The 72,089-nt window shown below is 34.4% G+C and overlaps 1 protein-coding gene across 1 annotated transcript; it reads right to left on the bottom strand.

Moving 5' to 3' along the window:
- Positions 1–43,037: 43,037 nt before the first annotated feature.
- On the bottom strand, positions 43,038–51,001 carry LOC149545228 (disease resistance protein ADR2-like). The gene is made up of 3 exons (XM_089793721.1): positions 50,662–51,001; positions 49,201–49,253; positions 43,038–44,207 (listed from the first exon to the last, which is right to left on the bottom strand). Exons 1-3 carry the CDS (start codon positions 50,999–51,001, stop codon positions 43,038–43,040), a joined length of 1,563 nt encoding a protein of 520 aa, XP_089649847.1.
- Between the last annotated feature and the right edge of the window lie 21,088 nt (positions 51,002–72,089).

Below are 72,089 nucleotides of genomic sequence, written 5' to 3'. Positions count from 1 at the left end.
GGCTGGTAAATAAAACTAGGACATGAACAAAAACCAGAGACCAAAGACTAGTAAATGCTACTATTGCAGCTCTTTGATCAATTTGACCACTTCTTTACCAATCTCCATAGTACCTTGAATGGAATTAGCAGCCGATCCACCAGTAGCCTCCACAACCCTCTTCCTGGAACTCTACCTCATTCTCTTACTAGGACCCTTGGTGACATAATTTCTTCATTGGTACACTTTCCTAGACTTGTAGTAGTAGCATAGATACTAGAGGTAACCTATTCCATTTTATTACCACTTTCCTTCATAAGCAGCCGAAGGTTTTGTTTGTAGTCCTTGAGTTTGTCTGGTATGTTTCCCACTTAGATTTCCATCTGAATGAGCTTAACTCAGTCCATATCCTAATTTTGCTACATATTTTCCATTTTCCTTTTGAGATTCATTAACTTTTTATACATCCATGAGTTAGCTTGCAGCATGGTATCAACTTTTAGTTTTGCAGTGTGCAAAAAGGAGAGCATAGTATCCCTATGAGGTGAGTCATTTTTATCCTTCTCCACATCTTCTCTGGAAGGAGAAACAACCTTTTCAGTTCGTTCCTCCTCCCTCATATTTATGGAGTCCTCCTTAGCCTACTCCATCTCCTTTTTATCATCCCTTACTTCTTTCGAATGGTCACTTTGGTTTCCCTCATCAGCAATACCCATCTCTGTATTCTCCTCACTATTCTCTTCCTTAGCCTCCTTCCTGCTTTTTTCCTTGCTATCTGAGTAGCCTTCCAAATTGGAACTAAAATCTCCCTCATTCATGTTTTCCTCTTCCTCCAGGTCTTTCTCCTCCTTATCTTCCACATTATGCTAAGGAGAATGTTGGGTTTCATGTTTCAGACTCCTCTTACCCTTTACTATCCCATCACCCTTACTCTTCCTAGAGTAGGTTTCAGTTGCTGAACCCTTCTTTTTATCTAATGAGGGAGAAGACACAATAGCCATATTTTTACAGTGACCCTCTATAAGAAGAATCAACCCTTCATGCATTATAGGATGCGACTCTTTTTCCTTATGTGCTTGCAAACTTTGGAGAAGAGAGAATCTCCAATAAAAAGTAATGAAGTCTTGTTAAGTGTTGATGAGATTTGTGATTTCTTGACTCATGATTTTGAAAGGTACGCTAATCTATCCAATGATGCTTGTGCTTTGCCACATTTTGCAATTTCATATAGTGAAGTCATTTCCCCTAAATTTGATGCTGAAGAGGATATAGTTTTAGAATATGCTATATCAAGTTTTGGAGGTGTATGTGATGAAAATTCATACATCAATACACATGATGACTTCTATGTTGAGAATGAAGATGTAGAGATAAGGTCTATTGCTGGTTCATTTTCTTCTTGTTTTCATGAAGCTGAGATACATTCATACTACTCATGTGATGAGGAAAGAAATAGTAATGAATTAGTTCATTCTAATGAGTTATTTAAGGAAAACATTAACACGAATCAACATATTGTGAGAAGGCAATTTCATGATGGTTCTTGTGATTTGGTATCTAATCATTTGTTGGAATGTGAAGGAAATGCAGTGTATGTTCAATCCAATTTATGGAGTACTGATATTGCAAATGAGGAGAAATCAAATTTTACATTTTCTTCATATTTGGATGCACAAGGTGAGTTACCATCTGATTCATGTAACTCGTTGAATGAAGTAGAATACCAAGCTTTTGTATTTTTGGTTGAAGGCGTCCATGAGTCAGTTAGTGATGAACAATTTTAGTCAGATATTAGTACTTATGATCATGTTGATTCATATTTTCATAGTGAGAAAGATGAAGAAATTAATGCTGATTTGTACATGAACTATGAAGATGATGATAATAGTTTTGTTTTGCCTAACGAAGTGATTGAAAGTGTTGATGCATTGGGTGAAACAGAGGTGAATGAGAATTTCAATTTACCTCAAGAAGATTTCAATGAGAATCAAGTATATGATAGAGGTAAGAAGTTTTGAAAACCTTCTAGTGGCCCGGGGCCATCATTTGTACATAGTAGGAGTAGTTTCCTTGTTTCCAATAAAGCTATTCGAGAGAAATTTTTGTGAATGGTCTGCTTCTTCTAGAGACTTGAATTCTCACCATGCTCACAAGGGACATGCATCCCCAGATAGAGCCTCTGTTGGGATTGAAAATTGCATGGTCAATTTTCAGTCACGTATTGAGAATTTTGAAGAATCAATGCCCTATGGATGTTTTTTATGCACATGTACCTGACTACCTATTTGAAGCCCGTAAGGTGTTTAATGTTTCTATTCATCATATCCACTCATTTCATGAAGTTAAATTGTTGTTCTAAGTCACTCCGTGAAGTCTTGTTTTGAGCAATTTGCAATTCTACATTTTCGCGTGTCAAATAGTGACAAGAGGCTATGTTTGCAATTGAATATCTCGCACCTAGTAATGTTTCATGACTTTCTGCTTTGGGAGTGTTTAGTGTCCATACCAAAGAGCCTATGTTTCAGATTTTGAGTTGTTTTGAGTTTTTTTGACTAGGTTTTGAATCCCTCAAAGTTGGTCAATTATTGTTGTCATGTTGATGTGAACTGTTTAGAATTTTGGGAAGCCCTATTTGACTTGTTATAATTTTGACCTAGTTGTCCAAATTACTAAATTTCCTTTTGCATTGAATTTTAGTGGTCAGAGACTTACTATGTTTCAATTTTGGGCTTATGAAGAATCCATTTGATTAGTTTTCAAATGCAATTCCAACACAACTTGTAACTTTTCACTAGTGTCAAGTAGTGCAGATTTGTCAGAACCCCTATTCGGGATGTCATAACTTGAGATCCGTGAAAGATGAAAATCAATGGATTGTACCACTACATTTTACTCTAAAACTATTTCACGTGTGCCAATTTGTAAAAAATTCTTTCTACCATTGTTTCCAGTCATCAAATTTTGAGTAGCCCACTTTGACTGCTTGCCATTTGTGTCCTGTTATTCGTCATGAGCCCAAATCCCAAATTCATACTTTCCTTGTGACAGTGAACTAGTTCCCCATTTTTTGTTTCCTCAAGTGTCAATTTGCCTAGTTTCTAAAGCCAAATCTGAACGTGATTTATTGTTTTCTTGCAAGCAGTTCTGAGAGGGCAACTTTGATAGTCAGTATCTTTTGACTAGGAATTTTTCATGAGATGAGATTTGATGGGGTAAAAGTGTGCGAAACAGAGAATTACTATGTTCGGACTCAGAGCCTAGTTAGGGTTTTTTGTCAGTTTTTAAAGCTAGTCAAAGGATCCTTTGGCATGAAGTTGATAGTCATAAAAAGAGAGTTAAAACAAATTTTAATGGATGGTTCAATGATTGAATATCGATCAAATCAATGTCAGATGACTAATGGATCAATTTGAGAGTTTAGTTGTTTGAAAACATTTTTTTTTAGCTAGACCCATTTTTGGGGTCTAACTGACTGCTTTCAGATTGACAAAATGTCTCAGGATCCTAAAATGCCTTGAGTTTTTAAAGTGATATTTTTCTATAAAGGAATCACATGGGGATCAGATGTAAAAAAGGTCATCTTTTGAGGGCAACTAAGTATATGGAATTATATCCGTGGCAAAGATCAAAGTATGTCATTGCTAAATAAGATTGGTAATTTGGTTTTGAAAAGTTTTGTGGATCCAACCATATCATTTTGCACATGACAATGATTTTATGATTGATTGGTATTATTTTTCTCAGCTAGTCAACATGAGAGAAATGCTTTGCATAATGTTACATTTTGTCTTCTTTATTTTATGAAAGAAGCCACCATTCAAATCTGCAGAACTTGTTTTTCAAGAATGGGAGGAGACCATAGCGATTTGTGATGAAAGCACAAGGGTTCATTTGGTATTTTCCATTCTTGTCATGTGGTCTATGGAATGAATGATCCTTGGGAAGAGCTAGAACAATGCTTTGCATTAGAAGAGGGAGGTCCATGCTCCAATCAAAATAGAGGACATGCTTTTAATTTTCATAGGGAACAACTGCATTGAATGAAGGAAGCCACATGGAAGATGAGAGAGTTGTTAACAAGAAAGAGGACATTGATCTTGCAAGGAAACTTGGAGCCTTGTTCCTTGAATGAAGTGTAAAGACACGTATCAATGTAGAAAATTACTTTGAGGAACTTATTTTGAAGATTTTGGAAACATCGAGCCTACATTGGAAGTAGTAGTCAGTGTGGATGCAATCATCTTTTTAAACGCCATTACAACCATTAGATCACAATCAAATATTGAAACCTATATTATGCTAGGGATGGTGTGTTGAATGTTGTTGATAAAGCGACATCAAAGGAAAAAGCAGAGAAGCTGAATGAAAAGAGCAGAGACCACATGGGCAGCAAAGTGAATACCCCATGTTAATGGTAGTAGTGGTAATGCCTAGTTCAAAAACACCCACAAATGAGACCTATCATAGACAACTACAAGATGTATATAGAAAACCTACCATCAAGAACTTCAAAGAGGTAGAGCAATACTGTGGAGGCCAAATATTGAAGTTCAAACCCCCCAAATGAGAAAATCCAGCCTGCCTTGTTCATTGGTCCCTCAAAAATGGAGTCCTAAATTGAGATGATGAATTTGTTCCAAAATCCAACAACAAATTTGAATTCTCCATTATAATCATATTTGAATATGGTAGGACCATTTAGGGTTTAAATACCTAGAACAATGTCCCCAACTAGTGAGCCCCTCTCACATCCGACCAACAACTATTCTGCTTGCTCTTCTTCTCGAAAGGAGGAGAGTGAAGAAATCTTCAACTAGCCTCTACCTCAAACTCCCAATAGGTCAAATTTGGTGGGCATTAGAAGCAACACTAAATCTAACATTATTAACCTTTGTGAGAAGATAGAAGAAGAGTTTGAAAAGAGAACTTGGGAGTTTGCAAGATTAAAAGAAAGCAACAAACACATGGGCAGGGGACGTGCCCATTCAGAAACAAACTAAAAAAAAGGACATGTTGATAGCCCAAGTAAGTATTCCATGCAAGGAGCTAGCTCACGAATTTTTGAAATGGTAGAGGAATGTATAGAAATAGAAGAAATTTGCAGTTAAAGGGAAAACCATATAAAACATTTGTCCCACATTGCCCGTATGGGGATTTTTTTGTTCTTTAAATACTATTCGACACACATTGCTTGTTTTCTTTAAGAAAACACATTTTGGAAGCTCATCCGTGTGTGTGGGACCCAGTTGGATGTGACCAAGGTGTAAATTTTGGACAAAGACACGTAGACCAAGACTATGACGTCAACATGGAAACTCGCTAAAAAACTTGAAAATCTGGCAAGGCGCTATGTTATGTTTTTTGGTAGCGACATAGCGACCTACTAGAAAACCATGGAAATTTGGCAAGAAGGTCATAGGTCTCGCCTAGATGCAGATGATGAATCAGATAATGACAAGTGGCAATCAGGCAGTGTGTGTAATAATGAGATGATGATGTGGCAATGATCAGACCTACCATAAATTGCCACATGGCACAAATTTCAAGCAAGGCTATGACATGGAAGTTTAGATCTCATGATGCATTACATGGTGACACATGGCGCATCTGATAGTTATCACCATGTCACCAAAGCAAAGATGCACACTAGTTAACATAGCGACATGGCGACCCAATATAAGATTGACATGTGGTGCTAACATGGAAATGAGCTAGTGGTGAGGTGGATGAGTTTGATGATGACATGTGGCAAAGGTTTCTAATGTGGCATGCTTCTTGAGGTGCTACCATGGTAGAGAGTGACATGTGTTGCAAGGTCACTATGTTGCTGATGACGTGGCAAAATGTTGACTCAAAGAGTGACATAGAGACCATGACGTGGTGTGATGACATGGAATGTTGATGTGGTAAAATAGAGGATGAATCAAATGATGCCACATGGCATCCAAGTGGTAGGGATGGATGACCAAGCATAGGAATGAGCCAATCAGGGCTTGACACATGGCAAACATGGTCAAACCAAGTTTGATTCAGATGAAAAGCAAACAAAAATTTCAAAAGGCAAAAAGGTTTACTATTTTATGTTTTTCCTCAAAAGTACATACAGGTAAGAGATTTTTAAATAAAATCTAATTTATCCTATAGTTCAAACTTTATAAAAGGTTAATTTTTTGCAAAGTGCTATGGAAGTCATGAACAAGAGTTGAACTTCAAAGGGGCATAACTGGGGAGTGTTTCACCGAGATGTGCACTCCAATATACCATCAGAACTGGAAAGAGATGATCTTTCCAAATATGAATTCAATTTTTGCAAAGGTGCTCACTAGTTCATGCTATAAGCATATTTATGTTTTTTGGGGCATTCTTAGCAGAACGGGCAGATTTCATCACAAAGCATCAAAATTGGCTAGGAGGCAGATATAAAAGCTCGTTGAAGCTTGATTGTGGAAAAATTGATTCTAGAAGATTATATTGCATTCTAGAGGCCATTTAACTGATTTTTCACGTTTGCCTTGATTTCAAATTGGGCATCAAAATTAGTTATGATTTTCAATCAAGTATCTCAGATATTTCTTACTTTTTGAGGCCAAAATGATGGGGATTTGATTTGCAGTTATAGAGAGAGGGTAGAGAGAGGTTTTTCAACTTCTTGGGAAAGGATTCTAAGGGGACACTTGTCATCTTCTGATCAAATTTAGGATTTTTTTCCTTCTATATAATTCTTTTTCTTTCTCTTTGTAAGGGTTGGTTCTAGTTTTTGCAGAAAACTTACACACTGCTATGATACCATTTTTTGGTTCCAATTTTGATGTATTCCCATCACTGTGACATGACAATTTCCTTTAGCAAATTTCTCTTGTATGAATAGTAGTAGTGAAGATAAAAACAGATAGTTCAGACGTATTAGGTTCTTCTATGTTTTAATTTCAGGCATATGAATGTATTATTTCAAGGAAATCAATACAAAGAACATCAAGTGTTGAGTTTCATGTTAAATCTTGTCTCCTTTCTCAGTGAGTTGTAATGTTTTATGATCTTTGAACTAAGAGCATAGGTCATAGTTGCAGTCCCTTAAGGTTGTATGTTGTTTCATTATTGCTTATAATTCAAGGAGTTATGTAAATGCTTCAAGGAAATCAACAGGGTTGCAAGTTTATTGAGGAGGATACCAAGTAAGAATGATATTTAGATTGAACACAGATATCTATTTACAAGGTGAATGGATAGATTAAACATCTAAATATATGAATAGGTATCATATATCTATATGCATGTGTTTGATTCATGGAATTGCCCAATAGATAAGGCACTAATAAGCTATAGGATCATTAGTTCTTACTACTACATATTAGGGGTTTTGTTGAATTCAACATTATTAATCAAATTTTTTTCCCCCTTTCATGTTGAAGAGCTAAAAAGTCTAACCCTCACTCAGCTTGTGAATTTCATAGAATTGCATTTAGCTATTATAGATCTATTTTATTGCATGGGTTATTAGGAGATATAAGGGTTAAATCTACTTAATAGTTTCAGGAGTATGTTTTTGCATTGGTAACATATAATTGAATCTGAGGTCCACCCGCCTAAGTTTTGCAGAGCCCGAAGTAGAAGAAGGGTCTAGCCTTATAGTTGGCTTTGTGTCTAAAATGATATGTTAAAGATGGGAGTTAGCTACCCATAGATGTGTCATATTCTCATCGGGGTAATTTGAAACTTGTAGCATTTTAAAATACCAACACCAGAAACAAAATAAACATCATCAATATATGTTTTACTATCAAGTGTTATAGATCCAAGTCCTATAATATGATAGGCTGCATTGTCTCCTACTCTAACAATTCCTCCATCATGGCTTCTAAATTTAACAAATTTGCTCATATCACTAGTCATGTGATGTGAACAACCACTATCAATGATCTAGTCTTTCTTTTCAACTTGTAAAATTAGCACACTTTCTTCCCTGATTTCTCTGTCAAGATCATCCTCTTTTATGGCCATAAATCCTAATCCATATTCACTTATGCTTTGATTAGATTCTTCTTCATTCACATATAAAAAATTTCTAGGTCTTCTAGATTTTAATCTTCCCTTAAACTTTCTTTCTCTCTTAGGACATTTAGATGCATAATGACCATATTCATTGCAAGTCCAGCATTTAAAAATATTCTTATCATCTTTTTCTCTTTCTACAAGAAGAGCCACTCCTTCTTGGATCTTTTCTTCAATGGATTTGCTGCTGCTAGCAATGTCTCCTTGTGTTTTTGTGCTTGTTGCTAAACCAAATTTGATGTTTAGGGCATTGAATATTGTGTCAACTTTTTCCAATTCTCTAGACTATTTCAAATCAAATTCTACAGCTTCCAATCTTCCAAGCAATGTCTCTTTGGTGAAATTAGTAGTGCAAGGTATCATCAGTTGAATCATTTGTGCTACTATCTTAAAGGGTGGTGTCAAACCTTTCAAGATCTTCCATATCACTTCATCATCAGACTTCTTTCCATCATGAGATATGATTCCTCCAACAATCTTAGATATTCTACCAACATCGCTTCTTATAGATTCATCTTCCATCATTCTAGCATCTTAAAATGCCCAATATAAATTTTGCAATCTAATTCTTTTTGCATGAGTATCTCCTTCATAATTGGCTTCTAAAGTTTTCCAAATTGCATGAGATGTTTTAAGTAGTATTACCCAACTGTACTCACTTTCAGGTAATGTTGACAATATTGCTTCTCTTGCCCTTATGTTGCACATTAATACTTCTCTTTGTTCTTCGAGTTGATCTTCTTCTACAATGGTTTTGAATGTGTTAGTCACAAGCAAATACCCTAGTCCCATGCATAAGAGATAAGTCTTCACTTTGTCCTTCTAGCTAACATAGTTTGTGCAATCAAATCTAGGACTTTCTTTTATGAACATATTCACCATGGGTCTCCCAAAGTTGCTAAACTTTCCTTCAAGGACATGTCGCTCTAATACCAATTGTTAGAAGTAATAGCTCACCAATATAACTGATATTTGGGGGGGGGAGGTGAATCCATTATATATTAGTCTTAAATAATTCTTATTATATAAACCAAAGTAAACAACAATCATAAAGAAATGAACATACACACATACACTAGATATGTTGACTAGGGAAACCCTTGATCAAAGGGAAAACCCCGATGGGAATGATGCCCATAGAATAATGTACTAATACGAATATTACTTGTTAGAGGATAGAACCTGTTAGGAGTATGTTATAATGCTTAGTACAAAGAGTCCTTGTTAGGAGACTTTGAATCCCTATTAGGAGATTCCAACCCTGTTAGGAGTTGTGCCAACCCTATTAGGAGTTGTAGAAGGCAGCTGAACCCACTATCCAAATAGCTTCAGGATTAGATCAATGAACCCACTATCTAATTGATCTTGATATTATTCCTTTTAGAATAATAGACGTGGAACAATCTTCTCCTCTATCTAGTAGGTTGGACCTCTTCACCTTTAGATTATTCAAATAGATCTGGAACTCATCAGTAACCCTTAAGGTCACTTACACATAGCAGATTACTCTGCTTTCCTCCTTAGCAATTTGCAAGTTTTCTTTGCTTCCCCCTTTTTATTCTCAATCCCTGTATAGAACTTGGAAAACACTTTTCCTTTATACCATACTAAATTATTAACCCTTTGAGTCGGCTCTACATACTTAACATTATTTTGAGTCTACTCCATATTTAATTAAATGAAATACACATTTAATTAATGCTGTCAGCTCTTAGTTGTTCACAAAATTTCACATGTGTGGCTTTCATACCTATGCACTTGTTGACATCATCAATTGTTAGTGTACTTCCTCCAATTAACTGCACAACTCTTCATTCCAAACAAAAAGTATTATATTGATCATACAATAGAGACTATTTCCCTAGCACTCTATTTCTTGCATTTCTCTATAAATTAATGATATCTTCTATACGATGTCAATTCAGGTTCTACACATTTGCCCATGTGTCAAATACATGCTGTAGTGCCTTTTTTTAACTGTGCATAGGTAGATATGCAATCTGGTGTCCTCAATTGACAAATCTCAGTCTACTACTCTATCAGTCTTACTATGTTGTCATCAATGACAAACATAGTCATAACACTATTTTGTGCTACTCCCCTATAGCATCAACATTCATGCTAACACTACCACCTTAGTCAAATCTCTAGCTAACCACCTAAAAAGAGCCACATGTCACCATCTGATAGGCTAGACTCACCATCTTATCACCTTTATCTTCATAGAAACAATGACTATATTATCGCTCATTGCTATACCAAAAATCTCCTTCTGTGACCTCTAATAGGCACGATCGGTTTAGGGAATAGCGATCATTTATTTACCATAAGAACAAAATAATGCTCCTTTGATCACTGAAATCCTTATCACTATTGCAATAGAAATATAGCATCTCCAAAACCCTTCATCGCCAAAACCTATAGCGATGTAATATTTCTCACTACCATTTGCTGTAACTGAATATGATTTCACCAATCTTTGATGATTAATTTCACCATAACATACAAAAAAAATCATATCTAGATTCCTTTAAAAATCACTATAGCTATAGTGACAACCTCATCAGTCATTGCCACAACCAAATCCATGACATCTCAGTTGTTAATGATCAACATTATAAGATACAACAATATGCTTTCATTTCACTGACTACTATGATCTGGTGATGAGCATCAAACTAACCATCTTGCACCTTCACTATAGTTCAAGACTTAACATTTCTTCTAGTTTCGAAACAACAATGAATCAAACAATTACTTTGTCACTTCTTTGTAACCGCTAGACATAAGGTTTGCTTTAATTGTGTGATGTGCTAAACCCTTTTGATTAACCATCACTTCACTTCACAATCTCGCAACTCAAGCTCTTAAATAATTTTTAAACCATGTGACATTGTGCTAACCCTTTAGCCTTAACATTTCTTTGTTTGTAGGCTCACAACTTAAAATCCCTTCAATGTTTTCTAACTTGCGATAGTGAGATAACCATTTAAGGTTAACTATTTCATGTCTATCACAACTTCACAACTTGAATCCTTAACTCAACACTTAACCTTGCGATAGTGCGACTGCAAGCTTTCGTTTCTTTTCCACCCTAACCCTAGGTTACATTTAACCACTTGAGATGATGTGATAATTGTAAAAGTTAACTACTACTACCTTTTCACATCCTCGCGACTTAAACTTCAAGGTTTATCCATCTGCCTGCAAAAAAGTGATGATTCAGACTTTGACTGCCACTTATGCCCTTTGTACCATCACAACTTGAAATTTCAATCTAGAATCTTGTTGCGATCATGCGATCTTTAGTTTATCACCCCTTTGCAAGCTTAACTTGAATGCTAACACTAACTTCTATAATGTCGTAATGATGGTTATCCTGACTATTTTGGTTCTTTATTGCTACTTCATAACAAAAAATTTCTAAACTGTGTTCTCTCCTATGGTGATGTGATGATAGGCTTTAGCTACTTCATAGTTTTGATTACAGGTTAACCTTAACTTTGTGATGCTATGAAGGCCTAGATTCTGACTGCAGTGGTTCTCTCTTCGCATCATCACAACTAAAGATATTTGAGCCAAGATTAAGCCATGATCATGCAACTCCATTGGATCACTCCTTCACAATCTTGACTTTGTAGTTATCATTAACATTTGTGATATCGTGATGACCCTCTAATTGATTGCTTCACACCCTTGCTGCTACTGAAATAGTTAGTGTTCAAAATGGAGTGATGTTGCGACCAAGTAAACTTTGCAACATTGCAACTTAAAATCTGTATAAAAGCACAACCTTATAATATGAAAAATAGCCAAGGAACCTAGGGATATGGAAAACTAAATGAATGACCATGGTTTTTGATGTATCCCTCTTTCACACTTGCATGCCAACTTATGAATAATTCATTAGAACATAGAACATGACTATTTTCTAGGGTTTTTCATGGGGAATAACACATTTAAAAAAAATCTTAGTCAAGACATACTCTTTTCTTGATTTTCACAAGATATTTCAAAATATTTTGCTAGGTGAAAAATTAGGCCAACACAAATATCATGAAATAATAGATTGAAAATAATTTCAATCCTTCTAGAATATCATTTTGATTTGAAATAAACATACCTAAAAAATCTTGCCCAACTTCATCTTATTCAGAAAAACTGCAAATACATACACATGAAAATTACTTTCTAAAAACTATTTCCCTCTTTTCCAAGAAGACACTCCCAAAAAATGGAACCCCCTGTCATGAAAACTTCTTCTTACAAATAACTGCAATAAGTCACATTTCAGTTTCCTCAACCAAATCTTGATATAACTTTCTAAAATTACTTTTTCCAGTCCCTTTGTGGCATCCTTTTGATTAAAAATGAAATTTGTTCTCCTGTCGATCATAACATTACCAGTGTCATTAAGTAGTTTGTACCTTTGTCTTCTTATATTTTTACCCCATTACCTTTCAAAGAAAAGTCTTATTAAGACAAATAACATCGATTCAATGTAACCAGATTGCATCCTTCATTTTGATGATCATATCACTATAATGCTTGTAGAAGAGAGGATCCAATTTGAATTTTGAACACTTCTAAACTATGCTTCAATATGTACATTGACATTTTGTCAAATGACCTACATGCAATCATAGTAAGTTTCCCTTGGATTTGTTCTAAATGATCTAGGTAATGCAGTGTAGATGAAAAATTATTGATGGCACGATGTTATTTTTCTCAACAAAACATGTAGATTCATATTTCTTAGTCGTGTATGTGTTCCCAAACAGGCTCTTGGAGACTGCATACATGGCGTCTTCTTGCATATATTCTTGGTGTTTTCAATCCTTGATTCATCCCAAGCATCCTTTTAAGTTGGCTTTAAATCTAAACCAAACTATGTTGGCATGACATTCCTCTGAATCAGGCAGGACATGCCTCGGGCTGCATGGGCATGGGTGTTTGGAGAAATTCCACAATTTGATTGAAGGCAAAGAGAAAGACAAATACACAGAAATAATACTGATTTTTTTGCCTTACTACCTTGCACAAATGCATTACATAAAACCTCTATTTATAGAGATCTAAGAATACTCTAGAATACACATAGAACATTTTAAACATGTTATATTATATTAAACATGAGTGGCTTCTATATTGTAGCTCGAATGACTGACATATATTATTTACTTTGGATGGTGGATGGACAGCTGAGTTGGGCTGGACGTGGGTTGGTTGTCTGCTATTAATGGCAAAAATTAATACCGCCAACTACTGCCAACACTCCCCCTTAATTTTTGTCATTAACAAATTTTGCATCTGTAATACCCAATTTCTCTCGCAGATATTCAAAGTTATTCTTTGACAATGGCTTAGTGAATATATCTGCCAATTGATCTTCAAATTTGTAGAACTCAAGGTAGATTTCTCCATTGTTGACCAATTCTCTGATGAAGTGGTACCTTGTATCAATATGTTTGCTCCTCTTATGAAATACATGATTTTTAAATAATGCTATTGTTGATTTGTTATCAAAAATAATTGGTGTTGGTTCCTCCTGATGATGGTGAAGATCAAACAAAATTCGACGCATCCATACTGCTTGACATGCTGTGGAAGTGGCAGCTACATATTTTGCTTTAGCTGATGAGATCGTCACTATAGGTTTCTTCTTTGATGCCCATGATACAACTCTTGAACCAAGGTGAAAGATATATCTAGAAGTGCTCTTCTTGTCATCAATGCTACCTGCAAAATCACTGTCAGTATAACCAATCAAACCAAAATTGTTAGCTTTGGAATATAGGATTCCATATCCCATTGTTCCTACAATATATCTCAATATCCTTTTTCCAACTTGCCAATGAGAATTTTGTGGTGATTCCATGAACCTTGAGATTAAACTAACACTATACATGATGTCTGGCCTTGTAGCTATCATATACATTAAACTTCCAACAAGTCTTTTAAACATTGTTGGATCAACATTTGAGCCCTTTTCTTCCTTGCTAAGTTTTGCTCCTGTTGTAACTGAAGTTGACACTAGATTGCAATTCATCATTTTAAATCTCTTTAAAACATCCTTTATATACTTGGATTGACAAATGAAGATACCTTTGTCACATTGAATAACTTCAATACCTAAGAAATATCTCATCAACCCCAAATCTGTCATTTCAAATTCTTTCATCATTTCTAACTTGAACATGTCTACTGATAGATTTCCAGTGAATATCAAGTCATCAATATACAAGCATACAATCAAAATCTGACCTTCCTTATTAGTCTTAACATATAACATGCGCTCATTGTTACTTCTATTGAATTGATTACTTATCATGTATGAATCAATCCTCTTATACCAAGCCCTAAAAGCTTGTTTCAAACCATAAAGTGCCTTGTTTAGTTTATATACCTTGTTTTCATGCCCACTAACCTCATAACTAGGTGGTTGTTTAACATATACACCTTCATCAAGAATACCATTCAAAAAAGCTGATTTTACATCCATTTGATACACTTTCCAATCATTTTGTGATGCTATTGCTAAAATAGTTTGAACTATGTCAAGTCTAGCAACTGGAGCAAATGTTTCATTATAATCAACTCCATATTGTTGTGAAAAACCTTTAGCAACTAGTCTTTCCTTGTGCTTAACAATTTCACCTTTTTCATCAAATTTAGTTTTGTAAACCTATTTGACTCCTATACATTCTTTTCCTTATGGTAAATCCATTAATTCCCATGTGTTATTTCTTTCAATAGAGTCAATTTCTCCATCCATTGCCTTGATCCATTTATCTTCTTTAATTGCTTCATCAAAATACAATGGATCACAAGAAAATAAAGCAAAATTTGAGTAAATATCTACATTCTCTTCTTCTTGATCATATATTTCTTTTAAGCTTCTTGTCTTCTTACCTTTGTAACTTGGTGTTGAGAATGTTGAATCAGATTTATCACTTACATTTGAAATTGGAGGTGAGGCACCTTGCACAAAGTTCCTTGGTGGAGTATTGGGTGTTGATTGAGTCCCTTGTTCCTTTAATTCATCATCACCTTGTAATATTGGTGCTCCTCTTGTGACTTGTTTGTTATTGTTTTCATGCCATGAATCTTATTCTTCAAATTTAACATCCCTACTAATGATCAATTTCTTTGAAATGGTATTATACAATCTATAAGCCTTTGATTCTTCACTATAACTAATAAAGATGCATTTTTCACTTTTATCATCCAATTTCTTTCTCAATTCAGATGGAAGTAATGAATAAGCAACACAGCCAAAAACTCTAAAATGGGATATTGTATGTTTCTTACCATTCCATGCTTCTTGTGGAATTGTGTTCTTAACACTCTTTGTAGGACTCCTGTTCAAAATGTATACAGCACATGCTACTGCTTCTGCACAAAACTCATTGGATAGATTTTTGGCCTTCAACATACTCCTTGCCATTTCCATTATGGTTCTGTTCTTCCTTTCTGCTACACCATTTTGTTGTGGTGTGTACCTTGTGGTAAACTGCTTCTTAATTCCATGAAATCTGCAAAATTCTAGAAAATCATTAGAACTGAATTCACCACCTCTATCAGATCGCAATACCTTGATGTAGTGACCACTTTGTTTTTCAACCAAATTTTTGAAATCCTTGAACTTTTCAAAAGCTTCACTTTTTTGTTTGAGAGAGTATATCCAAATCTTCCTGCTAAAATCATCAATAAATGTTAGGAAATATATACTTCCTCCTAAAGATGGGGTTTTCATAGGTCCACATATATCAGTGCGAACTAATTCTAATGGTGCTCTTGCTGTATATGAACCTCCTACTGGGAAGCTTTCTCTATGTTGTTTTGCCAAAATACAACTTTCACATGAATTTGGTGGTTTCAATATTTGAGGCAATCCTTTCACCATATTCTTCTTTTGTAATAAGCTTAAAGCATCAAAATGAAGATGACCATACCTCAAATGCCATAGCCATGACTGATCTAAGTATACTGTCTTGAAACTAACTTCTTTTCCTCCTTGAATGCAATGAATCTAGAGGGGGAACATTTAATTTTGTGTCATGTTGACCCTTGCAATTAACCTGCCACTAGGATTTCTATCCAAGATTGTGCAAACATCATTATCAAAAGAAACTTTGTAACCCTTTTGTACTAGTTGACCAACACTCATGAGATTGTGTTTTAATCTAGGCACAAAATACACATAAGGAATATATATTTTTCCTCCATTTTTTGTCAAGACATTTATAACACCTTTTCCCATTACAGAGACTTTACTATCATTTCCTAGCTTTACTTGAGATTTTACAGAATCATCCAAGCTAGCAAACAAATCTTTATTTCCAATCATATGGTTACTACATCCACTATCTAGGAACAATATATCACTAGAGCTTTCTTGAGCAACATTACAAGTTATAAATAAACTTCCTAAATTGTTATCAGATACATCTAAGTAATTAGCACCATTCTTTTCAATATCCTCTTGTTTCTTTCTACATTCACTTGCAATATGACCAAATCTCTTACAATAATGACATTGAATTCGAGATTTATCAAACCTTGATGATGGGTGTTGGAATGAACTTCTGCCATGTCCTCTATTTGAACTCTGAATGGATTGATTTGTTCTCTCTTCTTGATTTGGACTTCCACGTCCATCTATGCTTCTACCTCTTCCTCTTCCTCTATAGTTTAATCTTCCTCTTCCTCTACCAAAAGATACCTGCGATCTAAATGCATTCTCCAAAGAAGAATTGTTATTTTTGTTCACTCTTGATTCATGAGATAAAAGTGAGCCCATCAATTCATCAATAGATAGTATTGTCAAATCTTTAGATTCTTCAATGGCAACAACCATGGCATCAAATTTTCTAGGCAAACAACGAAGTATCTTTTCAACAACTTTTTGATACGTCAAATCATCACCATATGATCTAATTTGATTAATCACATTCATTACTTGATTTAGAAATTGATCAGATGAGTTTGAATCCTTCATACACAAATTTTCAAAATCACGCCTTAAAGTTTGTAATTTAGCAATCTTAACTTTTGATGTCCCTTGATATGCTGTTTCTAAAATATCCCATGCAATTTTATACTTTTTAGCAACACAAACCTTAGGAAAAATTGATTCATCTAAAGATTTTTGAATTAGAAATAACTCTTTAGCATCATTTTTCCTTTTATCTTGTAATTTATCCTTTTCATCTTGTGTTAATGTAGATTCATCTTGTGGTTCAATAAAACCCTTTTCAATAAGATCCCATATGCCTTGAGAACAAAATAGTGTCTTCATTTTTATAGCCCAAAATTCATAATTTTTACTAGAAAATATTGGAATTTGTGGTTGAGCTATACTACTTCCTGAAGCCATATTAATACACAGTTACAACTGCACCTTACAATTTTAAACTTTTCTTTACGAAGCAAATCCACCAAACAAGTCTAAGCCAATGACATATAGCCTAAAAAAACAACATTATAATGCTTATTTTTCCCTTTTAACAAATTTTTTTTTTATCATTAGACTTCACTCCAAGAAATCAGCTCATACCTGCTTCAAACATTAAACTGCGATCTTTTCTTCTCTCAATCTTGGCAGCCACTAGTCTCCAACTTTAGAAGCTGATAATGATCGGCAATCAAGAAAACATTAGAAGCTTCATTCACTGCTACAATAGTTATACATATCAACACTTAATTCTTTTCCTCCTAGGCCCAACTCTTCATGCTCTGATACCAATTTGAAGGCAAAGAGAAAGACAAATACACAAAAATAATACTGATTTTTTTGCCTTACTACCTTGCACAAATGCATTACATAAGACCTCTATTTATAGAGATCTGAGAATACTCTAGAATACACATAGAACATTTTAAACATGTTATATTATATTAAACATGGGTAGCTTCTATACTGTAGCTCAGATGGCTGACTGTCTGCTATTTACTCTGGACGGTGGATGGATGGTTGAGTTGGGCTGGACATGGGCTAGTTGTCTACTATTAATGGTAGAAATTAATACCACCAACTACTGCCAACATTGATTTCTCTTAATGACTTCCACGTCTGATTTGGTGGCCAAGGAGCTCGATAGACTTCATAGCCATAGCTCGACTATATGCTATGGATATTTGTGAATGCTAACAGTTTGAGTGTGATTCGAAGATGATATCGAAGGGGATGAATTTAGCATTTCCCACCAAAATGGGAGAAATGTGATTACCATCAACCACAAAAACCTAGCAATGATTTGATACCCATTTAGACTTGCAGATTACTATCTGAGCACAATCTGTATTCTATCAAACACTTTGTAGCTTCCTCCATGTCCTTCTATTCTTTGTGTCTCATTTGCAATTGGTTATAATGAATCGCCAAGGATTCGATAAACTTGGAAATTGAGTTTCTATGCTAGCTATTGTAGATTTGAATGGATACAAAGATCTTGATCTCAAACAAAATGGGGAACTCAAGTTCTTTTCCCGATATGAGGCTCAGTCCTTTTTTTTGGACTAAGAGTGATTCTTCATAGCAAGGCACCCAAATTTTGGCTTCTTTTAAATGTACCCAAAGTATTGACAAAACCACAAATTTTATTATCGTTGGGTTGAAATACTTTACTCTGTCAGTTTAAGTAAATTCCATGGCTATAGACATTTGGTCAAACACTTTGCCTACATTCTCATGTCGATTGTATGTTGACCATGTCACAACCATTTAGATCTTACATCATTCTTTTAATGAGAATGTTTTCATAATTCCTAAAAAATCCCTCTTATGGCTCCAAATGCCATCTTTACATAAAACTTCAATTCTTGAAAACACTAAGGTTGATGTTTATTTGGGTTCATTAACATTGAGGGCTCTTTCCTTGTATAGATAATCATAGAGGGGACTAGCATGCATTCAAAAACATGCAAAACTTGAGAAATACAATACTATTGTGAAAGAATAATTAACTAAGGCTAAGAAAAATTTAGAAAAGTTATATTCCATTAGTGGGAAAAATGATAAGCAAATGTGATCAAGGGTGCTCCCCTTAATACCATAAACACATAATAGAAACAAAGAAACAACAAAAAATGCGAGAAAAAAATATGGACTTCTTATTTGTGCTACAAATGTAGAATTATAGAATTCACAAGTGCAATATGCTAACCCACATGGGCACCTTCATTACAGTAATTTGCAAGACTAAGCTACGAACTACCACCCAGAGCTGCCCTAGACAATGTTTGGGACTTTCTTAAATAGGCAATTTTATGCTACTCGGGAAGGTTCTAGATGCTCAAACTTAATACCTAGGGCTGATAGACGCTAACAATACATATAGAGTCGGCTAAATACATCTTTGATAAATTATTTTAGAAATTTCAGTAGCCCAACATTGGAAATCCATAACTTTTGAATTATTTCTTTGATTGGCTATTATAACCACTTTTTGGAAATGCTAGCTCATGATCTATAGGCTTAGAACCACGCAAGCGCCCTCCCATCGAGTTTTCAGACCTCATCTGAGCACTCTAAGGCCTCCAACGGTGAGCCTGAAGATTTTTCTACAAATTTTTCTACCGAAAATCTACAATAACGTCTCTAATACTTTAAGATGGAGCAATGAGATTGCTATGGTAGGCTTATAATTCCAAAATGAACCTTCATGTACAAAATGAGAACATTATGACCTTGTACGAGAAACTTACTAAAAATAGCAAGTTCCCATAAATAGTAACCACCATGTCTACTAGTCCTTATTAAAATAGAAAAGATTGAAAAGAAAATATTTTTGGGTGATGCAAGATTGCTCTTACACCCAAGATGCTCCTACATCAAAATATATTATTAGAGACCTTCCTATGATAAGATTGGTCTTTGATACTTCATTGGAAAAAAATCAACAAAGAAATCTGAAGCAAGAAAGGAACCAAATATAGTTGTTGAAACCCCTAAACCTAAAAGGAATAATTATAATGAGATTGAACCAAGCAAATCTAAAGAGGTACCTAAAGAAATTGAGCATGCAAGTCAGCTTGAAAAAGGTGACGAGCCTAAGAAAACAGAGCAAGTTGAATCACCTAAGAAGGTAAGGTATGAATTCAAAGGTAGATGCTTTATATGTAATGAAGTTGGTCATATGAAGAGAGATTACACTAGTAAGTCATTCAGACCTATTACTAATTTCTATTGTTATAATTATCATGGTTTTGGTCATAAAGCAGTTGATTGTAGGAAACCTAAGTTTGATACTAATAATAGCAATAGTAGAATGTTTAGGGATACTAACCCTAAAGGTAATGAAAGAAGGAGAGCATCAAGAGGATATAATAAAGGATACAGATCAAATGTAACAAGGAGTAATATTTTATGTTACAAATGTAACAATTTTGGACACATTGCTAGAAATTGCAGAGCATCAATTAATCAGAATGGACCTAATTAGAGAAGAAGTACACTAGTATGTCAGCTATGCAATAGTTTTGATCATATAGCAAAATTTTTTAGAATGGATATGAAGAACATAAAAAAAGAACCCAAACTTAAGAAGGAACAACAACAAAAATATCAAAAGGAATTATAGCAACATCAACAGTCAGAAAGATGAACTCAAAGAACATGTTGAATAATTTAAAGAAGTATTTGTTAATGAAAAAGATCCATCAAGTTCACAAACACTATTGGAAGAACAATATTTTAATGTACCTGATGAAAAATTGAAGTCAACAATTGTATGTGATTCATCTTATTTTAATAATTAAGAGTTTAGCTATTGAAGACAGAGTACTAGAGAAATGGAACAAGAGTTAGAGATCGAGTTGAGAGTTACAAAGTTAGCAAAAGGAAGAAAAAATCATGAGGAAGCTATGGTTAAGTGCGCACAAAATTTGGAGATTGTAGGAAGTCATATGAAAAGAGTCAAGTTTACTGGTAATCAAGAACAACTTTTGCGAACCTTGTAGTTGCACAGTCAATGCAACGTTCAATTTGAAAAGATTTAAGGGATGTGAACAAGATTGTATGTACCATTCAACCGTGTGAAGAACTAAGGACCATTTGAGAGCGATTTGACAACTTGAAGGCGAATTGAAGAGTTTTCTAGTGTGAAGTAAAGAAGTCCTAATTATGTGTAAACCAATTATTTTCCAAGTTTATCAGTTGAATTGTTGAAGAATTTGAATCATGAAATGGAGAACCCTACTATATGTGATATTAGTGGGAGGACAAGGTACAAATTTAAGAAGCACCTATTTGTATCCTTGAAAGACGATCATCTCAGAGAATTTTTGCAAATTTCGTAGAATGTTTTCATGTTGAAGATATAAGATTGTATATTCACTACAAATTTGAAAGTATTGGTGATAATGAAATCCACAAGGACTTATGCCTTGAATGCAATGAAGACTTGTCATTGAAACAATAGTTCACACAACTGATTGACCTAAAAATTGTAAAGTATATGTTTTACACAGAGTTCGATAATCATGAATAGAGTCAAATTATCTTGAGAATAATTCATGAAGGGATGTTCTAGGTTAGAGACATTCCTATGTTGATTGAAAACAACATGATTCATAAGCTAATTGACCTATGCAATGAGAGTAGTAATCTAGTGAATGTCAAGAATGTAAAGAAACTTGTGGAGTCAAATATGAAGATCGAGTCTGATGGAAGAAATATGTGAATAGACCTAATAAATAAGACTGATGTCAAGGTGATAAGAAAGATCATTAGTTACAAGATGAACCATAGCTCAAGAATCAATTCAACACCTGTTAGAATCACTGTTGACACATTTATTTTTCCAGGTAATTAGATAGTTCCCTAGTGTGATTAATCAAGAATGAGATAGTAATCAATGTACAATGAGCATGATAACTAGCACTATAGAAGAGAAAATAATGACAAACATACCTAGAATGATGAAGAACTTCTTGTAAGCAATGAAGAAAAGTTTTAGGATCCCACCTTCATTGGTTGAGAAGTAAAAAGATGATATATGTTTTATGGTTGAAATAGATGTTACTTGTATGGAGGTAGTTGAACTACAAGTCAAGTTCATAGACCCCATGGGCTATGAGATGAGTGAAGATATCATTGAGGGATATGTAGAGATTATACTTGAATATGATAGAGATGCATATTTTCCTAGATGGGGGACTTATGGTGAAAAAATTAGGGAAATACAAGGTGAACTATATAGCAAGGAAATCAAGAAGAAGGTAGACAAAAAGATTGAAACAATCCTAAAAAAAATTGGTATGACAAGAGAAGAGTTTGAAGAAGCTAAAGGAATTCCTTGGAGATGAAGACAAGTGGTCAAATTGAGATTCTGATAGCTACACCTATTGTAGTGGAAGAACTAGTAGAGGGAGTTACATTAGTAGGACCCTCCACAAAAATACCTAGTGTGGGTAAAAGTACAAAGTTGTGTCACCTTTCAGGCCAACTTATCAGAACGACTAAATTTGAGTATTTCTATCTAAAAATCAATTTTGTTCAAACATATTATCTAGATAAATTCATTCTAGCTAAGATATATATGGCCTCACGCTTTTCCAATTGGAAGTGTTTATTAAATGCATTTTTTTATACTAGTTTGTCTCCAATAAACTAAAGAAATTAAATTATCTTAGAAAAGTGGTATTTCAATAACTCTTACTATTTTTTATGATGTATTTTTAATAAAATATAAACACCATTTTGTAGAGCTCAGAGTCAACTCTATTCTCATATAAATTTTATAGTGTTTTAGTTAGTTATATTATATTATAATAAAAAAATTCTATAACTACGTATTTTAACACTAAAAAAAATGTCAATTTTGTTGAAATCTGATTGAAAAGATCTATGTTAAGAAGGAGATTGTTGAAAAAGATTATGTGTTTCAATCATTGTCTTGTCACTAATGTCAAACCTACTATTTGCTAGTAAGACAATTGCTTATAAGATTCAAGTACTATCACTTAGTTGATTGATGAAGAGGATTTAATCAATAAGATATAATAATAGCACCTAGAGGAAAGGTTGAGTTATGATTATGTAATGAGGTACAAGGATTAGTTAAGATAGTGATGATATGATGTATTGATAATCTACTTAAAGTTACAAAGGTTGGCTACACTTAGAAAGTTCAAAAGAACAAGTTACACAAAGTTTGTCTACCAAGCTTGATTGAGTGGATAGTAGGTGCCAAGAAAATTCAGTTGGAGCCAAATAAAGTTTAATTGATGCTGAGTGATTTTGTAGTTGATGCGAAGTAACATAGTGTTTGTCGAGCATCAAAAGATTGATAATGCTGAGCTTCTGCATTATGTTAAAGATCAAAGATTTGCTAAATCTATGCTGACAAGTTTGCTTTCTTGAAACTTGTGAACCAAAAGGAAGATAAAGTTGATGAGTTGGTGGCAAAGAACTTGATGTAAACCATTTTGAGGCAAATACAAAGTGGATTCTAGAGAAAGTTTTTAGAAGAGACAAGATATGAGGTAGATACATTATATCCAACCTAATCCATCCAAAATGGAGAATGAGTGGCAAAATATATAATTTTTCTATCTAGAGGAATGTTTAGTCATGAAGCAAGGTTGTCATGTGTGAGAACCTAAGGGAGAGAAGGAATTAGAGGGTTTTGCTTCATCAAGTGACCCAAGAGAAGAGTATACAATGTCATGTTAAGAAAGAAGACTTAAGGAGATGTATGCTTAAAGGGTGAACAAGCTATTAGAGTTGCAAAGTATGAAGGCCAAGTAGAATGGACGACTAAATAGAGATCTGTAATGTGCAAGAGAAGTTGTAATTTGTATCCAATCAAAGCTCTACTATTACTCTCTAACAATTGTATCAATCTAGGGTAAATCCTTTGGATTAAGGTTGACCTAACAGTCATTTATAAATCGTTTAACCAAGTGGAATTCCAAGTGAATGGCCTAAAGTCCTTTAACAAAGCTCACTTCTAATCGGGTGATTGAAATCCTTTAATAGGGTCACATTTAATAGTGTGCATTGTAACCTTTAACAGGGTTGGCCTTTCATAGAGCATCACTTCAGAAGAGTGAAAAGAGTAGCATGTTACTGGTGGTTTTTCCCAAATTGGGTTTCCACGTAAATCATTGTGTTATGTGTATTGATGAATTTGTTATGTTTCATGCTTTACAATTCTACAAGTTGATTTGACAGTAACCTACAAGTTTTAAGTGATTGCATAATCTTATGGATGTATGTATGAGTATGAATGTTTTATGGGTTCACTAAGCTATGAAAAGTTGTATTTATACATGTGGACCTTGGGTAACTAATTCACCCCCCCTCTCAATTATTCTAAAGAATTCCAACAATTGGTATCCGAGTCATCTACTTAAGAGCACTGGTTTGAAGGTACTAGAAGCACAAAGATCAAGATGTTGAAAATAGATGTATCCAAGCTCAATAGAGATAACTTTCCTGAATGGAAAATTTTGATAAAGCTACACCTTAGAGGACTTGAAGATCATGTACAATCTACCATTACAATGGAACACATTGATCCAGTTGGAGCCCTAATTATTGAAGATATGAAGAAGAAGAAGAAAAAAAACAATCAGGTGATGTTGGAGATTGCCTCTTGTAGAAGTTGATGAAAGCCAACTTCATAGCTCACTAAGATTACCTGCATGCAAATAACCTGTGGAAGGGAAACCAAGGAAGGAAGAAGTGGAGTTTGGAAAAACACTAAATGGACTTGAGAGAGAAGATTTTGCAAACTAAGGAAAAAGTATTGCTATTGAAAAATGAGATGTGAAATACAATGAGAGGGCCCAAATATAAAGGCCTCATGGAAGCTTGTAGAACAAGCTGGAAAGTGGTAGAAGGTAAGGTTGACAAGTAAGAATACATCCACAAAAGGTGGGATATCCTCGATCAAGGTGAGAGGATAAGTATGAATTTAAATAGGAACAAACTCCTGTGTTGTCAACAACTCATCAACTACAACTAATAAATAAATTTATTAACCTAAGTAAACTTAAGTAAAAGAATAAATAATTATTTACTCTAACACCCCCCCTTAAGTGAAACTTAGGGGAATGCCTTAAGCTCACAAAGTAATATGAAATGTAGAATGGGTCCCAACAACAAGACCATGTTAGGTATCCATGTACAATGCAAAGAAATGCAACCTCTAAAAATTGGGAAAGAGAGAAAACCTCGTGAGAAAAACTCTCCCCCTAAAAGAGGTAAAAAAAATCTAGTGAAGGACTGAAGAAGCCTCTAACTAGAGGAATGTCCCATAAAATAGGAACAAAGAGAAGAAGCTGCAAATTCTATCATAAAAAAGAAATCACTGATCTAAAGAACCTCCATGGAAGAAGAAGGCATGAACTGAGCGTGTCTATATGGTAGATGATCCATCTCACTGAAATGCATAGGTAGCCAGCCACTGCAATCACCTAGTATATAGGATCAACCACTAAATACATAGCTCACACTATTGAACCATGAAACCAAGAAAGAATTAGAACACTAGAATAACCCCCCCTTAATGCAGATAGGGTGAGATGACAAGAAATTGAGAAGGTGGGCCAAAATCCTTTACAAAAAGAACCAAGAATGACAAGAGAGTTGAAGAGGTACAAACACCTATTAAGGCATGGTTATACTGACACTGCATGGGAAAAAAGAAGAAAGAGGGCACAAAAGTGGTAAACAACTATCCCCCCCCCTTGATAGAAAGAGCATGGGGCAGAATCTGAAGAAAATGATAGCATTTCTAAAACTGATGACAAAACCAGCTTTCCAAAAATATAATGTTTTCAAAAAATGGAGATGAGATGCAAAAGATATGCTTGCTGGAGTAAAAAATAGAACTTCAAACTTTAACTGCAAAAACAAGTAACAATACAACATCAAAACCTAAAAATACCTACACCAATGTCTTCATCTCAGAACTAACTTTTTGATGCTTCTTTTGGATCAGAAAATACCTTTGTATGCTCAAGACATGGCCAAAAAATTGCAAGTAGGTCAAAAAGGGACCTGGAGTGCTGGCAGGGGTGTTGATTATAGTGATGTCATGCTGATGTTAGCAAACTACTACATTAAAGTTGATGACTTCAGAGTCGTTAGAGAAAAAAAAGAGGCCACGTGGCAAAATGCTGACTAGGTGCAGGTGACTTGGTAGATGCCAACATGGCACTTGTGCCACATGTCAATTGTAGAAGGTGCTGACTATGCCAAAAAATGCCATGCAAGCAAAAGAGGCAGTGGGGCTGCAGGAGGGCAGCGAGATGGTGGTTTTTGCCAGTGGTGGAAGCTATTTCTAGAGGAGCTATAGGCCACTAGTTGTAGGTGGGAGGCCTGTAGATGGTGATCGAATTGCGGTGCCACTGCGATGGCACAACTGACTGCAGCACCGGCTTTGCGGTGGTAGGAGGTGGCCACCTGGCAGCAGTGCATTTTTAGATTTTTTTTAAAAAATTTCAAAAGAAATCATTCATACAGTTTGTACGACAGGCCTAGGCAAAAATGTTTTGCCTCCCAAAGCTCTTGTCACCAAAATGGACAAATTTTATATGGATCCTCCCAAAGTGCTCTAAAAAGTGCTCTTCCCCTAGATTGAAGAAAAAATGCACAAACAAACTAGGGTTTATGTCTCCAAATCGTGGCTTCAAAAATCCTTCAAACAAGAAGTAGTAGGGAGGCTCTAATACCATGTAGAAGTTGATAAAATCCAACTTTACAGCTTGCCAAGATCACCTGCATGCAAATAACTTGTCAAAGGGAAACCAAGGAAGAGGTGGAACTTGGAAAAACACTAAATGGACTTGAGAGACAAGATTTTGCAAACTAAGAAAAAAGTATTGCTATTGAAAAATTATATGTGAAATACAATGAGAGAGCTCGATTATAAAGGCCTCACGGAAGCTTATAGAACAAGCTATAAAGTGCTAGAAGATAAGGTTGACAATGATGCATATGTCCACAAAAGGTGGGATATCCTCGATCAAGGTGAGAAGATAAGTATGACTTTAAATAGGATTAAACTCCCATGTTGTCAACAACTCATCAACTACAACTAATAAATAAATGCATTAACCTAAGTAAACTTAAGTAAAAGAATAAATAAATAATAAATAATTATTTACTCTAACGCCTCTGCCCTAAGTTATGCCTAATTTGATAATATCAAAGGTTGTGACACTACATTGCCCTACACACCATCTATGGAGGAGACAAAAATGTACAAAGAGCCAAATTTGAGAGTCTCAGAGGTAAATTTGATGACATGAGAATGGAAGAAGGTGAGAATATTGCTCAATATGTTGCTAGGATAAAAGAAGTTTTTAGTGCAATAAAAGGTGCTACTGGTAATATGGATGATGATACTATGTTAAGTAAAGTCTTGAGAAAACTACTGCCTATTTATGCTATTAGAATTTTTGCAATCCAAGAATTGAGATATATTCCAAGAAATAATCTAACCCTTGAAGGTCTGGTAGGTAGACTCACTACTTTTGAGCTATCTAACTTTGACAATTACAAATCAGAGAGTCTTGAATCTGCTTTCAAAGCTAAGTTGTTCTTGAAGGATTTTGATGAGGTGAAGCAGAAGAAGAAGAAAAGAAAGATAAAGTATGTGTCTAGTGACATTGATATAGATGAGGAAGATGTTGAACAATTGGAAGCACTATTGGCAAGAAGATTCCATAGAGGTAAAGGCAAGTTCAAAGGTAAGTTACCTATCATTTGTTTCAATTACAATGAAGTTAGTCATATTCCTACAAGATGTACATAGAAGAAGAACTATAGAGATGGAAATAAGTACAAAATAGAAGAGAAGATGACAACAAAGATTATAAAGAAAAAGGAAAGAAATCATGCTACGTTGCTGAAGAAGGAAAGGATGATTCTAATGAACATGATGATGAAGTGGTGTATGTTGCAATGAAGGATGAATCTGATGAAGATGAGGCAATTGCACTTGTGAATTATGTGAACAAAAATGATAGATGGATCATTGAAAATGGATGCTCACATCACATGACTAGAGACAAAAGTAAGTTCATTATCTTAAACTGTTATGAAGGAAATAGTGTAAGATTTGGTAATGATGCACCATGTTTGATAAAAGGAAAAGGTTTTATCAAACTCACAGCTAAGATTCTATGTGACAATGTTTACTATGTTGAAGGATTAAATTATAACTTGTTGAGTGTATCAAAACCAAACAATTTGGGATGTAAGGTTGAATTTGAAAACATTATTGCTAAGATATATGATATTGATGGAAAGTTGATTAGAAAAGGTGATCAAACTAGAAGTAATCTATTCTATCTAGATATAGAGGATGCTACTTGTCTTGTTGTAAGATTTGATGAGTATGGATATGGCACAAGAGGTTATGTCATGTTAATTTTGATAACTTGGTTAGTATCAGTAACATGAAAAAAGTCAGAGGTTTGCCTAAGTTGAAGAAACCTGCCAACACAATATACAAACAATGTCAACTAGGCAAAATGGCAAAGTCAAGCTTTTAGAGTAAAGCTTATACCTCTAAAGAAATATTAGAGATTGTTCATACTGACTTGTGTGGACCAATTGACGTGCAAAGCTACAAAGAAGATAAGTACATTATGTCATTTGTTGATGATTATTCTAGAATGATGACAATTATGTTTTTGAAATAGAAATTTGATGCTTTTCAAATGTTTAAGTGGTATTTGGCAAGAGTTAAGAAAGAGATAGGTAAGAGTCTAAAATGTTTGAGATCAGATAAAGGAGGAGAATTCACATCAAATGAGTTTGAGATGTTTTGTAATGCTAAAGGAATCAAAAGACAAACATTTGCACCTAAGAACCCTCCAAAAAATGGAATAGCTGAAAGAAGAAATAGGTCTATAATGGACTGTGCTAGAACACTCATGATGCAAGAAAATATTTCTTTGAAATATTAGAGAGAAGTTATTATTACAACTATCTATACTTTGAATCATGTGCAAGTCAAGAAAGGTACTCATTCTACACCTTTTGAACTATGGTATGGATACTCACCCAATGTGAAATATTTTAAGGCATTTGGAAGTAAGTGTTACATTCTTAAAGATGTTAGGAATGGAAAGTTTGATGCAAAAAGTGAAGAAGGTATATTCCTTGGATACTCCACAAGAAGTAAAGCTTATGAGTGTTTGAATACTAACACTAACAAAGTTGTGAAAAGTGCAAATTTGAACTTTGATAAATATACAAAAGTACATGAGGCTGAACCTATGAAAGAACTAGAAGAATACAAATCATTTGTATACTTTTATGAAGGAATTATTATTGAAGAAAATGCTGCAAATGAAGTTGGAAACCAACAACAAGTTTTAGTGACTACCGAGTCACATCCTGTGAATGTCGAGTTGCATTTAATAGGAATCGGGCTACATTCACATGTTGAGTTACAGAATGAAGTAGATGCACATTCTGATTCAGAGATTAACACACATGAAGGATATATAGAGATACCTGATAGAGATGTACATAGTGATTCTAAAGTTGAAAGACAAAGTGAAGAAACAAGAGTTGAGCCAAGATTGTCTAAATATGTCAAAAGACATCATCCTGCTGCTCAAATAATTGGAGATAAAAATGCTAGGCCAATGAAAAGAAATAGATTGAGAAATAAATCATATTTGTTGAGCATGAAGGAACCTAAAATAGTAAAAGATGCATTAGAAGATGATGACTAGTACAAAGCCATGGAAGAAGAGATTAAACAAATAGAGAATAACAAAACATGGAGTCTAGTTCCTAGACTAGAAGACAAAAATGTGATTGGTATCAAGTGGGTATTTAGAAACAAGCTAGATGAGAATGGTGAAGTCACAAGGAACAAAGAAAGATTAGTCTACAAATGATATGCATAGGAAAAAGGAATTGACTATGGAGAGAGACATTTGCCCCTGTTGCAAGAATGGAAGGAGTAAGAACTCTGCATACAAATGTTTCAAAGTTTATCAGGTGGATGTTAAATCTATATTTCTCAATGGCATACTAGAAGAAGAAGTTTACATAGAACATCTAGAAGGTTTTGCTGATGTTAACAATAAGAACATGGTATGTAGACTGCTCAACGCTTTATATGGCCTGGAGCAAACACCAAGAGCATGGTATGAGAGACTTCATACTTATCTTGTGAAGATTGGATTTGAAAGGACTGATGATAACAACAATTTGTACATGAAGATAGAAAAAGGTAAAGTTATTTTGTTATCTAAAATATTTTTTGATGATATTATATTCAGAGGACAAGATGCTCTATGTAAGGATTCTGCAAATCAGATGAAGCAAGAATTTGAGATGTCTATGTTTGGAGAGATCAATTTTTTTGTGGGTTTGCAAGTATATTAGATGAAGTATGGTATATACATCACTTAGTCAAAGTATATTAGAGAGATATTAAAGACATCTGGACTAGAGGATTCCAAACCAGTAAGTACACTTAAAGTGACAGGACACAAGTTGTCAAAGAATGATGATTCAATTGAGGTGAATCAAATATTATATAGGTCTATGATTGGTAAACTGCAATATGTGGTATATAGCAGACCTGGTATTGCATTATCTATAGGGATAGTTGCAAGATTCTTTGCTAATCCCAGAGAGAATCATTTAATGGCTATGAAGAGAATAATGAGATATCCAAAAAGGAATAGAAGAATTTGGTTTATACTACAAGAAGAATGAAAAGTTTGAATTAAAAGCCTACACTAATGTTGAATGGGACGAAAACATTGATGATAGAAAGAGCACCAGTAGAGGAGCATTTTTCTTATACAAAAGACTAATTACATAGACTAGCAAGAAACAAAGTTGTACTTCCCAATCTCCTGCAGAAGCTAAATATGTTGCTATTGCCATCAACTACACAAACAACTACTGAAAGGAATGAAGGAAGAAATCACAGAACTAGTGACATTTTATTGTGATAATACAAGTGCTATCAATATATCAAAGAATCTAGTGATACATACAAAGGAAAAGCACATTGCAACCAAGTATCATTATGTTAGAGAGTTGGTTCAAGATAAAGAGGTGAAGATGGAATATGTTAACACAAAGGAACAAATTGTTGATATCTTCACAAAATCATTACCTAAGGATGCTTATGAGTATCTAAGAGGTAAGTTAGGGGTGATACCCCTATCAAAGGCTATTTAAGTAACAAGAGGAGTGCCCTACATCAAAAAAGTTGATGTTTACATTATACAAATTGATGCAGTGGATCTTACTTTAGGAGCTGCCTAAAGTATTCACAGAGCTGAAACTTCTAATCAGTCACAAGTAAGGTGATAGAAGGAGAAACTTAAGAACCTACAAAAGCCTATATCTACATGTATTAAAGATGACAAGTTTTTGGTATATGTCTTTGGCATTGCTGTTAAACAGGGAGAAAGTACATTAAACTGATCATAATCAGAAGAAGATTTTTACTGATCAAGTCCAGGAGATAAGAGGGAGAAAGTCCTAAACTAATCTATTGACCAAAGAGGGAGAAAATAGAAAAAAGATCATTAGAGGGAGAAAGTTGTAAAAGTTGAGAGTCTTACTGATCTTAGAGGGAGATCAAACAAATTGCCGATGTTGAAGATAAAGAAGCATGCAAGAACGAGGGAGAAATCTTGATCTACTAAGTAAGAGGGAGATAGAAGAAGAAACTTAGAGGGAGTTATAAGAAAGAAGTTTGTAACCTAATCAGAAGATGGAAGTTGCTGATAGAGGGAGAAATTTCAATACAAGTTTTCCTTTTGGTATTGCCTTACTATTTTAACCTAGTCAGTTTGGTTGGACAAGATGTTCATCATTTGATTGACATAGTTGATCACTTTGGTTTCCCATCAATGCCAAAGAGGGAGATTGTTGAAATCTGATTGAAAAGATCATTGCTAAGAAGGAGATTATTGAGAAAGATTATCTGTTTCAATCATTGTCTTGCGAATGATGTCAAACCTAATATTTACTGGTAAGACAATTGATTATAAGATTCAAGTACTATCACTTAGTTGATTGATGAAGAGGATTTGATCAATAAGAGATAACAATAGCACTTACAAGAAAGGTTGAGTTATGATTATGTAATGAAGTACAAGGATTAGTTAAGATAGTGATGATATGATGTATTGATAATCTACTTAAGGTTACAAACGCTGGCTACACTTAAAAAGTTTAGAAGAACAAGTTACACAAAGTTTGTCTTCCAAGCTTGACTGAGTGGATAGTAGGTGTCAAGCAAAGTTAGTTGGAGCTGAGTAAAGTTTAGTTAATGTCAAGCACCAATAAAGTTTAGTTGATGCTGAGTGATTTTGTAGTTGATGCTGAGTAACACAGTGTGTGTCGAGCATCAGAAGATTGATAATGCTAAGTTTCTACATTATGTTAAAGATTGAATATTCGCCAAATCTAAGAGGACAAGTTTGTTTTATTGAAACTTGTGAACTAGAAGGAAGATAAGGTTGATGAGTTGGTGGCACAGAACTTGATGTAAACTATTTTGAGGTGAATACAAAGTGGATTCTAGAGGAAGTTTCTAGAATAAACAAGATATGAGGTAGATACATTGTATCCTACCTAATCCATCCAAAATGGAGAATGAGCGACAACATATCTAATTTCCTATTTATAGGAATGTCTGCTCATGAAGCAAAGTTTTCATTTGTGAGAACCTATGGGAGACAAGGAATCAGAGGATTTTGCTTCATCAAGTGACCCAAGAGAAGAGTCTACAATGGCATGTTAAGCAAGAAGGCTAAGGAGATGTATGCTTGAAGGGTGAATAAGCTATCAAACCTGCAAAGTATGAAGGCCAAGTAGAATGGAGGACTAAATAGAGATCTGTAATTTGTAAGAGAAGTTGTAAGTTGTATCAGATCAAAGCTCTATTGTTACTCTCTAACAATTGTATTAGTCTAGGGTAAATCCTTTGGATTAAGGTTGACCTAACAATCATTTGTAAATCCTTTAACTAGGTGGAATTTCAAGTGAATGGCCTAAAGTCCTTTAACAAGGATCACTTCTAATAGAGTGATTGAAATCCTTTAATAGGGTCACATTTAATAGTGTGCATTGTAACCTTTAACAGGGTTGGCCTTTTACAGGGCATCACTTCAGAAGAGTGAAAAGAGTAGCATGTTACTGGTGGTTTTTCCCAAACTAGGTTTTCATGTAAATCATTGTGTTATGTGGTTGATGAATCTGTTATGTTTCATGCTTAAGATTTCTCCAAGTTGATATGACAGTAACCTACAAGTTTTAAGTGATTGCATAATCTTATGGATGTATGCATGAGTATGAATGTTTTATGGGTTCACTAAGCTGTGAAAAGTTGTATTTATACATGTGGACCTTGGATAACTGATTCACCCCACTCTCAATTATTCTAAATAATTCCAACAGATTTTGAGAAAGAAAAAAATATTAAATCATATGAAAAAAATTTAAAAATTATATGATGTTCTAGAGGAGAGAGTCCTCTTCTAGAATGTATAATTCTTCTCCTAGTTAGAATAGATTTATTTTGAAAAATGTGGTGGGAGATGAAAAATATTGATTTCAGGTGAATTAAAATTTGAATCATTATAAAAGAGAAAATATAGGTCTAAAGATGATTTTTATTTTTGATTGTTCTAGCTATATATGTTATCTATAACATAGTCTAAGATCAAATGGAAATAATTTTATTTCCATATAGTTTTGTGGTGGGAGCTAGACCCCTAATTTTTAGCATTTTTTAGCAGCTAAAAAAAAAATCTATCAAAATTAGGAAAATATATCAATTCTTATTCCAAATAATTATTAAAAATTATAATCCTAAACTTCATTTATTTCTACACATTTCATTATTTTACTTCATTTTCAAATTCAAAATAATAATACCAATTTTATGCCATTTAATGTGAACAATTATACTTTCGTTATCCTTTTCCTTTACAAAAGGGTTACATAGGTTTGTGCTTTTACCCGTGTACCACATGTAGTAGTAGCACGAGCGAAACCCACTGTTGTGCAAAAAATTTAGAAGAAGAAAGATGATGAGGAAGTAAAGATAATTCATGTAAAATCAATTACTCCTCTGGGCACAAGGAAATTAGAAATGTTGACAAAGGTTAAGCAAGAAATAGAGTCACCTTCAATGAAGAGGACTAAGCAGTTATCAAGTGGACCAGGAAAGAGAAGAAAGACTCTACAAATGATTGAATCATATGAGTCAGAAGAATAATAAGAAGTAGAGGAAAAACCTAATGAGAAGGTTGTTGCAAAAGAAAGAACATCATCTAGGAAGAATCCATGGAACCTAAGGTAGAAAACCTTAATGTTCAGATTAGTGATAATGAAATTTTTTTTAGTTGAATAAGTATTACAATTTGTATAGTAATTTAGATAGAATTCTTATGAAATTGGATTTTGAATAACAACAAGTTTGAGGACATTAAGAAAAATATTCATCACGATTTGTAGAATAAACTTGTAAATATAATTTTTTTTTTGTTAAAGATGACAAAGGAAGAAGAGAAATTAAAATTAAAAATCTTTGTGAGGTTAATGATGATGAGGATATGAGGAAAATAATGAAGGCTATTGAGCCCTTGTTGAGGAATAGAAAAAGAATTATCTTACTGATGGGAGACAACTATGAGAAAGTGAATGAAGAAACCAAGCAAGCCATTGTCAAGTTCATGACATCTGTACCCAGTATTGCAAAGAAGAGTGTAGAGTTAGGGGGAGCAATCTCTATGGATGTTGAAAAAAGTGAACACACACATTAATAGGAGAAATTAAGGAAACAAAGATGCTAGAAGTATCTTTGTAGATCACAATCGATACTGAAACCATGTAAGTGGACAATACTCAAATAACTATTGATGACAAAGAGGATCCTTTTAAGGATTATGGAATAAGTATTTTTGGCAATATAATAGGATATTCTAGCACTGATGAGGAAGAAGATGAAGAAGAAGAGAGAAGAAAGAAAGAGGAAGAGGAGAATAAGAGAAAAGAGGAAGAGAAAAGAAAGAAAGAGGAAGAGGAGAATAAGAGAAAAGAGGAAGAGAAAAGAAAGGAAGAGGAAGAGGAGAATAAGAGAAAAGAGGAAGAGAAAAGAAAGAAAGAGGAAGAAAGAAAAAGATAAATTGAAGAAAAGAAAAAGAAAAGAATAGAAGATGAAAAGAAGAAGCAAGAAGAAGAAAAGAGAAAGAAGAAACATAATAAAAAAGAAAAAGAAAGGAAGAAAAAAAAGACAACAAGAAAAAGAAGAAGAAAAGAAAAGGAAGGAGGAAGAAGAGGAGAAAATATAAGAAGAAGAGGAGAAAAGAAAGGAAGAAGAGGAAAGAGGAAAGGTATAAGAGAGAAGGAAATCTCAAGCTAAATTATTAAAACATAATTGAAATGTTATAATGCAGGTGTCAACATTCATACCACAGTTGAAGCATGTTAAAACAAAAGTTAATAAAGTTGAATTTCAAGATGACGCAAATATTCTACTACTAGCACTAGAAAAAGATAATTGTCCTATGATAGCAGAGTTAGCCATTGCATCAAATGATGAATATGATTAGAAAGGATTCTTATCATCCTTGCAAAAATTGTTAGAGAATAAGAAGGTTAGAAATTTGCAAAAGACATTGGGAAAAGTGGTGTTGAAAATGCAAAGGATAGTCACGGTTAATGTGATAGAACAATATTTGCAACAAGAGTTAGTGAGATAGTTTGATAAAGAATTCACTAATTTATCCGATATTGCATCAATACAAGCCTAGATAAATCATGATGCATAGTTATTTTCTACCATTTGCAACAATGTGAAAAATATTTACAAACCTTTGATACCAGGATTAGGGATTTGAAAAAATGTCTTGAGGAAGGAAGGAAGTTGTATGGTCAGTGCACCATGTCATACAATTATGTAAAGTACATGAATGATGAGATAAGTTCAAAGATGAATGAACTTCAGACACTGATAATGGCATTGCAACAACCTAGTACTATGATTGAAGATCTTGAGGCTGCAGTATCTAAAATCCATGATGAGATCAAAATCATTGAACTTCAAAAGGAAAGAGTGATCAAAAGGTTCTCTCTACTTAGAGAACATATGACAGCTACTTGGTCAACATTTTATAGAAGAGGTTGGATGAATGTCTTACATCAAAGGCTTAGTATGAGAAGTTTTCTTCCATATATTTGAATGTTATAGAAGTAGCTTCTTATGGCTTGTGTGCACTTCTTAGTACCACTAAATTAGTCAGAGACATAGAAAAATGAATTTGAGTTGTTGAAGATTTTTTTTGAAGATTGTCTTTCTAGAATCTCAAATTGATTAGAGGTAATAATTTTTTTTTGCCTTGTATATATAGTTTGACACCTTTTTCATTGATGTCAATGGGGGAGAAGTATAAGGAAAATTGTATAGAGTATAATGTAAGGGGGAGAAGAAATATAAGGTAAAATGTATAAAATCATATAGAGTGTTATGAAAAGGGGAGAAGTAGTATATGATGTATATATAAAGGAAGAACAATAGTTAAGGAAAAGATGGTTATAAAGTTGATGATCCATAGTTTTGAATTTTGAAAATTTGTAAGGCCATAATTTTGAAAGTTTTGATCAACATTTTGGGACTTAGCCTATTTTCCCATATGTTGCCATCAATGTCAAAGGGGAAGATAGTTGGCAATATGGCTAAGTAGGACAAGTTGGTATAGTGATTGGCTTTTCATTTATGGAAACATATATCTTAGGAAAAGAAGGTACAGTGTAAAAATAAGTATTTCATAGTAGACATGAAAATTGTTTAAGTATTAGACAATATCACTGGTAGCACAAAGACATTTTTGACATGCATTATCAATAGAGGTAATATCAACACATGGGCAGTTAGGTATGAACATTACAAAGCTTGAGGATTACATGTCTAAGTGCATGAGTTAGTACGATCAGTATAAATCAAGATATGAATTAGTTACCAAACCGATAATGTACATGAAAGAACAAAGCATAATAGTAAATGACGAATCATAGGTTAAGGAATTATTTTGGTTTTGAAATAATTACTTAACTAATTAGGGATGACATCCTAGATGTCAACACTAAGTTATCAAGATTGTTTTTTGTATTTTACCAAGCGTGTGAAAGCTTGAAAGCTGATAGGGCAATTTGTTAAAGTGGAATATAAAGAAAAGATCATGTTATGTGGAGCTATAAAAGCATTGGATGTAATATATGAACTTTTGTGTAGAATATATATGTGTGTGTGTAATGCAAACTAAATGTGATGCAAAAGATGATGTATTATCAAAAGACTACGAAGAACAACAAACAACAGGAAAGAGGTTTTTATATTTATCTCTTTGTGTAAAGGAACTTTATTGTATATTACATTTTTGGGCAATGGGCTCATCTTGCATATATTTTAACTGTAATACCAACTCCTAATAGGGTTGAAGAAGCTCCTAATACATTTGAGGCTTTTAATAAGGCCTAGTACTCTAACAAGGACCAAGACACTATATGTACTTATAGATTGCTAACATGGTCAACATCCTTATCATGATACTTTTTGTTTAGTGGATCATTTTGTGGGCATCATCCCCATCGAGGTTTTCCCTTGGCCAAGGTTTGCCTAGTTAACAAAATATGGTGTTATGAGTTCTCTTTGTGTATGGTTATTATTACTTTTAAAAACTGCTAGTTTACTTTCATATGCATGTTATAAAGTAATTAACAATATTTAGTTGTGGGCAAAATTTTGTAGAATATTGATTCACCCCCCTCTCAATATTACCTACTTCTAATAAGTTAATATTAATGAGTCGAGATCTATAGAAGAGGCTCTTTTGATAAATAATTCAAAGTCCTAGAAGACTACCATGGATGAGTTGAAGATAGAATCTCTTATGAGGAATGATACATGGGACCTTGTACCATTTCGTGAGGGACAACAACATATTGGATGTAAATAGGTCTTCAAAAGGAAGACATGTTCTAATAGAAGAGTCGAGAAGTATAAAGCCTGATTGGTTGCAAAATGTTACTCCTAGGTTACAGAATTGATTATGATTTTTTTTCTCTGATAATAAAAAATTAATCCATTAGTTTTTGCTTTCTATTACAACTACTTATGATCTAGAGATTGAGAAAATGGATGTAAAAATAACTTTCCTTCATGGATATTTGGAGGAAGATTTATACAACACAACTAGAGCACTACATGGTGAGAGATAAAATTCCTTTGGTCTATAAGTTGAATAAATCCTTGTATGGTTTTAAAAGAAAGTCCTAGGATGTGGTACCAAAAGTTTGATACATATGTGCTGAGTTTGGGATTTGTGTGGTCCAAATATGACCACCGTATATATTTTAAAATATGACAAGGATCATTTCTTGGTACAAGATATACATAACTTGTGAAATAGATTAAAGAGATATGACTTACATATCCAAATGCATTACTAATATTAATTTAAACTAATTTGATATTATTTGGAATGATTATATTTTATTTTGTAGTTAGTCACATTTTGGTAACAAGTCTTTCCTATTGTATCTTGATGCACTAACAATAAGCCTCTATCAACAAGTCTCGAGCATTGAGTTCCTATTTTATAATCAACATATCTACATATGATCAAGTATTTTTGTGGGCCATGCTCAACTTGGATTTTTCTAGTGTCAATTTTCTAATTGGTAATTTCTCAATCAATCGTACGATTAATCTTGTTTGTCAATTACTTAAGTAAATGAAGTTTGGTTAGGCCAATTCACCACCCCTCTCAACCTCTAATTTGCATTAAACACATCTTAATTAGATTATCAGTCTTATGAATTGGAAAATATTTTTTTAACAAAATAATAGTTAAAACATTTATTACTATAGGATCTTTAAATGGAGTTCCCTTCCAACATAGAAAGATTTATAGGATCATTATAAATATTTAATTTATTTCTATACTTGTGAATGAGTAATCATGGAGAAATAACTAGAGGGCCTATGTAATCAAATTCATGTTTAAATATAGATAATGAAGTAAAACTAAATACATCTTTTAATAATACAATTTAAATAATTCTAATCTAGTTTTGTACCTTTGAAGTCACATAAATCTTATCTCTTATGAAACCAAACAAATGTACTTCAATTGTTTTTCTTGATGCAGCTAACTTAAAATATTCATGAGTTTCTCATAATATGATCTATCTCAATTGTTAATATGGTGACCTATAATACCCTAACTTCACGACTCTCAAAATTTTCCTTAAATATTTTAAATCACTTTGAATTTTGTACTACTTCTTACTTGTCAAATCACTCACTTCAAAAAAAAAGTTTCTACTTCAAGTTCACATGGTCACATTTGATGCCACATCTCATGCCTTTTATGCCAAGCTTGAAATTTGATGGTCTATATGAAAGTGTTTAATTTTAATACCATATATGACTACATAGAATTTTATTAGACCTTATTTATTCAAATGTTGTATTTTATAAAAAAGAAGTATATGAGACACAATGAGTTATAAATAAGCCATAATAAATTAACATAAATTAAAAAATATATTATTATAATTCATATTGATGATACATATCATTTAATAATATTTAATATAAAAATTTGAATTGATTTAAAGTTTTTAAAAATATATGATATAATTGCTTCTAATTTAAAAAAAATTAATATAGTTTTATAAAATAATTTTGCTTACTTATTTAAATTTATAAACTTAATTAATTTAATTTTAAAAGTATTTTCATTAGATTTTGATATTTATTATCGACCATCATTTAACAATTTATTTTCCTATTTATTCTATATTTTGTATTTCAATTTGAAATTAACAAACTAAAATTATTCTTCTAATTTATATTTAATAATAACATGTTTTTATTTTAGTGGTATTTAAAAAAATAATAATATATAATTTATAATTTGTGAAGTCAAATTGAACATAGTAACACAATTTCAAACAACAATTATATTCTTTGCGCTACTTTAATAATAATTAAAATATTTTTTCATATTTAACATATACGATTGATTAAATTGATAAATCATCTAAATATATATTTTAATAGAAAATTATCCAAAAATTATATTATTCTTTGATAATTAATATATTTCTTAAAATGTTAAATCTAATAGATTACTGTAATCAAATTGTTGTCAATTTTTATAATATATTTTTTATGTAAAGTTTTGTAAATTGGTGTACTAAAAAATATAGACATGATATTTTTACAAAAGTTAAAATCCATATAATTAGACTATTTATTTTCATGTATTATTTAAATTGAAAATTATACTACAACTCTTTTGTAAATTTAAATTTATTTAAAAATACAAAAAAAATGTATATATGCTTTAGTATGCATTTGCTAATTGGCAATATATATGCTTTAGTATGCATTTGCTAATTGGCAATATATCCGAGTTTCTAGCAATTTACTTTCAGAGGTCAGTAGATGCAACTTCCATCCACAAACTACCAAAAAACCTTTCACTTTCCAATTTAAATGTAAGATGAAATGCCAAATGCCTCATTTATCATAGCTTATTGTCTAAGACTTCTCTATCCACTTCATCGTATATGCAAAGAGTAGAGTGTATTCTTGTTATTATCTTTTGTAACTGCGCAAGCCAATCTGCATGTTCAAGGCTTCGAGGAACACTAACATCACGGAGCACTGGTGTCCCTACAGCTTGCTACATTGAGATAGGCAAGTTCTCTTGCATGGTTTATTGAGACCGGACTACTGGGTATTTACCATTTGCAGAGCTGGACTAACTCATCTTATAATTAGATTTAAGTAAAGGAACAACAGCAAATGCATAGCCCTATCCAGTAGATCCAGCCTATCCAGTAGATCCAGTCAGTGAACAAGTTCAACCAGAAGCATTACCAAACACACTTCTACCATAAGTCGATCCAACACTAGAGGTGACAACTGATGTTTCTTTCATCCATTCATCCTCTCCAACTAACAGACAGCCTCTCACCAAGCCCGCCAAAGGCAGGGACTAGTGCTGCACGCAGCCCTTGTTTCCTTGATGACTCTTGTATAGGATTGAATTATGTAAATAAGAATTGGTACTATAGAGGATGTTATTTATGCATTTCTTTGTGTATGCGTATTGTGTGCGACAGAATTGCCCACTAAATGACATCATTACAAGCGCTGTCCACCAATCACAGGCTTTGAAGCTTCTGCGTTACTACCACGTACGGCAGCTTCCCCGCAATCCATTCGTTCATTTTATTCCTTGCCCACCTGTTCAGAATACCTATTTAGCGACCCCTCTTATACCAATTTTACATCATTCCTTCCAGTGTTGCACTCAACTTGATTTTGTTTTGCTCTGTTTCGGTCTTAAGGCTGTTCGATCCAATTTCATGGCTTCTACTTCTGCAAATACCGCCGGTTATGAAACCCAGGATCCGCTTACACATGCTTCTCAAGGAGACGCAAATCGTCCCTCTACTTCTACTACGCCCGCACTCACTCTTAGCAGTCAGTCACCGAACCCTAGAGATGCTTTTGAGGGTCTTGCACCGTATACATATACTTCTGGTAGATCTACAAAGCATGTGAAAATGGTGCCTTACGATGTATTTATTAATCACAGTGGCCCTGATGTGAAAAAGGGGCTCGCTACTGATCTCTATAATACCCTCAATGGCATGGGATTCAGGGTTTTTCTTGATCAAGAAGAGCTCGAGCTGGGAGATTTTTTTCCTCGAGAAATTGAAGAAGCAATAAACAGTGCTTCGCTTCATCTTGCTATATTTTCCAAGAATTATGCACAATCCGCCTGGTGTTTGGAGGAGCTATCTCTTATGCTCAAAACAGGCACCAAAATCATTCCTGTTTTCTACAACGTTCAGACTGATGACGTCCGCTATGCAAAAGGAGTCTATGCTCAAGCGTTTTATCGGTATGAAGAGAAGGGCAGATACAGCTCAACAACGCTTCTCGAGTGGAAGGATGCGTTAAAAAATGTTTCATATAACGTCGGCCACTTTATTGGGAGCAAGAAGTAAGTATCAAAAGTTCTATGCTCATCGTTTCTTATGGGTTTTCTCCTGCAATAATAAAAATTCGCCATTTCAAGATTCTCAGTATTTGTGTCATATTGAGTGATTCTTGCTCTTTTTCTTTTTTCTGTTAATGTGTATGCTTAGTGATGACACGGAGCTGCTGAAGAATATTTTTAACTATGCTATAAAAGAAAAAAAAATGTGCCGTTGGTTGTTGCCAAACATTCAGTCGGTCTAGATAAAGCTGAACAAGAGTGTGAGACGACAACACTTTAATCTGTTGAAGGCCATCCCTCTGTGCAAATTGTTGGAATATGGGGTATGGGTGGTGTAGGTAAAACCACTCTTGCCAAAGAATTATACAATAATAAATACAAAACAATGGAAAGGTGTAGTTTTCTACTTGATATCAGAGATGCGGCAAAAAGAAGTGTTTTGCATTCCGAGCAGAAAAAACTTCTGGAGGATCTCGGTTTCAAAGGTGAAAATGTTGAGAATGTGGAAGAAGGAAAGGGTCTCCTTGCCAGACACTTGAGATCTGTTCGTGTGCTCATTGCTCTTGATGATGTTGACAATGTAGAACAACTCGTCAGTCCTCTGTCTACGACTCCACCACCAGGTCCTACTCTACTTACATGCACCCGTCCTTCTAGGTGGATCAGTGAACCTTGGGTGAAAAGCCCTGTCCATACCCATTTACCCTCCCTCCCTCCCTCCCTCTCACTGAAGAATCTAAAATAAGGAAAGAGCAACAAAGAACAAAGTAAATAGAGAACACCTAATTTTACAAACTAAAAATGAATATTTTATTCATATCCTTCAATATATATTGCCTCTGTTATGAAATCTTACACAATGACAATCACACTTTGTGTTGTGCAGCTTACAGTCTATGCATAACAAGCAATTGAAAACCATCAGAACTCTAAGTACTATTATCACCTGCATGTTGTGAATGCAACCTTCAACACCCGCTCTGCTGATTGCTCTGAGTTCCACTTTTGTCAATCGTTCTGGATGTGCTCCAAGCTGTGTTATTTTCTGCATTCAGCTCCTCCAAACATGCTATTTTCTTAACTCTGAAGCAGCTTTTGAGTTCGAACACTTGGAGAGAAGAAAATTGCGCAAAACTGGGAAGTACTTCCAACTTGGCGCACTTATCCAATTTTATTATCTCAAGCGTCTTTGGTAGGTCCTCTATATCTGTTAGATGGCCATTTTCACACAGTATGAGACTCTTGAGACGTGGACAACAATCTTCAGAGATGGAGATCTTGGACACCCGAATTGACGTCAGCGCAATCTTCTTAAGGTTGCACAACAAAGAAGAAAATGACCCCGACACAAGATCCAATTCACTGATTGGGCAATCTACTGTGCCCAGCTGTTGAAGATTACTCAATCCCCCTACCGATAAGGATCTCACTCCTGAAAACTCTATGCTTAAATTCTCTAACATACTAAGCCGTCCCAGAGAGTCCGGTAAATATTCCAGATTTCTGCAATTGTGAATCTCCAGAGCAGTCAAGGAGGACAAATCTCCAAGAGATGTCGGCAGCCTTGTCAACAACGTACTGCCATGGATAGACAACTTTTGCAACTTGCTCAGCTCACCGATGTTCACTGGCACCTCCCTTAAACTCTCTGTATGTAAGTGGAGCTCTGTCAGCGCTCGCTGGTTTGTGATGTGAAGAGGCAATTCTTCCAATTTACTGCATTGCCGAAGATTGATATACTCCAGCTTTGTCATGTCTTTAATCATGTCTGACTCTAAAGTGACTTCATAAAAATACATCAAGCGGAGATATTGCAAGAGTGTCAGCCTCTTAAAAGATCCTGGCAAACTCCTCAAACTCTCGCATCCCCACAAAATTAAATAACGGAGATTTCTCAAATCGCCAAAATCATCGGGAAGCGATGATAGGTTACAATCCAACTCCAGGTGCTCCAAGGATTGAAGCTCACAAAAGCCCCTCGGCAGACTCTTCAAACACATAAATTCCCTGACGACTAGTTTTTTCAAATGCTTGAGAGATCCTATCGACTCTGGAAATCTTTGGAACTTTTTGCACCCGGAGAGAATCAAAACTCTTAATTGAATGGGCGCCTGCAGCAAACATTTGACGAAATGACGCTAACATACAACACAACAATCGTTTTATTAAAAATTGTAACGCCGATTTGAAACTGCTGAAATGGAATATACTCACATCGCTGGCATCCTTCCATAATTTTTGCAAGTGATTGCCTCCGAAATATTTTCCAAAAATTTCTAAAACCCTCTAACTTTTTTAATGAAAATTGTGAAGGAAGACTTATCCGCCCAGGATGAAACCAACGAAGCCAGACTAGCTCTCGCGATGCTTCACCAATAAATTGATTCAAATCATGTCCTTGAACCACGATAAATTTTAGTCCGCTTAAAGAAGGTGAAAGGGTCCAGATTCCTTCATTTGTTTTATAGAAAACATCCTTCCCCGGACCACTTGATTCATCTAGTTCCACCAATTTTTGACGTGTCCCCTAAATAATAAAAAATAAAAGGAAAAATATTAGTAGAAAAAGCCAATTAAAATTCCTAAAAGGAAAGAAAGAAAGAAAAGATGTATATAGACAAACATGTCGTTCCACGTGATCGGGAACCCACTCCAATTTTGTAGGATTCAAACAACAGCAGCAACACAATAAAAAAAAAATATAGATATTTAAAACAAAGAAGGCTTTGTTTTACTGCAGAGAAAAAAACTGATATATTATTCCAACTACAAATTACTATTCAGCCAATACATTTATTCAAATAAAAATTGTTAAAACTAATCCCTAACACATAGATCAAAATATAGATCAGGAGTTCTGACAGTAGTTTTAGCATTATTCCATGCGTATGATTAAGGATGGGAGAAGAAGTAACTAAGACTAGACAAAAATGCATCCAAAAATATCATCTAATGCATGCCATATGTACAGCATGCTTCTTGTTTAAACTACTCCTAAACTGAAGTATTCTAAAAATTATTTATAGAATGGTGGAAATGGAGCAGTGGAGCTGGAGTTTGAAGTGGAGTCAATCAGTGCTAAAGTTGCATGCTTATTTCAGTTTTACCAAACAGCAACATTAATCTTCATACTCCCCCTTGATGCTGAGAGGACTAACAATTCGATCTCTGAGTACCAAAAATTGATCTTTTGCAATTGCCTTTGTGAAGATGTCTGCGATTTGCTCCTTTGTGCTGATGTACTTCAACTCAACCGCTTTATTTTGTACCAAATCTCTGATGAAATGTTGTTTCAGATCAAAGTGTTTGGTCCTGTTGTGATGAACCGGATTCTTGGCCAATTTAATGGCACTTATGTTGTCACAAAAAATCACAGTAGGCTGAACTTGTATCTCTCCAATTTCTTCAAAAAGCTTTCTAAGCCATAAAGCTTGTGTGCCAGCTGAAGTGACCGCAACATATTTCGCTTCTGTAGAAGAGAGAGCAACCATACTTTGCTTCTTTGAACTCCATGTAATTAAACTGGAACCCAAAGAAAAACAATTACCAGATGTAGATTTTCGGTCATCCAAACAGCCTTCCCAATCTGAATCACTAAAGCCAACAAGCTCAAACTTATTAGAAGAATAGTGAATGCCAAAATCTACCGTGCTTTTCACATACCTCAAAATTCTCTTGGCTGCCTTCATATGTTCCTCTGATGGATTTTTCATATACCTTGAAACCAATGAAACTGAATAAGCAATATCAGGCCTTGTGTGAGTTAAAAACATCAAACTCCCCACAATGCTTCTGTATAATGTCTCATCAACAATTTTAGCACCATCATCTCTACATAATGTAACTCCATGAGCAATTGGAGTGGAAAGAGGTTTACAATCAGCCATATCAAATTTTTTCAACATATCTTTTGCATACTTTTTTTGACAAATAAAAATTTCATCTTTACCTTGATAAACCTCCATGCTAAGAAAGTACTTCATGAGACCTAAATCTTTCATCTCAAACTCATTCATCATAGCAACTTTAAATTCATCTTTCATCTTTGAACTACTACCCATATATAACAAATCATCAACATACAAACTCACAATGAGAATATCATTACTTTCTTGTTTGTAGTAAAGGGTAGGTTCACTCTTACTTCTTTGAAAGCCATTCTGCTGAAAATATCCATCAATTCTTTCATACCATGCACGTGGTGCTTGCTTGAGGCCATACAAAACCTTCTTCAACTTGTAGACATAATCTTTTTTGCCTTGAATCTCAAAACCTTGTGGCTGTCCCACATATACCTCTTCTTCTAAGTACCCATTCAAGAAAGCACTTTTTACATCCATGTGATGAATACTCCATTTCTTTTGAGCTGCAAGAGAGATTAGCATCCTAATAGTTTCTTGTCTTACTACTGGTGCAAAAGTTTCTTTATAATCAATGCCATACCTTTGAGTGAAACCTTTAGCAACCAATCTTGCTTTGTGTCTTTCAACACTCCCATCACTATTATACTTGGTCTTATAGACCCATTTTGTGCCAATCTTCTTCTTCTTATGTGGAAGATCTACAAGCTCCCATGTTTCATTCCTATCAATGGAATCCATCTCTTCATTCATTGCTTGCATCCAAACCTCATTAGCACATGCATCTTCAAAACATGATGGCTCAAAATCAGCTTTAGCAAGTAATGCAAAATTTATGGTCTCACCTATTGGATCTTCTTCATGTGCTTGATTTTGACACCTCTCATAAATATCACTCAATCTTCTTACCTTCCTTGGAGGACTAGAGGATGGACTTGCTCTTGGTATTGGTGAGGGGTTTCTTGGTGGGCTTGGTGATCTTGAAATAGAACCATTAGCTTGCTGCTCATTATCATTATCAGCAATATCATCATCATCCAAAACTGATTTTGGCTTTCCAACATGTTGTTTTTGATGACCATAAACTCCCCCTTCATCAAAACTCACATCTCTTGAAACAACAATCTTATTAGTAATAGGATTGAATAATCTATAAGCTTTTCTTTCCTCACTATAGCCCACAAAAATACATGATTCACTTTTAGCATCTAGCTTTTGCCTATTCTGATCAGGGATGTGAACATAAGCCAAACAACCAAAAACTTTAAAATGATTTACATTAGGCTTTTTCTCATACCATGCTTCATATGGAGTCATCTTGTGTAGGGCACTTGTAGGACTCCTGTTGAGAATATATACGACTGTAGCAACTAAATCAACCCAATAAGAATTGTTTAAACCCTTGGTTTGTAACATGCTCCTTGCCATTTCTACCACAGTACGATTCTTCCTTTCAGCCACTCCATTCTGTTGGGGTGTGTATGCAGTTGTGAGTTGTCTTTTGATGCCATTCATCTCACAAAAATTCTGAAAATTGTTTGAGCAAAATTCTCCTCCTCGATCTGTTCTCAAACATCTTATTGTGTTCCCTTTCTCATTCTCTACACGAGTTTTAAACTTCTTGAATGTATCAAAGGCTTCATCTTTAGTCTTCAAAAAATATACCCAACACATGCGTGAGTAATCATCAATAAAAGTAATGAAATATGACGACTTACCCAAACTTTGTGTTTGCATTGGACCACAAATATCTGAATGAATAAGTTGAAGTGGGTATTGGGCCCGCCATGCATTGCCTTTTGGAAATGATTCCCTTGAATGTTTCCCTTTTGCACACCCTTCACAAATCTGTTTATGCTCTTCAACCTTAGGCAATCCAAAAACTAATGCATTTGATGTTAGATTCTTCAAACTATTGAAATTCAAATGGCCATACCTGAGATGCCACAACCAACTTTTATCCTCATAAGCCATATTGACAAGCTGATTATCATTTTGACCAAACTTCAAAGGAAACATCCTATTCTTTGTCATAGGAACAACTGTAATCACTTTATTTTTTTTATTTTTATCATAGATAGTACAGTGCATGTTCTCAAATACCACTCTATAATTCTTCTCACATAGCTGCCCAACACTCAATAAATTATGCTTTAACTTGGGAGTATAATAAATATCTTGAACACTTTTCATACCTTCCTTTGTCTGAACATCCATGGCTCCTTTGGCCGCAACATCCACAGTATTGTTATTACCAAGGGTAATATTGGATCTGTAATTATCATCAAGCTTTGAAAATATTTCTCTGTTGCCAGACATATGGTTAGAGCATCCAGAATCCAAATACCAAACATCATTCATAGTACTTTCACCTTTCCCATAACACAAAAATAAATTACCCGAGGAAGGATCCTCATCTTGGTGGGCATAATTTGCACTATTGTTACCTGATTTCAGTCTACACTCTCTCTCAAAATGTCCATACTTATTGCAATGATAGCATTGGATGTTCCTTTTATCAAATCTGCCTCTACCTCTGCCTCCTTGAGCACTTCCTCTTCCTCTAGATCCTCTTGAAAAATTCTGATTTTGGCCCCTTCCCGAGCCTTTGTTGTTGTTACTACTGCTGCTAGCACCATCGTTCTTTGAAATTTGCAATTGGGAAGCAAAAGCCTTCTCATTAACACTGATAGATGTGTCCCTTATTCTATCCTCATGTAATATAAGAGATCCAACCAATTCATCATACTCCATGGTAGCTAAATTTTTGCTTTCTTCTATGGCAATTACTACAATATTCCATCTTGGGGTTAGAGATCTCAATACCTTTTGTATTATTTGCTCTTGAGCAATAGATTCACCCAAAGTGGCCATTTTATGAGTCACATCTTTCACTCTCACACAGAAATCTCCCACACTCTCTGTCTCCTTCATCTTCAAGTTCTCATATTCTCTTTTCAAGGTTTGTAGCTTCACAACCTTGATCTGATCATTGCCATGGTAAGCATCTTTTAGAGTCTTCCAGGCCTCTTTTGCTGTCTGTGCATCAGCAATTCGAGGAAACAAGCTCTTATCAAGAGCCATCTAAATGTGAAACAATGCCATTGCATTCTTCTTCTCGGCTTCTTTCTTCAATGTCCTGTCATTAGGTTGGAGAGTATTCCAATCTGCAGGCTCGTCATATCCAGATTCAACGATCTCCCAAAAATCTTTCCCAATCAAAAAAGTCTTCATCTTGATTGACCAATATTGGTAATCAACTCCATCAAACTCTGGGATTTGCAAATTGTGAGCCATGCTGCTGTCTTCCAAACACCTTCAGCTCTGATACCAAATGTAGGATTCAAACAACAGCAGCAACACAATAAAAAAAAAAAAATATTGAAAACAAGGAAGACTCTGTTTTACTGCAGAGAAAAAAACTGATATATTATTCCAACTACAAATTGCTATTCAGCCAATACATTTATTCAAATAAAAATTGTTAAAACTAATCCCTAACACATAGATCAAAATATAGATCAGGAGTTCTGACAGTAGTTTTAGCATTATTCCATGCCTATGATTAAGGATGGGAGAAGAAGTAACTAAGACTAGACAAAAATGCATCCAAAAATATCATCTAATGCATGCCATATGTACATCATGCTTCTTGTTTAAACTACTCCTAAATTGAAGTATTTTAAAAATTATTTATAGAATGGTGGAAATGGAGCAGTGGAGCTGGAGTTTGAAGTGGAGTCAATTAGTGCTGAAGTTGCATGTTTATTTCAGTTTTACCGAACAACAACATTAATCTTCAAATTTGGCTAAGGTGGCCATTATTCCTTGAATTCTGATTGTTTTCTGAAACATGAAAGAGCAGTCAATAAAAAACCTATCAATACAACTTTATAAAGGATTATCTCTTCATAATGTTAATGTTTAAGATGAAATGTGCACTCAACTCAACATCTCACGCATTCACGCGTTTAAATTGAATGAATATAAGTAGGCAAATGAGAGATCATCAAGGGGAAATAAAAAAATTAAATCACTCAAACTAATGTGATTATTTATAACAATAAATTTACTAAATTTATGAGGTGTATTTAGATATTTAGATGTACTCTTGTTTTTTTCTAATACTCGTCATAGACTATTGTAATTCTCAAATTATCAAAGAAGAACGTCAAAGCCATTGATAAATTCAAATATATAAGTAAATTCAAAATTTGATGATTTACTAAATGAAATGAGTTTTTTCTCATTTTTCTTTAATTTACATATATCTATAAATTAACTAATTTATTTTTATTCAATTAAGTTTTATTTATATTTATATGTTATTTGTAGATTTGATTGTGTGAAGTTGATGTAAACACTCTTACACAATTCAATATTAAAATAACATATATACATATCTTATAATTTGTAAGAATTTATACATTCTTAACTTCAATTTATTCTAAAGTATTTTGTTCAATATAAAAAATATAAAATAAAGAACAAATAGTCCTCACCTCAACATTCATAATATTATGCCATGGCAAGCAAGAACACAAGGTTGTTGATCCTGAATCTAAAACATCGTTATCATTCTGCTCAAGACGCCAGAGACGATGGGGAGATTTATGATATGAAATATATCTTCCCAAATCTCTTAAATGATCATTACCTCAATAAGACATCTATTTATGAGTGTCTGCCAGCTACACAAACCACTCCCAGTCCCCTCTGATCCTTCCCATACTTAAAACAATCGCAATGTGTTTCTCTTCTCCAATAAAGAAACAAGCTACATCCAAGAACGTCGCCTTCTCTTCACTTTCCAGTGCCTCGTAACTGACTTTTAAACTACTCATAATATCACCTGGGAGTATTTTGGAAATCTTCTCTAATTGACTCTCCCAATAACATTTTTCAGATTTGCCATATAATTGTCCGTCAAATACTTTAAGAGACAATGGCAACCCATGGCAGGCATCTATAATTTTTTTCACAAGCTCTCCAAATCCACGTATTGGAAAGGGTTGTAAGAAAGCATGCCAGCAGAAAAGTTGCTTGCAATGAGAGGGATTCAACCATTTCATTTTATAGATAGATGAAGATGTAATACCCCAACCTATAAGAACATCAAATTGCCGTGTACTAACCCTGCCGAAAATTGTCTTTCTCTGGCACAAGTGCATCCAGTTGGTCTACATTGTCAACATCATCAAGAACAATAAGCACACGAATTGATCTCAAGTGTCTGGCAAGAGGACCCTTCCCTTCCTCTACGTTCTCAATGTTTTCACCTTTGAAACCGAGAAGATCCTCTACATTCTCAATGTTTTCACCTTTGAAATCGAGATCTTCTAGAAATTTCTTCTACTTGATATGCAAAACACTTTTGTCAGCCGCATCTCTGATATCAAATAGAAAACTACACCTTTCCATTGTTTTGTAATTTTTATTGTATAATTTTTTGGCAAGAGTGGTTTTGCCCAGACCACCCATACCCCATATTCCCACAATTTGCACAGTGCAGGGATGGCCTTCAAAAGATTGAAGTGTTGTCGTTTCAAAATCTTCTACAGCTTCATCTAGACCAATTGGATGTTTGGCAACCACTAAGGGCACATTTTTTATTTCTTTTACAGCATAGTTAGCAATATTATTCAGCAGCTTCGTCTCATCACTAAGCATAGACATAAATAGCAAAACGAAAAAGAACAAGAATCACTCAATATGACATAAATACTAATAATCTTGAAATGACGAATTTTTATTGTTGCAGGAGAAGACACTTACTTCTTGCTCCCAATTATGTGGCCGATGTTATATGATACACTTCTAAGCGCATCCTTCCACTCTTTAGGCGTCGTTGAGTTGTATCTGCCCTTTCGCTCATGCTGAGAAAACGCCTCGGCATAGACTCCTTTTGCATATCGTACATCAGCAGTTTGAATGTGGTAGAACACGGGAATAATTTTGGTGCCTGTTTTGAGCATAAGCGACAGCTCCGCTAAACTCCAGGTGGATTGTGCATAATTCTTTCAAAGTATAGTGAGATGAAGCGAAGCAGTGCTGATTGCCTCTTCAATTTCACGAGGAAAAGAATCTCCCAGCTCGAGGTCTTCTTTATCAAGAAAAACCCTCAATCCCTTGAGGGCCCGTATGGTGAGCGGAATACAAGCAGAATAGGCATATGTAAATTCTAAAAATTTTGAATTCTTCGTTTGGATGCACCAAAATGGAATATGTATTCTATTTTTGGCTCAAAAATGGGGTTTTGCAATTCCACCAAAATAGGTGTTATTCCATTCTTTTTTATTTTAGAAAACATAAATTTTGGGGTCCACAAATTCCCATCAAATATGGGCTGAACCTAAAGGAGAACAGGAATACCATAACCCCATTTTCTATTCCAGAATACATATACTAGCATACGTATTCCAGAATACGTATTCCTATTCCCCAGCCAAATGATATTATATAGACCAGCAAGGAGCCTCTTTTTCACATTAGGGCCATGATGGTTGATAAATACATTGTAAGGCACCTTTTTCACATGCACTTTGCATGTACCAGAAGTAGATGTAGACGGTGCAACTAGACATTCGAAAGCATTTCTAGGGTTTAGTGATTGACTCCTAACTGTAAGTGAGGGCGTAGAAGAAGTAGATGTTGGGCCCATTTACCGTTGCACCAAAAGCCATGACTGTTAGTGAACATGGAACACCACATAATTTTGGTGCTTTGAATTTCAGAGTGTAGGTCCAACTAATCCGTAGCCTGCACATAATCTGCAAGGGGCAAATGAAAACCAAGTTCAAACGCACGTAACAGAGGTGAATGTACAGGGTGCAGAACTCCATCTGCAATGTGTTAGAGCTGTTTCACAGGGTCTACAAATTGATTTGCAGGACGTTAATGTGCAGGGTAAACATGGTGAGAGCACAGACCAGCATCTTGGTAATACCGGTTTTGAGGCACCCAATACAAATATATCACAGGGAGAAGGCACACTTCATAATAATCTATTCTCAAGCAGCAGAGAGGGCATTCAACATTTAAACCAGCGAACTAGTGTAACCGGTTCTCCATTTGAATTGGTTCAACCAGAGAACAGAGAACCCCAAATGAGAAGATCCACTAGAGAACGAAGAATGCCGGCTAAATTCTCTGATTATGAATTATTGTACGCTGAAGAAGCAGAGCCTTCAATTCTAGTTTCAAAATTTTCAGAACCGTCTACATTCAAAGCAGCTCTCAAAGATGTCAATAGTGATCAATGGCAAACATCGATGCGTGAAGAAATGGATTCTTTACTCAAGAATCGAACCTGAGATTTGGTATCTCTTCCGCCTAATCGAAGACCACTTAGGAACAAGTGGATATATCGTGTGAAATAATTCGTACATGAAGTAGCATGGAAAGAAGCTCCGGAATCTATCACCCAAGAATCTGATTTTGTGTCACTTGTAGAAAGAACTAAAGCACTTTCATCTTTCTCATAGGCTGTATTTGCTTCCATGTTTCTCACATTTTCTTGTGCTTTCTTGTAAGCCTGACAATTTCTCTTTGTGTGGCCAGGCTTATCACAAAACCAGCATTCACCATTCTTACCTCTTGACCTTGAATGATTGGGTGACTTTGATCTTCGCTGATAGTAATTATTATTTCCTCTATGGTGGCTTCTTCCTCTTCTCTCAGTGCTGACCATAGTGAGAGCATCACCGGATGAGGAGTCTTTGTTACTCCTTCTCATGTCTTCACTTAATAAAGTGGCAACAACTTCATCATAGGCCAGCTTTGACTTCGTAGAGCCTGAAGTACTTACAGCTGTAACTACGGGATCCCAACTATCAGGTAAAGAACATAACAAGATGATTGCTTTGGATTCGTCATCTTGAGTCATACCAACCGAGCTTGCTTGACATAATAGGGTGTTCAAATCATTTATATGATTTGACATTGCAATCCCTTCCTTCATTTTCAGTTTGTAGAGTTTCTTCATAATGAAGATTTTGTTTGCAGCCGATGCCGTTTGATACATATTCTGAAGTTTGTCCCAAACATCTTTTGTTGACGTCTCATTTGAGACATTGAACAAGACATTTTTCGCTAGTGAGAGAAAAATGGATGCCATTGCCTTGTCATCCATCTTTTGCCAATCTTCATCAGTCATTGTAGACGGTTTCTTAGACTTTCCTTCGATTGCGAGAGCCAAGTCTTGCTTAACCAGCAAGGAACGCATCTGCACTTTCCATAGGCTGTAATTCTTGCCTGTAAATTTCTCTATTTTCAAATCCTCCATCTTTCCGAAAAATTCAACACTGATTTTCCAACCTGCACACCTCGTGCTCTGATACCAATTGAAAGGATTTAATTTCTTTGTTTAAATCCTTTCAGTAGAGGGATGATGTGCATCTCCTTGAGAAGCATGTGTAAGCCGATCCTGGATTTTATAACCGGCAGTAGATGCCATGAAATTGGATCGAAGAGCTCTAACACCGAATCGAAACTAAACAAAACACAACAAAACGAAATCAAGTTGAGTGGAAGTGGACACACACTGTAAAAGCCGGATGATGTAAATTTGGTAGGAGAGGAGTTGACAAATAGGTATTCTGAATAGGTGGGCAAGGAGTATTGCGGGGAAGCTGCCGTGGTAGGAACGCAGAAGCTTCAAACCCCTTGAATGGCGGACAACCCTTGTAAGGATATCATTAGCATAGACAAAGAAAACATCTTGAAATGCATAAACATCATCTATCGTATTAGTCTTTGTTTAAATAATTCAATACTAAACTAATCGTATACAAGAGTCGCTAAGGAAATTACGAAAAGAGTAATTAGAAACTACTAATTTTGAATTAGAGGCTTGAAGTTCACACCAATTTTGAATCTTATCGAGAAGGGAAAAGGTAGGTATGATTTGAAATCTTTTTCCTTCTGAGTTTTATGTCGACACAAAATCTGATCACAAGATTTTTATTGAATGATATGAAGTGTTTTGACTGACAATTTTCGTAAAGGAGATGTCACATAATGTGACTCGGACTATTCAAACTTCTGTCGTGTGATCATGAGAAGTTCAGGAATATCTGGACTCTAGTTATATAGAATACGAATACTGGTCAAAGGATGAAAATGCTTATTTAGTGAGTGACAAGGAAACCACATAAATCTTATCCCGACTTGTCCTTGCAATATGGATTTCAAACAAATTCAATGAACTCCAATATGGAGTTTTCCAATTTCACATGGTGCCTAGGTTTTCTGTCAAAAACTTAACCGAGGCCAGAAATTGGTAGAGATATAAGAAGCTGGTAGGTAGAATGGTTTATTAGTGGAACAAGAAAAGTACGGTCTTGGCCATGTATGGCCCAAATGCATCTGATTAGCCATTTTGTTTGTATTTTTTTATATTAATTTAAATATGGGCGTTTCATGGAGATACTTCAGCAATTTGGTCAACAGTTAGTTTGGTCGATTGGTTCGGTTTATTACAGCATCCTCGTGAAGCTTTTTGGTGGCATTTAGAAGATGCTATTTTGCTAAAAGTTTTTATCAAAAGTTGCTTATGTTATTAATTGTACATATTAGTTAGATATTTACTTCTTTTTTTCTCTTGTAAATTGGAGGTTTCATTTTTGGATGTTATAACCGGATTTGTTTACCTACCACTTTCTTCTTTCTTTTCTTTTTTCTTCTTTTCCCTTCCTCTTTTTGATAAGGTTATGAATGGAAATCTTATTTCTCATTCTTTTCTCCTAGAGCTCCTTATGTTACAATCAAGTAATACAATATATATATATATATATATATATATATGAAGATCTTCTTCCTCGTTCTTTTTTCCTAGAGCTCTTTATGTTACAATCAAGTAATACAACATATATATACATATATATACATGTATATATGTGTATATATATATATATATATATATATATATATATATATATATATATATATATATATATATATATGTATGTATGTATGTATGCATGCATGCATGTATGTATGTATGTATGTATGTATACACATATATATGTGTATAGATACATGTATATATATGTATCTATACACATATATACATGTATATATATACATATATATATAAATATGTGTATATATACATGTATATACATGTATATAAATGTGTGTATATATATATATATATATATATATATATATATAGTGGCTCTATCACTGTGTTTAAAAAAATAATTTAATTTAATTTAAATAATAAATGAAAATAAATAGTCTAATAACATACATTCTAGCTTTTACAAAACTATTGTGTCAATATTTTTTAGTACACTAATTTACAAAATTTATTATACAAAATATCTAATAATATTTGCCAACAATTTGATTACAGTAATTTATTACATCTGTCATTTTAATAAATATATTAATCATCAAAGAATAATATAATTTATTAATAGTTTTATTTTAAAAATAATCTTTAGAATTTTTATCCATTTAATCAATCACATATGTTAAATAATGAAAAATATTTTAACTATTATTAAAGTAGTGTAAAAGATATAACTGTTGTTTGAAAATGTGTTGTTATGTTCAATTTAACTTTAAAAATTAAAATAAAAGATATAATTAATAAATATAGATTAGAACTATTATATTTTATTAATTTAGAAATGAAATACAAAATATAGAATAATCAAAAAAAAAATTTGTTAAATGATGGTTAATAATAAATATCAAAATTCAATGAAAATATTTCAAAAATTAAATTAATTACATTTATAGTATAACTAATTTACTTAATTTATATTTAAAAAATAAAATAAAAACAATTATATCATATCTTTTCAAAACATTCTAAATCAATTCAAACATTTATAATAATAATTATCATATGATTGTATTATGCAATATAAATTATAATAATGTATATTCTATTTTATATTAATTTATTATGGCTTGTGAATAACACATTGTACCTTATATACTTTATTTTATAAAATACAGCATGTGAATAAATATTGTCTAACAATATTTTATGTAGTCACTTATGGTATTAAAATTAAACACTTTCATACAAACAATCAAATTTCAAGCTTGACATTAAAGGCATGAGATGTGCCATCAAAAGTGACCATGTGAACTTGAAATTAAAATATAATTTTTGAAGTGGATAACCTAAAAAGTAAGAAGTGGTACAAAATTTAGAACATGGTCTAATATTAGGACCACAGTCTAATATCCTAGAAGACCTTGAGAACACACTAACCCAAATCTCTATTCTAGATCTTTTGTGTACAAGTCCACTTTAAAAGAAAAAACTTGACAATGCCCTTCATGAGTCTCGCATCCCTATTAACATCAATGCCATAGAATTGTGAAACTTGGTCAGCCATCTCGACACATAATGCACATTATCCTTCAAAACTTCTAACATCCAAGTTGTTGAGCTAGATTATATCCTTCCACTTTGCATAGCCATCATGGTTTCTAACTTTTCTATCAAAAGGGCCATGATAGATAATGGAACAACCTTAAATCTATACACATTGAAGCTCATCAAATAGGTAGGATACATCGAGTGGGATATCATAAATGAGGTCATCACTATCAAAGCCTATGACAACTTAGAGTAGACCAGTGAAGGACCCATATTGCTACCAATTAGAGTTGGCCACGCTACTCAAGAAATAATCTTCCATGTAGTTGCTCTTAACCTAACCTTCAATATCCTCCTTGACCGACCATGGACTCATGCTACAAAGGTTGTCCCCTCCACTTATTATAAGTGCATCAAAGTTTTGCGTCATGGCACTAAGATAACCATCCACACTGATCCTAAACCATTTTCTTATTGCAATGTAGTAGAAGCATCCTATGATAATCATTTCGCCACAATAAATATTGGTAACACCATTATTAACTCCTTTGGCACTTGCCATGATCCAAACACCATTTTATCCTCCACCCTTTTCACAGTTAGAATCAATTACCAAGGTTGTGGTGAATATAGTCTTTCAGATTCCTTTTATGTTAGTGCTCCACCTCTTGGCCCATATACTCAGGGGTGGTAGACCTATCAGGGACCAAAGCCAGAAATAACTCCCTAGCTCAAACAACTCAGTCCCACCACATTTTTTGCCAATGAGATCCTTAATGGAGAGGAAATGATCTTTGATATTAACACATGGTTATACAAAGACCCCCCTCCAAAGGGTAAGGAGCTCCTTGATTACTTGAAACAAAAATATCCACACTCACAAACACCATAATGCCTTTCAAAGTTATGGAAGCCCTTGATTTAGAAGTAGACACCAAACAAGGTAGGTGTAGAGCAATGGATCCAAGGGAAGTTCCTATCATAGGTACAATTAATGCATTACCTTTCAAACTAGCTACCTATCTTGATGTTGAGATGACCATGACAGTCCTTGTAATTGATATTCCTCCCCATTATGGAATGCACTACTCTCTAGAAAATGGAGTGATGCGATGGGAGGTAGTTTGAAGTGTGACTTGTCATATGCCACTTTTCATATAGGAGACAAGGTTATCAAAATTGATAGAGAACCAAGGGTTACTTATGTTTTTGAAGATAGTTTTGACAAAGATGTTACATGTTTCCTAGATATAGATGTTAATGCGTTTAGAGTTGAATTGGTCATTCAAGAAAATGAGAAACCACCATCATTGATTGAACAAGAGGTAAGTTGTTATTTGGATTCACAAAACTTATGGACTATGGTTTTTGATGGAGCCAGTTCTAAGGAAGGATCAGGAGTTGGGGTAGTATTTATATCTCTAGGAAAATACATTTAGATATTTATTTACTCTAAATTTTGCATGAACCAATAACATTGTTGAGTATGAAGGACTTTTATTAGGATTAAAAGTTTCCATATGCCATGGAATTAAGAAACTACATGTTATTGGCGACTCTGAATTAATTGTTTCTCAAGTTAGAAGAGTATATGTGTCAATGAATAAAAGATTGAAATAATATAGAATGGTGTTTGGGATATGATTGAGTGTTTTGATGCTTTTGGATTAATCTAGAAAGACACAAGTAATAACAAAATGGCTGGCCTATTAGCTAATGTTTCTATTAAGTCAGATGACATATCATCTGTTGGTGTGTCAAATATTGAAGTGCAGAGTAGGCCCTAAATCTCTGAAAATATTCAAAATTGGAAAGTTTTTGATGAAGATACAGATATAATCAGATTTCTAAATTATGAGGACTAGTTTTGGGGGCAAGTAATTGACTATGCAACATATGTTGATAATGTTGATGGTAAGGAAATTGTGCTTGGATAGGAGATTATGTAATTAAAAACCAACAATATCCCAAAAGGGTTGGTTCTTTTGGAGATTATCTTTGATAGTCATGACAACTCCCTAAAGTAGAAAAGAAAGAGTCAAATGCTAAAGATCTGGAATAAGTGAATCTAGGAACTAATTAAGCACCTAAGAAGGTATATATTGGTAACAAATTACCTCCTAAGATTAGACAAGAGTTGATTGGTGATAGAGGGCCACACCACCCTTACCCACTCACAATCAAGAAAACAACAATATGGAGACCAATAAAAAAAATGCTTCACAAGAAATTTTATTGTACTTGAAGATCCTTACAACACCCACAAGATGATATCAAGCTTCTCCTTGAGCTTCCACTCCTCGGGCTTCTCCTTGAGCTTCTACTCCTCAAGCTTCCCCCTTGAGCTTCTACTCCTCAAGCTTCCTCCTTGAGCTTGATTTAGAAATGCTCATATGCCTTGCTTAAATAGGCACTTCTAACCCAAGACATTACAAACACAACCAATGTGGGATACAACTATCTTTAAATAAATATTAAATTCCCACCCAAATACAACTAAGCACCCAACAAATATTAAATACATGATTTACCCAAAACCTTCTAGAATTTTCACCTACACACCTCGATTAATAGAATGACAACTATTTTTCTATTTTATGCCACTTATGCACTTCGAAAATAGAAATTCCTTTTTTTTTTTTTTCTTTTTCTCATTTTTTTTTTTTTATTATTTCTCCTCTAATTTTTGTCACTTTCTCTCTCTTCCATTTTTTTTTCAATTTTTTTTAAATTTTTTTTTCAATAATCTTCCAATGCAAGATGCTCCTGCATCAATTGGTTTGTTAAGAAAGTAAAGACATGTATTTTCTTAGTCCTATGATAACTTGAAAGCCTACAAAGAGGATCTCTTTCAACATGAAATTAATTTGAAGGATGAAGCTAAACCTTTTAGATAGAAGCAAAGGCTAATCAATCCTACTCTTGCACCCAAGATACAAGAAGAGTTGATAAAACTCAGAGATGCTAGAATTATCAATTCAATCAGGCATTCATCTTGGATGTCCAATTTGATTCCAGTTAGAAAGAAGAATGTAGATATAAGGTTATGTGTTGATTTTAGAAACTTCTTCATTGAAAGATAATTATGGTTTACCTAACATGGAAGAAATGTTATAGAAAGTTACTAGATCAGAACTCATGTCCATGATGGATGGATTCTCAAGCTATAACTAGGTGGTTGTAAAAGAATTAGAATAGTATAAGCCTACATTTATAACACCTTGGGGTACTTATGTCTATAGTATAATTCCGTTTGGTTTACAAAATGTTGGTGCTACCTTTCAAAGAGCTATGGATGTAGCCTTCAAAGATATTATTGATGAATTTCTAGTAGTATACCAGGATGACTTAAAAACTTACTCAAAATATGAGAATTATCATTGCATGCACCTAGAGAAGGTATTCATTAGAGCATTAAAGTTTGGCATCTCTCTGAATCCTAGAAAGTGTGCATTTATTATTACCTAGGCTAAGCTATTGGGGTACTTAGTTGGAAAAGGAGTGAGAATAGATCTTGAGAGAGTTGAAACAATTGATAAAATTCAAAAGCCAAAGAATGTAAAAAGTATTTAGTCTTTCTTTGGGTAGATAAACTTTATTAGAAGATTTGTCACCAACTTTGCTAAGGCAAGTAGGCCTGTTTCCAAAGTGTTGAAGAAAGGCTCTAATGTTGATGGGATGTAGAACCAAGAATGACATTTCATAATATAAAATATGTTGATCAAATAAGTAAGATTGACAAATGAGTGTCAACACACTTAACCATCTTCACTATACATGTCGAGTATACAATGGAAGCTGAGCCAAAACTCTAACACATGCCGAGTTACAAATAGTGCCGAGTAGATCAAAAGACAGTATGTGCCAAGTAAAATAGGAAGTTAATAGGTGCCCAGCAAAATAGGAATTCTATAGATGCCAAGTAACATAGGAATTATATAGGTGCCAAGTAACACATGAATTCTATAGGTGCCAAGTGACACAATAATTCTATATGAGCTGAGAAACCAGAAAACACAGTGGATGCTGTGCAATCCAGAATAGATGGTGCTGAGCATCAGTATTACTTCATGTGCCGAGCAATGTAGGATCAGCATGAAAGTTTGTGCAATCACAAGCCAAGATGTAAAATGGTTATGCATGACTCTTTAGTTAATAAGAAGATAAGATCAAATCCTCACAACCACCTATGCAATCTTCATGCAGCCAATTAGAAAATTGGAGACTGCATGCAACGAATAGGTGAATTTCAAGGGTTTGAGCGGGAACACTTGAATCAAGAATGCATAACAAACCACTAATCCTTATAAGGAAGTCTTGACGCCATTGAACAAGATAGAGAGTCGAGAGAAGAAGAAAAATTAGAGCCTATTGTTAAGGTCATTGCAAAACATTGGTGTCAAAGATTTAGTGGAAAGGATGGAATTTACACATCTAGTTGATCAGAATAGAACAAGGAACACAATTAGCAGATCAGATCTAGTAGAGATCAATGATAGTAGAGTAGATCAAGTACCTGAGATTAGCATCAAAGATTGCATTAGATCAGGTGTATTATTCTAATACACTCTTACAATTATATTAGGAATTTTGAAAATCCTATTGAGTTAGGTGGGTTTAATAGCCTTATGTAAATCCTTTAATAGGGTGACACTTCATGTAAAGTGTTTGTAAATCCTTTCAATAGGTTACATTTAAGAGTGTGTTGTAGCCTTTAATAGGGTAGGCCTTTAACAGGGAAAACCATCAGAAGTGGTTGAAATCAATTGTTGAAGTAATTTTGTGCGCATCATCCCCACCCCATTTTTACCTTCTTATTCTTGGAGGGTTTTTGGGTCACCAAAATCTCAAGTATCAGAAGCTCTCTTCCCATTAAGACATTCCAACAATTAGTATCAGAGCCAAGTTCTCTCAAGAAGAAGCCTAACAGCTTGGAGGAAAAGATCCAGGAAGATGGAAGTCTTCAAACTTGGGAAGATCATTGAGAACCAGGTGATAGATGTGCATCTCGCTCTACAAAAGGTAGAGAAAGCTAGAGAGGAATTAAGAAAATCCTTAAAAAGAAGGAAGGAAATAGCTATAGCCAAAAATGATATTCACTACAAGGAGATTGACACCACACAAGTATTTGCCGAAGGAGATTCCAAAGAGTTTGATGCAACAATAGTAGAACTGATGGAGAAAAATAGAGTTCAAGCAAAAGAGATAAGATCTCTCAAGATGGAACTTGAATCACAGGCCATAATGTTATGTGAAATCACTGAGAAAAAGAAAATAGCAGTTGAGGATAGAGTCATGCTGGAAGATGACAAAAGAAATCTTGCAAACAGACTTGAATAAAAATGCATTGAATTAACAAGGATCTCAAACATGCAGATGGATACACTTGGCCAACTGATGAATCTTCATCATGAACTCAATATGAAAGATAAAAAGGATGCAGAATGAACAACTGCAAAATGAATTGAAGAGAGAAAAAGAAAAAACAAAGAATCTCAACAAGTCAAGTGAAGCTATCAAGTACTTTGAATAGTTGTTGAAATCCCCAAGATCAGCCCATGATACATCAGGACTTGGATACACCAGCACTGAAGTTGGTGAATCATCAAAGAATGCTGAGCAAAGAAGTAACAAAGGTAAGGATTCTAAACCCACTTGTCATTACTATAATAAAAAGGGGCATACTGCTAATGTTTGTAGGAGTAGAAGAATAAATCAGCCAAACACACCCAAAAGCAAGGGTTGTTGTCACAAGTGCAACATGCAAGGACATATGACACAAGACTCCAGGTCTAATGTCACAAGGACACAAAGATTTGATGGACACTACCATAATTGCAAGAAGTATGGACATAGAGCCTTTGAGTGAAGATCAAAGCCTATGTGGACACCAAATCAACATGTAAGGAGGGACAAAAATGTACACCATTACAATTGGGACTACAATACACGACAAAGTTGTCATCATTGTCAAGAGTATGGTCACATACCCTAGAATTGCATCAAAACACATTTCAAGGGGAACTACAAAAGATGGTTGAACCAATCTACTTGCTTCAATTGCTTGAAAATTCGACATGTCAACAGGAATTCTCCAACAAAGGCCAAGGCACCCAAGACTGAAGTAAATAAGGGCAAAGAAAAGGTTGATGAGGAACACATTAGAATAGACATGAAGAAGACATGGCAAAAAAAGGATGGAACAAGTACATCCAATGGAAGGGTCACTTCACCCAAGAGGTCAAGTGATCATATCTCATCCAACTAATCACAAGATGAGCTTATGGGGCTGATACATATAAGGAAGTATCATACATTAGCCCTAAACAGTTAAGAAGCACTACAAAGTATAAATTTGCATGAGATAAGATGCCAAGACAAAATTTGAATGATGATGCTGAGCTATCTTTGATTGCTAGGTGAAACTGCTATGGATGTCGAGTCAAGAAGTCTAGTGGAAGCTGAGTAAAAACTGCAGTGGTTGCCGAGTTATTAACAAAATCAGTAGATGCTGAGTGAGAATGGCTGCCAAGTGAAATAGAATACATGCTGAGTTTAAAACCTTTGGAAGCCAAGTGACAAGTGAAGGTACAAGAATTCATTAAATGCAAGGTTTTTGAGTCACCTAAAGGTGAAAATTGATTCATTTTGAGCCATTCAAACAAAGAGCGATTCCCAATAGCACAATTGAGCAATTTTCAAGCATTCAACTAGCGATTTGCAGTGATTCAACATCTACCCAAGTGATCTCAAGCATTTAACCAGGTATTTCCTTCAGGTGCTGAGTTGTACAACTTGTGAAGTTTATTTTTAAATGTTAAACCCTAGTTCAGTCAAAATGGCATCTGGTTCAAAGATGACCCAAAGGAAGGAAATCCATCAGATTTAGTCAGTTAGTAATGAGGTTAAACAACCTAAGTTTAGGCCCATACTAGAAGTAGCATACAAAGATGATCCTATAGGTTCCCTATCAGCCATCCCTGACAAAGTTGTTATGGTTCAGGACATGCGTAAATGTTGCAATTGTAAGATTGGAGCCACAAGAGACCTAGAAATCTTCAATGCCTATGATAAACTCTATGATAGTGGTACATTGAAGGATGAGTTTTCAATCATAGAGAAGAAGGGTTTAACCAAAGCCCTAGTTTTTCCAATCATATTCAAAACTAAGTGGATATGCATAGTGCTTAGCAGAATTCATGATGGATCATTCTGGCTAGAGCAAGGACTAGTCAAGATTACCAAGAAGATGGTTCATAGGGTCATAGGTTTTCCAACCCTAGATCGGCCCAAAACACTCAAAAGTGACAAGAGGGAAAATATTGAGAGAAACATAGGAGAAAAGTGTAACAATAGAGGCTTGACAATAGACACCATTACTGATCCACTTCTAGATTTTGCTGTGAGAATCATATCATACAAATTTTATCAGTCCAACAGATTAAACAATGTGTCTTGTATAGCTGTTGATGTTGCACACAAACTAATAAAGAAGGACCACACCTATGACCTTGCAGAGCTCATGTTGCAACGGATTAATGAAAATCTAGGAGCTATTAGAAAGTCCAAGGGAGCACAATGCAAATTTGGATCAGTGTTAGTTTGTATGTTCTTTTATGTGATGAAGGAATTCCCTTCATTTGGCAGAGTCAACTGGAGTAAGAATAAAACAATTGTTGATCAAATAAATGATTTTATTGCACAAATGGGAGATAGTTTTAATGATCAAATGACTGTATATTTTGATGATTTCAAGAATGCAATGAAGAAAAGAATGAGGACACCAGTTTCACTGGTAGAAAAATATGTGAATGACATATGTTTTCTTGTTGATATTGATTATACTTACATCCAAGAAATCCTTCCAAGAGTAAGATGGCTCAGACCATTGGGATATGAGCTTGATGTTGACCAAGCTTCAGCAGCAATTACAACACTACTTGCCGAGGAAGTGGACAAAACTGCCAAGGCATTTGGAACATATGATACTGTTAGATCAAGAGTTGTCACAAAACTCAAAATAGCCACAGTAGTGAAAAAGAAGGAGAAGCTAGTAAAGAAGATAAAGAAGAAATTTGGTGTTGGAGAAACAAGTGCAGTAGGAGAAGAAGAAGAAATTAGTAAAGATGAAGAGGAAGGTGATGATGAGAAAGATGAAGATGAGCCAGAACAAGGTAAAGACAAAGATGAGAGTGCCCAGGAAGAAGAAGCCAAGGAAGCACCCATCAAAGGCAAAGTCATCAAAAGGAAGGAAAAAACAAACCAAAGAAAGCTACCATGCCAACACCCAAGAAGCCAACAACCAAAGCAACAACAAGGGCCTCTACACAAAAAGCCAAAGAAGAAGCTACAAAGAAGAAGAAACCAACCAAGAAGGCACAAGAAGAGCCAACGAAAAGGAAAAGATATGTGGCTCAACCTGATACTAATGAGGAAGATTAGACTAAAAAGGTAAGTTATCCTCTTAAGCCTTTAGCTGATACTTTATGTGAAAACATTAGCAATGGAGACTTAAGTAACATGGAAAAGATTGATTTCAATAAGTTCACTAAGGAGGAACAAAATAAGATAGAAGAATTAGTCTATGCAATGATGGCATAGTTCAAGTATACACCTCTTGAACTAGATGGACAATTGCCAAAAGAATTGTCTAAAATTGTAGAAGACAGATGCCATTTTTGTCTAAAAATGGAGAAGGAGATGAGAGAATCAACCCTAGCAAGCTTACTACCTGATTTGAGAAGGGAACAGATAACTAAAGCTGTTAAAAGGTATAACACTAGGTTTACACCTAAGTATAGGGCATTCTCCATTCTCCAAAATAAAATAGAAGAAGTTTTACAAAGAACCACAAGATCGTGGAAGAATTTGTATAAGAAAATTGAAGATGTTTTTGAAGAAGAGTATAAAGAAGAAGCTACTGCTAAACCAGAAGAGAGAAGAAAGAGGAGAGAAGAGAAGACATATTTAGAGAAAAAGGTTGAAGAGGAGGAAGGAAAAGATGAAGATAGGGGTACTTATGGGTAGCAAGACCAAAGTGTGCAAGACACACAACTACAACCTCCTAGCCCTCCTCACTCTTCCATCACACCTGCAAAAATCATAAAGATTAAGGATGTTACTAACACCACAAGTCAAAACATCAACCCATTAACTGTAGAGGATCTCACTAAGATTCTTGATCAAACAACTCTTCAAACACAATTGTGTGCAAGTCCCATATTGGTCAGTGTAGAGGAGCTTCAAAAGTCAGTAGATAAACTCAAGAAAGGTGAGGTTCCACCACAAGAACCATCTCAAATCACTCAAATTACTAGACTTTCATCTCTACTACCTCCATCACCACAAATAATAGCCATGCAAGCTCATCAGGAGCAGAGTGCAATAGCAGGGGAAGTCACAAGAACCTCAGTATAGATAATAGGTACACCCTCAGCAGCAGTGGCACAAGAAGAAGATAAGGAAGAAACATAGGATAAGGAGGAGTCTGCAATACAAACATTGATTGAACTACCTAAAATAGGTAGTCCTACCAAACTTGTTTTGTAGCCGAGTACTGACATGTTGACCTTACAAGTCAGTACAATAAGCTCAAGTTCTACTAAGGTAGCTAGGACCATTCATTATGGTATTCCTGAGCTTGATGAAGAAATTCAAATACCCTATTATGATTCAAGCACTTTAACTGAGGAAAAGATAAATGAAATACAAAGTACATTGGACAAGAGAAGGAGGCAAGAGGCATTGAGGAAAGAGTTCAAATACAAGTAGACAATAAATGAGATCAAAGATATATTCATGGATACCTTTAGCCTACAAACTCCAGATGCAAGTAGGCCAATCCTTGAGCAGCTACCTGATATAGTTGACCAAGTGAATAATGAAGACCATGATATAAATGTGAAACTCATGGAATGGTCAAAGAAGAAGTTTCTAGGAAAGTTCAACCAAAAGATAGCTAATAACATTATTTTGGGACAGGTTGACCTAGCCAAGAAATTAGATGAAGTAAAGATTGTATTAGGGAATATCTTTTCCCTGTATAGCAAATTGTGTGATTTTTCCAAGTTCACACAAGAAATAAATCAGAAAATTTTGAACCTTGAGAGAAAACTTAAGCTCTCCAGTATGCAACTACCCTCAAATCCTGCACAAAGTGAGAAGCATTTTACTCAAACGTGTCACACTCAAAGGGAATCAGCTACATTATCAGTAGAAGAGGCCACTATTAAAGAAAAGCTGATGCAAATACAAGCCTCTATCACTCCCCATTTGGAAATCTTACACAAGGAGAAAATGTATGCAGAAACAGTCCTGAAGAAATATCCAAATATTTCTACACATGAAGGACTTGTTGATCTAGTAGTAGAGCTTTCAATGCAACACAAGTCATTGAATATTGCATTGAATAACTGGGATGCAGCTCTCAAAATACTCCTTGAGGTAAATAAGACATTTTTGGCCAAGCATGGCATTACTATTTAAAACCCTTTGACATAAGTGTCAAAAAGGGGAAGATATATATTATAGGAGGAGAAATGCATATAGCAAGAAGATAAGGAGATAACAAGATTAGAATGCAGGAATAGGATAGAAATGGAGAACTTCAGGCACAATGGCCCAAGATATCAGAATTCATGACATGATCAACTCAGGGGGAGTCATAAGGTATAGTGATTCTTTACAATATTATTTTTTGAAATTTTGTATGTAAGTTAAGCAAGTGAAGAATGTACACATAAGGATTGGATCATGAATGATCAATTAAGTGTTTTTTACACTCATGTCAAAGGGGGATATTGTTGATCAAATAAGTAAGATTGACAAAATGAGTGTCAACAAACTTAACCATCTTCATTATACATGCCAAGTATACAATGGAAGCTGAGCTAGAACTCTAACACATGCTGAGTAGATCAGAAGATAGTATGTGCCAAGAAAAACATGAAGTTAATAGGTGCCAAGCAAAATAGGAATTCTATAGGTGCCAAATAACACAGGAATTCTATAGGTGTCGAGTAACACAAGAATTCTATAGGTGCTGAGTGACATAGTAATTCTATATGAGCTGAGTAACCAGAAAAAAAAGTGGATGCCAAGCAATCTAGAATAGATGGTGCCGAGCATCAGTATTACTTCATGTGTCGAGCAATGCAAGATTAGCATGAAAGTTTGTGTAATTGCAAGCCAAGATATAAAATAGTTATACATGACTAATTAGTTAATAAGAAGATAAGATCAAATCCTCACAACCACCTATGAAATCTTCATGCAGCCAATCAGAAAATTAGAGACTGCATGCAAAGAATAGGTGAATTTCAAGGGTTTGAGCAGGAACACTTGAATCAAGAATGCATAACAAAGCACTAATCCTTATAAGGGAGTCTTGATGCCATTGAACAAGATAGAGAGTCAAGAGAAGAATAAAAAGTAGATCCTATTGTGAAGGTTGTTGCAAAACATTGGTGTCAAAGATTTAGTGGAAAGGATGGAATTTACACATCTAGTTGATCAGAACAAAATAAGGAACACAATCAGTAGATCAAATCTAGTAGAGATCAGTGATAGTAGAGCAGATCAAGTACCTGAGATCAGCATCAGAGATTGCATTAGATCATGTGTATTATTCTAATACTCTCTTATAATTGTATTAGGAATTTTGGAAATCTTATTGAGTTAGGTGGGTTTAACAACCTTATGTAAATCCTTTAACAGGGTGACACTTCATGTAAAGTTTTTGTAAATCATTTCAATAGGTCACATTTAATAGTGTGTTGTAGCCTTTAATAGGGAAAACCATCAGAAGTGGTTGAAATCAATTGTTGCAGTAATTTTGTGGGCGTCATCCCCACCCCAATTTTACCTTCTTATTCTTGGAGGGTTTTTGGGTCACCAAAATCTCAAGTGTTATGTGGTGTTGCATGTTTGCTTCTCATGATTGTTTAATGTTTATATGCATGCATGTTAATTTTAGTTATATGTTATTAAGGATTTAAAACAATATAAAAAACTAGTACTTCTGATTCACCACCCCCCCCCCCCTCAGAAGCACTCTTCCCATTAAGACATTCCAAAAAAATAGGCCATTAAGGATGCCCCCATTTTAAGAGCTCCAAGGTATGTAAAGCCTATGAACATCTTTTCTTTTGCCTCTTTCCAAACAATCGCTATTGTTTTATTAGAAAAGAATCACGATGGATTTGAACAACCAATTGCATTTTTTAGCAAGTCTTTGCAAGCTACAGAACTGAAGTATGATATAAATGAAAAATAAGCATATGCATTTGTTAAAGGTATAAAGGTATTTAGATGTAATTTAATGGGGGTCACTGTAATTGCATGTGTTCCAAGTGCTGTAGTGAAAGACATCTTCTCACAACAAGAGGTTCTAGGATGAAGATGTAGATTGATAATTGGGTCCAAGAATTTAATATTGACATTCAAATTACTAAGTTGGTTAGAGGTCAAGGCCTTTCTAAATTGATGGTAGAAGTTAACCTTGAAGAAAATTAGATTAATCAACTTGATGCTGATAGTAGGAGTGATTTGTGTGATATGGACACTTTTGATTGGTATAAAGATATAATGTTCTACCTGTAACATATGAAGACTCCATTAGGACTCACAAAAAATTAGAAGAGGGCTTTGAAGTTGCAAGCCATCAAATATATCATTTTCATAGGTTAGTTATGGTGGAAAGACATGGAGGATGTTCTTCTTAAATGTATAAATGAAGATGAATCAAAGAATATCTTGAGTGACTTGCATGAAGGAGTATGTGGGGGTGAGTACATGGAAAATTCAATAGCTCAAAAGATCCTAAGGTCTCGCTTTTGGTGGCCTACGTTATTCAAAGATGCATAAGAGCTAGTAAATTAATGTGATGCATTTTAGAGATTTAGTGGGAAGTTGAAATTTTCTAGAAATTTTCCGTTGAAGAAAATGGAGGTGCAAGCACCTTTCCAACAATGGGGCATTGATTTTATTGGTGAAATCTCAAATAAATCTAGTGAAGGGCATTCTTGGATTCTTGTTACCACTAATTATTTCACAAAGTGAGTAGAAGAAATTCCTACCAAGAATGCAACAAGAAAAGTGGTAATCAATTTCAAACTAAATAATATCATAATCAAATTTGGATGCCTAGAAAATATTATCATTGAAAATGCTATGTGCTTTGGATTAGATGAATACAATTTTCTAATAAGAAATATGGCATCACCGAATCTACATGATCACCTTACCACCCTCAAATAATGGTTAGGCTAAATCCAACAATAAATATTTTTTCAAGATTATCAAGAGGATTCTAGGAGAAAATAGGAAAGCTTGGGATTCCAAGTTGCCTCTAGAATTATGGACAAATAGGGTTACAATGAAATAAGCTATTTGTAGTGCCCATTTTGATTTAGTATATGAGATCCAAGCAAGATTGCCATAGAATAATCTAAATGAAATGTATAAGCTCATCCAAGTTTATGATTAAGACATTGTTGATGATATGAAATTGAGAATGGATGAAATATTACAATTAGATGAAACAAGAAAGGATACTTCTACACAAAATGCAAAGTTACAAGCACAAATGAAGTATTTCTATGATAGAAAAACATCAGATAGGAAGTTCCAGCCTAAAGAGTTAGTGTTATTATGGAGTGCTAGTCTAAAAGATGAAGGCAAACATGGTAAATTTGATCCCATTTGGCTTGGTCCCTATCAAATCCAGGGTAATAAAGGTGAGGATTCATATTTCATAAGAGAACTATTTGGTGATATTATTGAGTTTCCAGTTCATGGATAGTTCTTGAAGAGGTATTTTAATTCAAATACTTGTTTTCAATGAACAATAGTTAGGGCTTTCTATATATTTTGTAAATATTTGTAAATCCTTGTGTTGTCTATTTTTCCTTGTACAATGTTTTCCTATATGTTCTATTTGTTTCTCATGCTTGGTCAAGTTTTCTCTCTAAAGAAGTTGTCGTCTTTTGTATCAAGTGTGTGGTCTTCTTCTACCAAAAATTTTAAATTCTTGCATGAATAAAAGTTATCCATCATCCCCAAAAAAACCCACTAATGGCCTCAATTTTCACCCAGTAAGAATTTTGTCAAAACTTGTGAAAATTAGGAAGAATTATGTTTGTTAGGCTTAGGGTTTCTAAAAATTGTGTTAACCCTCATAAAAACCCTAAGGCATTTTATGTTTATGTTTTGATGGAGTTCATTAAATTGATTTACAAATTTAAAACTAGGGATATGTGAAAATCTTACTTATATCTTTATATCCCTAAGCTTTTGAGCTAATATCAATTTTATTTTCCATGAACTTTCTATCTTTTAAGTTGTGATGTTACAAAGTCTCTTTAATCAAAATATCTTTCTTTTACCCCCTCTAACCATGTTCAAGGTTGTGAGGAGGCAAAATGGTATATTCTTATCTTAGCATGGCTTCATAGCAGTTACTGGTAACATTCATGTTAGAAGTGAAAATGAGCAAAACAATGAAAAGTGCATGATCATAAGTCATTTTTGGCTTAAGGGAATTCAAGTTGCAATGTTGTGATGAAGGGAAAAGGTTATTTTCAAATAGTGATCTCAAGGTCATGGGCTAGAAAGCATTTAGTATATTTTAAGTTGTAACCATGTGAATAGAATGAAATAGTTAATAGTTGAATCAATGCATGATAAAAAATGGTTAGATAAATTGTGAATATAGAGTTGTGAGGATTCAAAAAAGTAACTGGGGTTAAGAGTTAAGACTAGCACATCTTCACAAGTGGTTAAAGGAGAGCTCAAGTTAAAGTAGTGAGGCTATGAAA

Source organism: Cupressus sempervirens, chromosome 7 (genome assembly GCF_028749045.1).
Source record: "Cupressus sempervirens isolate cs-2001-9-10 chromosome 7, ASM2874904v1, whole genome shotgun sequence".
In the NCBI taxonomy this organism is placed as follows: domain Eukaryota; kingdom Viridiplantae; phylum Streptophyta; class Pinopsida; order Cupressales; family Cupressaceae; genus Cupressus; species Cupressus sempervirens.
The sequence above is the reverse complement of the archived record's forward strand: the minus strand, read 5'-3'. Positions and strand labels throughout refer to the sequence as shown.

Coding starts and splice junctions, on each gene's coding strand:
- LOC149545228 (XM_089793721.1), bottom strand. CDS start 51,001: ATGAAATGGTTGAATCCCTCTCATTGCAAGCAACTTTTCTGCTGGCAT. Junction 49,254..50,661: donor ACACATTGCGATTGTTTTAA/GTATGGGAAGGA, acceptor ATTTGGTATCAG/AGCTGAAGGTGTTTGGAAGA. Junction 44,208..49,200: donor CACAATTTGCAAATCCCAGA/GTTTGATGGAGT, acceptor GTTGTATGTTAG/CGTCATTTCGTCAAATGTTT.